This window comes from Chanodichthys erythropterus, chromosome 5, assembly GCF_024489055.1.
Source record: "Chanodichthys erythropterus isolate Z2021 chromosome 5, ASM2448905v1, whole genome shotgun sequence".
In the NCBI taxonomy this organism is placed as follows: domain Eukaryota; kingdom Metazoa; phylum Chordata; class Actinopteri; order Cypriniformes; family Xenocyprididae; genus Chanodichthys; species Chanodichthys erythropterus.
Window position 1 is genome coordinate 34,834,164 of NC_090225.1, and position 72,089 is coordinate 34,906,252.

At 39.1% G+C, this 72,089-nt stretch overlaps 1 protein-coding gene across 1 annotated transcript; it reads left to right on the forward strand.

The window, feature by feature from the left end:
• The first annotated feature begins 14,451 nt into the window (after positions 1-14,451).
• On the forward strand, positions 14,452-52,777 carry golga7bb (golgin A7 family, member Bb). Its single transcript, XM_067385038.1, has 5 exons — positions 14,452-14,510; positions 32,007-32,132; positions 41,299-41,451; positions 52,368-52,469; positions 52,760-52,777. The coding sequence occupies exons 1-5, from the start codon at positions 14,499-14,501 to the stop codon at positions 52,775-52,777; spliced, it is 411 nt and encodes a 136-aa protein (XP_067241139.1). The 5' UTR covers positions 14,452-14,498.
• The last annotated feature ends 19,312 nt before the right edge of the window (positions 52,778-72,089 follow it).

The window sequence follows — 72,089 nt, forward strand, 5'->3', positions numbered from 1 at the left end:
CCTGGAGGGCATGTCCATCTGCCCTGCCATATGATGACAGGAAATTAATGATGCTATTGTTGATACACTGTGTTCAGGATATCTCAGAATTGTGCAACTGCAATTGTGACATCCGTATTATTACGGATGTGTAATTTCACCTGTTGGGGAAGCAATACAAGTGAAGGGATAGCAATATTAACAAAAGTACTATAAAATATGAGATATTCCTATAAAAATATCCTCAAGCAATTTAAAACTCATTATTATTATTATTATTATTTTGCATTACAAGTCACATAAACACGTTATAAAAATTAATTTGATAGTAAATATCTTTCAAAACAGTTAAGATTGGTTTATGTGTGAAATATTTTGGTGTCATAGTTCTATAAATAAATTAACTAATTTTCTATTAATATATTGTGATAGCAAAGCTGAATTTTGAGCAGCCATTATTACAGTTGTGCTGCTTATTTTTTTTTTTTTTTTTTTTTTGTAAAAACCATGATGCATTGTTTGATGAATAGAAAGTTCAAAAGAATAGTATTTTTTGAAAAAGAAATATTTTGTAACATTTTAAATGTCTTTACTATTGCTTTTAATCCATTTCATGTATGATTTCTGAATAAAAATGTTTTTGTTTTTTTTCTTCTTCTTCTTTTTTATTTATTTAATCTTACTGGCCCTTAACTTTTCATTGGTTCTTTTTCTAAGGGTGTAATATGAAAAAGAAAAAGAAAAAAAAGTTTAGTGGGGTTGTATGTAGAAACTATCGGGTTCTTGACTCAATTTTAAAGAACCATTTATGCCAAAAGGTTCTATATATATATAAAACTTAAGATTATAGAACCTTTTCTGCTAAGAGTAATTTTTGCATGTAGTGTATTATAAAGTCAAATATATGTGTATAGTCATCATTCACTGTCATTGAATGGAAAAGTGCAGTGTGAACATCCTGTCAAACATCTCTACAGAAGAAAATCATATGGATTTAGAACAACATACAGTTTTTTTTTTTCTTGCTGTGGCATTAGAAAGACTCTCAATGGCCAAAACACACACAATTTTGTGCGATCTTTACCAGGTTGGCATTGATGCCTCAGTGCAGCTTTTGACTGATTTCTAGTATGTTCTGCCGAGGGCATTGTTCCATGGTGTTGCATGTGAACTGCATCTGGCACAATGACCTCCTGATGAAATAATGATTTCTTAATCTACAAGGAGCTTGGTGTGCCCTGACTTTTAGAAGAGCCAATTTAAAGAACATAATACATAAATTATGGCCAGGTTTTATGTAAAATATGTGTCTGTCCTCCAGAGGTGAGACCATTAGTGATTGAAATAGAGATATAGAGAACAGATATACCAAAATGCTCTTCACTCTAAGACACGTGAAACACAAACTAAACATTGAATATAGATTTGCTTGTTTTAAAGGAATATATTACCTGAAAGTTCATATTCTTATCCTTATGTCATCCCAAACCTGAATGTGAAACAAAAAGATGTTCACACTGTTCTTTACCAATACTCAAACTGATACTTAAATTCAAATTGAATCATGAAGAAATTTTGAAATCTGATGAAAAAGGCAGCAATCTGAATGTGATTTTATCCTAATTATTATTTGTGTTCCTTCTTATGTAATGGATAAAAAATGTGTTATATAATGAAACATAAAAATCACTCTCAACAAAAACTGAGCCATTTCATAAACTTCCATCCTAGAGAAGATTTTGGTCTGAGAACTCCAATGGACATAGAATACTGAAGTCATCGGTTGGATTAATCAGAAACAGACAAGAAGCCGTTAAGCACGCCAAAACCCGCAGCAAACACAATAGTGTCCCAGCACAGCTAAACCATGGCTAAACTCATCAAAATAGCATTAGTCATTTCTTTAACCACATTTTTGTTGTTTTTCCAGCTATTAGCATGATTTTAATCACTAAACAGAGTGTGTGCATGTGTTGGCTTTTGTTATGTCAATTTACACAAATTTTTCGCTTACTTCTCTACTTATGAAAGCATTTTTTTTTTTTTTTGAGTTTCGAACCAGTAGCAATTATCACTGAAAACATAGTAGCAGCAATATGTGTTCCACTGTACCTCAACCAAAAGATATATGAGCTGTGATGTCTGTCTGCACAAATATGAAGATGTTCTGATCTAAACTCTTTCCTCAGGCCTAAACCTGCATGTGAGTTCAGTTAATCTTTGAGTTCTCTTTTAAATGGGCCGCAGGGGCCAGTGAAAGGCCCTTAGTTTTATGATGCCTCAACTTTGTCTCACCATCTACATTTCTTCTATGCAGAAGGAATTCACAGTTCATTTAGTTCATTTTTTTCAGTCGCAGCAGATGTAATGATGATTTTTTTTTTTTTTTTTTTCTGGCTAAGATGCTTTTCACTGTCTGTTAAAGCAGTCATTCATGACATGAGAAATCAAATTTGCCTTATTTTGACATATAATAGGTCTTTGTAGCATTAAAACATCCTGCAAGTTTCATAGCTTAAAGTTCAATTGTTTTTGTGCATAAAAACTTCACATTGTAAATGAACCTCAAGGAACATTACATATGCACATACAAACCCAGATCCAAAAAAGTTGGGACACTGTACAAATTGTGAATAAAAAAGGAATGCAATAATTTACAAATCTCATAAACTTATATTTTATTCACAATAGAATATAGATAACATATCAAATGTTGAAAGTGAGACATTTTGAATGTCATGCCAAATATTGGCTCATTTTGGATTTCATGAGAGCTACACATTCCAAAAAAGTTGGGACAGGTAGCAATAAGAGGCCGGAAAAGTTAAATGTACATATAAGGAACAGCTGGAGGACCAGTTTGCAACTTATTAGGTCAATTGACAACATGATTGGGTATAAAAAGAGCCTCTCAGAAGTCAAGATGGGCAGAGGATCACCAATTTCCCCAATGCTGCGGTGAAAAATAGTGGAGCAATATCAGAAAGGAGTTTCTCAGAGAAAAATTGCAAAGAGTTTGAATTTATCATCATCTACAGTGCATAATATCATCCAAAGATTCAGAGAATCTGGAACAATCTCTGTGCGTAAGGGTCAAGGCCGGAAAACCATACTGGATACCTGTGATCTTAGACCTTAGATGGCACTGCATCACATACAGGAATGCTACTGTAATGGAAATCACAACATGGGCTCAGGAATACTTCCAGAAAACAAACATTGTCGGTGAACACAATCCACCGTGCCATTCGCCGTTGCCGGCTAAAACTCTATAGGTCTAAAAAGAAGCTTTTCATTTAAAATGGACTGTGGCAAAGTGGAAAACTGTTCTTTGGTCAGACAAATCAAAATTTGAAGTTCTTTTTGGAAAACTGGGATGCCATGTCATCCGGACTAAAGAGGACAAGGACAACCCAAGTTGTTATCAGCGCTCAGTTCAGAAGCCTGCATCTCTGATGGTATGGGGTTGCATGAGTGCGTGTGGCATGGGCAGCTTACACATCTGGAAAGGCACCATCAATGCTGAAAGGTATATCCAAGTTCTAGAACAACATATGCTCCCATCCAGACATTGTCTCTTTCAGGGAAGACCTTGAAGCAACTTAAGCAACTTGTCTCCTCAGTCCCCAGATGTTTTCAGACCGTTATAAAAAGAAGAGGGGATGCCACACAGTGGTAAACATGGCCTTGTCCCAACTTTTTTGTGTTGATGAAATTTAAAATTTAACTTATTTTTCCCTTAAAATTATACATTTTCTCAGTTTAAACATTTGATATGTCATCTATGCTGTATTCTGAATAAAATATTGAAATTTGAAACTTCCACATCATTGCATTCTGTTTTTATTCACAATTTGTGCAGTGTCCCAACTTTTTGGGAATCGGGTATGTAATAAAAAAAAAAATCCATGTCATGACCCCTTTAAATGCAGACTTTGTTAGGTTTATGGCCGCCATACAATTTGTTTGGCAAGTCTGCCAAAATTCCTATTAGACCTTTATATGGGTCAATTCAGGTTAATTGGGACAATTTTTGCCATTGAGAAAGTGTCCCAATCAACCTGAATTCACCCCTACCTTGTAAAATCAATTAGACGACTAATTATGTGGGGGATACTGTCTTAAAGCAAATGATGAAATACAAAGTTCTGTCATGAAACTCTAGATGGCACAGGCTGATAGGTCCTTAATGCAATCTGCTTGCAATCACACCATTCCCTCACAGCTGATTGGACCAAAAATATTAACATTGTCATATCCATTACCATGCCAAACACTCTAAGAGTTGTCATGACAGAAATATGTCTCGTTTCTCTATAGACAGGACAAAGCACACCATGAGATCATATAAACACTTTCTGTGTGTATAGTTGTTTCCTTTTAGAGGTATGACTCAGTTGAAGTTTTAAATTTTGTAAATGTTGCCATACAAAAACACACGTGAATGTGATTTTGTTGCTAAGTAACTGTGTGTGTACATACACACTACCTTTCAAAAGTTTGAGGTAAGCTTATTTAATGTTTTTAAAAGAAGTCAATTATGTTCACCAATGCTGTATTTGTTTGATCAAAAATAAATAAATAAATAAATAAATAATAATAACAATAATATAAAATAAAACATGTTAAATAACGTTAATGTTATTTAATAACATTAATTTTTAATGTTAAAAAAAAAGCATTTATTTGACAGAGAAATATTTTGCAACAATATAAATGTATTGACTGTCATTTTTTGATCAATTTAATATGCCCTGCTGAATAAAATATCTTTCAAAAAAATCTTACTGACACCAGACGTTTGAATTGTAATTTATATTAAGTGTCATAGTAGAGTGTAAAATCCACAAGCCCAGTCCTGCTCCTTAAGCAGATATCTTTGTGATTATTGCAGTATTGACACTGACAAATCGGCCATAAAAATTCTAATATCTCATCTTTCTACTGCTCCAGTTGTCTCTTGTGTTTTATTGTTTTATTCCTGCCAAATGCTGAAATGTCTCCTCTTCATCTTATACTTTAGCAACAGTATATTCTGCCAGATTTGACATTGAGTAATCAAAACTCATTTATCAAATAAGAATTTTAATCACATACAGTGCACAGCATGAGTACACCCCCTCTGAACAAATATAAAAGATGTATTTTCTTTATGATCACTAATACAATTCATGGCAAAACTAAAATGTATTAAACATACATAATAAAAACTGAGAAATATAAATAGCCATTAATATTCTAATATGTCCTCCATAATTTTGAATATACTGCTCTGACCCTTCTTGGCACAGCGTGTACAAGTTCATGACAAATTGTCACATCTGTCCTGTTTAACTCCTGGATGATGAGCTCCTTAAATGCCCTTTAATGTTGCTCAACTTGTCTCTATGAAAATTCCCCACAGGTGCTCAAGAGTGTTAAGACTGAGTGTAATACATGTCCACAGAAGGTTTTTCACCTTGGGAGAATGAATATACTCATTGTCATGTTGAAAAAATGCAGGAAATGAGGAAAGGGTAACATCTTCTGTTTCAAGTTTGTGTATTAAATTATACAGTGGTGTGGGAATTCATGACAGCATGGATAAAGCACAACTTCCTCACACCTTCAGCACTCATACATCCCTATATAAGAGCTTTACTACCACTGAACTTTACTGTGGGAACCATGCACTTCTCACTGTACTCCTCCTCTAGCAACACCATAACATTTTGGATGCTGTTAGATCCAAAATGATTGATTTGGTCTCATGAGACCAGAGTATTAATTCCCAGAATCTATATTTTGTAAATATGGGCTTTGGAAATGGCTATCTGATTTATTGTGCTTTGGCTACAGTAGGTAGTTCCAGTCAGAACAACATCCATGCATGTCATTTCTGCAGGCTGCATCTTACTCTGTGAGATAAACAGTCACTCTTTTCATAGCTTTTGCTGGCTCTGAGACACTCACTTGGTAAAATCCCTCATCACTAAATGAAAGCTTAAAATGAAGGCCTGATTATTTCAGGGGCCTTGTCACAAGTCACAAGAATTTCTGTTACTTTTGTTATATTTTCACACTTAAAACAATGATTTGGTAATCCTCTTGTACCATTGTCCTCTTTTGTGCTAAGAAATAAGTCTCCTGACAGTTCTCTCCTAAGTGCTTCCATTGTTGTCAGCATTAAGTGTGTGAATGATTCAGTGGGCAACACGTTTAATTGTCAAGAAATTACTTCTCTTTAAATGTTTTGGTTTAACATACTTGTTGATCATACATTGCCTTAAACTTACACAATCTATATATATATATATATATATATATATATATATATATATATATATATATATATATATATATTTATATTTTTTTTTTTTTTTTTTTTTTATTAAGTAACTTTTAGGAGGGTGTACTCATTTTTGCTACACAAAGTTTTATCACCTTGATAAGAAAATCTTATTTTCCTGAATAATTTTGACATGCTTCTTTGGTAATTGATTAAGCAGACTTGCTGGAACATTATATCTCTAACGAACCCTTACATGTCTTCTAAGTTATTGAGTAATTGCTGACTTTCAGAAGTTTCAGAGGAGGTGTACTCATTTATGCTGTGCACTGTACTCTCTCACATATTCCTTTTCTTTTTGAGAGTGGATGTTGTTTTACTGTACCCCCATGTAGTGTTGTTATTGGAATGTAGGAGAGACATTTAATTATCATATTTCTCTAAAACCTTTTAACAACCAGAGTAATTTGATATAATTTGTATAACATATCGTCAAATACTTTCAATAAACAATACCACATGCCTTGTCATGTTCTGTCACATCCGGTACACCTGGCAAAGTTCACTTGACCTCTTTGTTGACTGTGATAGTTTTTTATTTGCTTTTCTAACAATTTAAATTTTTAACAAAGTTAAAAATATTTTATTTCTGCATTTTCAGAATTCTCATTTCCTGTGCTCTTGGAACGAAACACTGATCGCATTCCAGTCGTCTCCTCCTGTTGTTAAGTCAACAGGCAAAGGATATTTAATCTGGCAAAGAGCCTGACCAGTCCTGTAGCATAGATATAAAGACATGCACACACACACACACACACACACACACACACACACACACACACACACACACACACACACACACACACACACACACACACACACACACACACACACACACACACACACACACACACACACACACAAACACATAAATAGTAATTGCACAGACTTGCAAAACTCAGAAAATGTCCCCTTGCATTGGGGCTTATGAGTCCTAAGAAAAGATGACAAGGCATACGTGGTAAAGGGGCTATTTTGAGGTTTTCCTCAACCTTCTAAGAGCAAACAGTAAGTGTGCTGGACAGCATCATTTGATTGGCCACACACTTTCATGCTGTCTACAATTTAGAGTTTTTCCAGTCTGGAAAATTCCAAAACTGCAGTTGTTACCAAATAAGATCGAGACACAAGGTTCACTTCATATGAAAGTGAAACTCAATTACAATTATAACTGACACCACCACCTGGATTATTTGTGGACTTAAGTCAAAATAATAGCTGAAATAAGTCAATACTAACATATTTTTTTAAAGGGTAAGTTCACCAAAAAATTTAAATTATGTCATTAATTACTCACCCTCATGTCGTTCCACACCAGTAAGATCTTCGTTCATCTTCAGAAGAAAAATTAAGATATTGTTAATAATCCGATGGCTCAGTGAGGCCTGCATCGCCAGCAATAACACTCCCTTTTTCAATGCCCAGAAAGCTACTAAAAACATATTGAAAACAGTTCATGTGACTACAGTGGTTCAACGTTAATATTATAAAGCGACAAGAATACTTTCTGTGCACCAAAAATAACAAAATAACGACTTTAACGACACAAGTGAAACTGTACAAATGTAATATTATTGATTTTATACAACAGTTCATGGCCTATTCATATTCATAAAGAGCCATTTACTTAAAGGGGACCTATTATGCAAAACATCACAAATGTTTAGGCCCCGCCCACGACCGCTGACAGACTTTGCCCTATTAGAGTAGACCCCGCCCCAAGTGAGCTGTACACAGTCCGCCATGTTTATCTCCTCATCAGAGCATTTAACAGCAGCATTCAATTAAGAAATGTATTCTTATTAAAGCTACTAAGTTATTCAGTCAAGAGCAGTGAGTGATTTTCTTTTGTTGTTTGGTTCATATTAATAGGTACTGTATTTTATGCTGCTGTACTTTAATACACAGATCTAATATATACACATGTGATTTCTTTACTTGCTGTTTACTTTCACAGACATTGCCGACTTTTTTTTTAACTTTGTGTTTTTGACCTAACCTTGTGTGTATTTGACAGTTTAAGCATAATAACATGTAAAAGAGAACTTAGTTTAATACTCACGGGACGCACCGTCTGACATCCAGCTGTGTGCACATTTCAGATGTGTATCTAAATATCAGAAGTTTATATTGATATGGCTTTAAAACGCATGCAGAATATACATTTTCATGACATTTTCACTACAATATCACGTGAGCGTGACTGCAACAGAGATGATAATCAAAACCAAACAGTTTTGTTAGTTTTAGGCAGAATATCCGAGGCACGAGCTGTAGATATAATAGATTTGAATTATAATTGCATACTTATATTTTATAATTTTATAATTGAAGTATGAGTTCCCAGGAAGAAGTCAAAGAGATTTAATAATTGTGTTTTGTCATGATAATGCCCCCAACTACAAGACACTAACACTAGCTGTACATGTCAACACCAGTGTAATATTACCAAAAGAAATGCCAGATTTCATAAACAATATGCCAAGAGAATGGAAAGAACCATAGGAATGCACTTCACAAACCAAAGTCAATAGTTCCATGGCCTGTGAAGTGTTGCAATATGTTTTTCTCACACATTTCTCCATCTGAATATGCCTGAGGATCCTACTGAGATTTCAGTGTGATCCAAAGATCATTCCAGGTGGTCAAATGATGAAGAAGAAAAAAAAAAAAGGAATCTGATTTTGCTCTGTTTCCTTAGTAACAGTGACGTTCTCGCTGTCCTTAGACACTTCCAAGAAAGTATATACAGGGAGGTCCAAAAGTCTGAGTTAACTTTGAAAATCTGGGGCTCATATTTAAATTAAAACCTGGAAATAAACAGATGGTTTTAAGATTTTGAGAAAAAAAGAAAAAAAAAATTGTGTTCTGCAGTATTTCTAAGTGACTAATCGAATAAGAAAATCTGTGACACTGAGCATGTGAACTCCTCCCAGGTTATTTTCAGAAATCAGCATGTTTCACCAGATTTCATGATGCATTCCATTATGAGAAATAGAAAAGGATGGATGGATGGATGGATGGATGGATGGATGGATGGATGGATGGATGGATGGATGGATGGATGGAAATAGAAACTTTTGAAAACGGGTTTCAAAGTGCAAGTTTTTTAAAACTCTACAGTTGTCAACTCTGTGTAAACTGCAAAAACGCGAATCTGTGAAAACGGCGACGTCTTGCACATGCATATTGCGTGTTTAGTCTATCAAAGTGCAGTAAACTGTAAAAATAAGGTGGATATGCATGCGTGTTTGGTGCAAGAGCCATGTAAAAGAATGTATATATGTATACGTATACGTATGCATATGTGCAGATGCAGACACGTACGTAGTCTTTCTTTACAAAGTCGCTAACTACTTGTCTTGCATGCGTAATACAGAGTTGTTAGTTGTTTATGCGGATCCATGGGAACGGGGATAGTTTTGATAACGTTGCCATCTGTACAAAAAAAAAAAATCTGTTTTTAGTACAATGTTGTTGTGTAAACGTAAGCCTACCCTTAGTTTAAAGGTTTATTGTGTAACATTTGGCCCACTGGTGATTAAAAAACAAACATTTTTTTGGTTGTACTTTGGCTCTGCATGACTGTGCAGATGAATATGACCCTCCACAACACATAATGCTTCACAATAAACTCAGATTTGTATAAAAAACCTTACTCAACTGTTGAGTAATAAAAACTCCATCTCTGCGTCACTTTTACAACATTTCGATGTATGCAATTTCTGCGCAAAAGCCAACACACCCTGTCTAAAATATAATAAGCTTACCATAGTGGATCAGGGTGAGACAAAAACATGTTTTAAAAGAAGAATTGATAATGGTACATAGTGTACCTTTATCATTTTACAATGTATGATGGGGACATGAAGATGTACTGCGCTATAGAAATCTAGGAAAAATAGGTGCACGTGTGCATCTATTTAGGGAGTTCTATTTATAGCTCCCTTTCTGCAATGTTAGTAACCAGGCACAGTGAGATTACATGCTTTTTTTTTTAACACCGCTATAAAAAGACACAATAAACAAAGGAGTTTTGATGTTTTATTTATATCATGGATCAAACATCTTTTTTCTTTCCCGTTCCCTCCTGTGAGACAGATGTTTCTGTGCCAAGGGATGGTGGCATCTGTACAAAACATTTTTGGCCTAGATGAAAAACAAGAGGAAGATTCCCCTTCCTAGGCATTCCTCTGGATTTTCATTCACACAGTTTAGAGTGAGTATCAAGAATAAGAGAATGCTAACCAATTCTATTTTCATTCAGGAAAAAAAAAAAGGTTGTAAATCAAAAATGCTTTTATACATGAAAATGCTTTAAATAACTGTGGAGTCATTTATAATCTCCTTTGATATTGCAGAAAAAAATCATTTTGTAAATTAAATAAAGCAGCTTTTGCTTCCCACGTTTTTGCGTGTTTGTTCAAATTTGACCTTATATTATCTGACATTCCCAGAGGCGTTTTGCTGTCTTATCAAATAAGCTGTGATTAGTGTATACACTTCCTCTGTGTTTTCCCAGATGTATCGCGCCTGAATCGGTGAGCGTGTGTGTGAATGCGTTCAGGCTTTGGGCAATAAGCTTTTTTGATTATGTCAGCCCACGTGGGCCTGTAATGCAAATTGTTTTGCTTTTTGGAGTTCTTTTTCTATAATTATATAGCATTCAGTTACAGTCTTCAGTCAGAGACAGGAGCAGATGGTATTGTCCTGTGTCCAATGTGATTCAGATTAGCTGAGTTGCAGCAATCAAATGTGACAAATGCTTAGACTGTTTGGAGTAAGTGTGTTTTGTTCAAGAATATATGAAGACTTTAAGTGAATATATGAAGACTTATGAAAGCCTCTAAGTGCCATCTGAAATGTTCTTATAAAATGAACATTTTTATCAAGCTTGTATGTTTAGGTTCAGTATTACACTTTAATGGCAATGAAAATGACCTATTAATTGCCATTAAAGTGAAATTACTGAACCTAAACATACAAGCTTGAAATTTCAGATGGCACTTAGAGGCTTTTGCATCTGAAGTCTTCATATACAAAGTTCTGCCATGAAACTCTAGATGGCACAGGCTAATAGGTCCTTTAACTCAGCCTTTTCATAATCACATTGTTATCTATAGGGCACAGCTGATTGGTTCCTGCTCTATCAGTAGCCAATGAGATTGCATGCTCAAGTTTCAAAGTACTTTGGTGGCATTGCCTTAGCAGTGCAGCATGCTTCAGAAACCCTCCACCTTCCCTAGTTCCACCTGTATATATCTACTACAGGTAATTCATGTATCGTCGCTGCCCGATGAAACTCACGTATGTCCAAAACGGTTACTTTTCAGGAAGTGAAAAAAACACTGTATTTCAAAAGCAGTTGAATGTTGCGTTGTCATATTTGGTACGGCATCTTTACATGTAACCATATTCTTGCCAGTGTAATGATATAATCCACATTTGACCAAAATTGAGTTTAAATGGACATACGTGCATATTTTACAATAACGGTGGTCGATACGCGTTCTTCCGATCATTAGTTAGAATGGTTAAGTCGCGTTTCATATTGACAGATGAATACGCTCAGTTTATTAAATAGCCTACGTCTTAGTTTATTAAATACGCTTAGTTTATTTAATATTAATTATAAATTTATTAAATATCTCTTGCAAACTATGAAGGGACAATGAATCAATACACTGACATGGTAATGCTAGACAAATACTTTGTTTGCACAGTTCTACTGTAATTTTGTCACTCCTAGACGTACGTCTGGCGTCAGGGGGGAAACGTTTACCTCGATAAAGGAAAGTCATTGTCTCACCAGCCTATGTTTATTTGGCAATGTAACCTCACAGTGTTATTCGGCTATCCAGTGCTGAGCTTCGATGAAACTTCACGAGACCGGCGAGATGCTTCCACAGGGCGGGAGATATGCGGCGTGATTGACAGCTTTGACACCAAATGGATATACGTGAAAATCAGATGATATGATTTCACAATTCTTCATTGGCCATTTAGATATGTGAAGCAGACTGTATACGGAAATGAACCTGGACATTCAATCCGTCGAAAAATCTCAAAATCGTCAAAATGGACATACGTGGTTTTCATCGGACAGCGACGGTATGCTATATTGTACAGCAGCAGCATGTCTTACTTGCTCACAGCAGTATGTTGTATATGTATTGGCAGTACCAAGTCCCATACTTGCTCTGTAGCAACAGCAATAACCTACAGCAGCAGCAAGTTAGAAGATCTATTCAACCAAGACCAAACATACAACATTGTCATACCCATTACCATGCCAAACACTCCGAGAGTTGTCATGACAGAACTTAATTTCAAGTCAAGGTCATTAGGTAAGGTGTGCTTTCCAAAACCAGCAGTCGCAGCAGCGCATTACACCAAATTTGTCTCCTGAATTGTTCAATGCTAACTCTAACATATATATACGCTGCATGCACCTTATTGCTTTGTTTATTATTAGACATGATCATGGTTAAAACGTGACTACTTTTCAGTCCACATATAGGCTGCTGGTCAAAGCACAGGAGTGTCCAAACATCAGCAGCACATTTAATACATTTTTAAGAGTCTTTGCCTTTCCTGTGAATTATGCAGTCTGTTTCATGCATGTATGACTCAGACTGAGCCACCGGAATGATCGCCAGAGAAAGATATTTTTGCAACAAACAAGAGCCAGGGAAATGCCAGCACACCATAAATCTGTCATAATTTTTTTTCTGAGTGAATTTTAAATGTTCATTAGATTAAAGTGAAATATTCTTTTATCTTTGACTAGGATTTACATCAACATCAGTCCATCCAATATAATTTGCACACCACCACCTGCATCCCAATTTATACTGTACAGCCCTCCATCCACAAACATACTGTGGATTGTGAATACACTAATTTGTCACATTCATCACGTATTGCACAACCCATTGGACCCTTGTTTATTATTTTTCTTAGTTTTTAAGATCTGAAGGACAAGAAAGAATGCTTGAACCTGTTCAGTCTACAATGTGGAAATTTGAATCTTCTCCCAGAAGGTGGTAGCTAAAACTCACAATGGAAAAGTCAATATTTAATCTTCTGTGTCAAGTAATGTCAATGTATTAATTTAAAATGTTTCATACCTATACTGCAAACTTAAACATTAATGTATACATTTTTCATCTATACAGTAAAAAGGTATATGGCCAGTTGTTACCTTCAGAAGCTCTTTCGACCTGCTATGTCTCTTAAAAATAACCTGTTGCATTTTGGCTGGTATCTTTATAATATGTTAGTGTTAAAGGGATAGTTCACCCAAAGATGAAAATTCTGTCATTAATTTCTCACCCTTGTGTTGTTCCAAACCTGTACGACTTTTGTTCATCTTCAGAACACAATGAAGATCTTTTTGATGAACAGCTACGCATTTTCATGCTTCAAAAAGTTCATAAAGAGAATAAATAATAAAAGCCTAAATTCAATCTGTTCATCATATAAAGCGATTGTGTCTCTTCAGAAAATTTGGACTAAACCGCTCAAATCATATGGATTAGTTTTACGACCTTTTTATGAACTTTTGGAAGCGTCAAAATGTGAGTTGCATAACTGTCAATGGAGATACAGAAATCTCTCAGATTTCATCAAAAATATCTTCATTTGTGTTCCAGAGATGAATGAAAGTCTTACAGTTTTGGAACGACATGAGGGTGAGTATTTAATGACAGAATTTTCATTTTTGGGTGAACTAACCCTTTAATATCTTTCACTTTCATTTTTCACTATTTTTCACCATTTAATTTAGATGTTACCACATTAAGCACATTTTAAGTTGCATTATTCATTCATTTATTTATTTGTTTGCTTGTTTATTAGTTTATTTATGTATTTAGTCCATTTAATTTTGTAATGTATAGACACTGCAAACATCTCAAGAAAAAAAATAAATAACCAATAATTTTTTTGATGAAACACTTTTTACCCCAGTGTTATGTGGTAATCTGGTGGTCCTCGGAGTCTCTACGAAGATATTGTTTATACAGATATGAAGTGAAACACATCTGTACTAGTCACTCCTCCTCCATTAGTAGGACGCTGCTCCACCCTCTCCAGTGCGTTCATCTCTCCGTCCGTTACTGTCCCACGAGTGGAGAGGATTTCAGCACCGGGACAGATCCACCACACATCCACCACCGTCTCAGGCATCATGGCGACAGAGGTAAGAATCATTAACACGTTCATTTGAGATGAACAGACAGCGGAAAGCGGGTCCGTTTCATTCGTATCGTTTGTGTGAAGTTATTTTGACACCTGCTGTGGGGTTGAATCACGATGTTTCCTGTAAACGCTTTAGCTGAGACGCGTTCAAAGAAACCAATTGAGAAATGGAAACGTTGTTTATTTAATGGCTGATTTCGTCGACATGACAGAGTTTTCCATTGAAATCAGCCAAAAGTGAAGCATCACTATCTTGTGGTCAAAGCAGAGGATCTACCGAGGAAAGAGTGAATGACACAGACGGACTGATGTATTATTCAGCACCCTGGACAGAGACACAAATATACAGACTGAATAAACCAACAGATAAACTAAAAGTATTTATTGTGCGGCTCTCTGGAATACTTGATTCTGATTGGTCAATTGCGCCATTCATATACTCTCGATTAATAACCGTGGCAACACTATGTAACTGAAAATTGATCGAGGAAACCCATGTTTCTACTTGTGCTCCTGTCTCTCCAATTAAGTTAGTAATTTTATTTATTTTTTTTTTTACCTGAGATAAATATTTCATGTCTATTTATTTGGTAAGTACTCTATGTTCTGATTGGTTGAGCTGCCTTCGCTGTCATGGCAGAGGTTCTATATTTGGGTCATTGATGAATAAGGTTTTAAAAAGTGTGTGTGTGTAAAAACATTTATTAAGTGTTAACAATGAGATTATGTGGTTTTTATAATCAATTAACACTGCTTTTGTCATTTTTTTTACAAGATGGACAAAATTTGTCACCAAAAAAGTCATTCGGTTTAACCAAAATTTCGGTTTTACCGAAGGACACTTTTGGTTATACCGAATAACAATATTTTGAAACAATGCTAACAAGCTGATATCTAGCTAGCTAGCAAAAGGACAATCAAACATTTTCTATTTAGTACAAGTTTTTTTTTTTTTTTTTTAAATATTACAACATTTTCCATGTTTATAGCAGTTGAACCGAATGACCTGATATTTCGGGACATGCGTATGAGCAAGTGAAAACATGATTTTTTCAAATAGTTAAGAGAGAGTCAGTTACTTTGCTTCGGGACCATGTGGTCCTTTGCAGGTGTCTGAATGATGTCACATACTGTCACATGATATTGACCATATGACTTGATCTAAAATGATCCCTTTATATTGGTAACTCCAAATGACATAAATGAAATTCATTTTTCCGGACATTCTTTCTCATAACAAAGTAACATCTTCTATCCATGGGTTTCAAAGACGTCACTTCCGCTATGCCCGCCGCCATATTTGTGTCCGAGATGGCAACTAACGCAGCAGCGCTTCTTTGTATTGATGATCATCTTTAGCTTCAGCGCGAGTGCTCAAACAGCAACACGAAACATTATCTACGATTATGGCTGTCATATTAATAACATTTTAATTGTCTACACTATTGTATTAAAATATTGTGAATTCTTGTTGCTGTGTTTCGGCGTGTTGTTACAGAAAGAACGCAAATACAACAGGAGCTATTCTGACTACGTTACTAGTTCAAGTTCATGCGCGCATGATTTTGTGAAAATTAGTTGCAATATTATGTTTATATTGTATAAATATATATGAATTACCATATATAGGATGTGTTTCGTTGAGTTAATTAACCTAGCAAAGCGCTTCAGTTTACGGGTGATCATTCAGCGTGTGTAACGTTAGCTCAATCAGTGATGTTATTATCAAAATTAGATGATTTGAGGAAAAAAATATGTTATTGTTCGCGATCCTTATTATTAACCAAACCATGCGTTTTTTTTAAATAATACGCAAACAATATAAGTGCTAGTTATTACAAATAATGCATTCATTTTTTGAAAACATGAACATTTTAATATTAAACATTGCTGTTTTGAGCTGCGCACGCTGAAGAGAATCAAAACCCATAAACTGAAGTAACGTAGTCTGTAACTCCTAAATACAGCAAATAAGCCCAAAGAATTCACAACGTTATATTACAAGTGTATAGGCTACAATTAAAATATCATGTAAGAAGACAGTGCCAATCATATTAATGTTTTGCCTTACTTTTTGAGCCCTCGCATCAGCTCTGCGGGCTATTTACCTCAACGAAACACATCCTTTATGAGATTAATCAGATATTTATACTTATTAAATAAAAAAAAAAATGACGCTAATGCACAAGTGAAGTTTGAACAAGTTGTGTAATCAATGTTTAACTCCAGTAGACGCGCTCTTCCCACAACAACACTGAAAACAAAAACATAGAGGATTCACAACGCTTTATTACAATAGTGTTCTCGTTATAATGTTATGTAAATGACAGTCCCAGCAGCTATTAATGTTGTGCATTGCTGTTTGGCCGCCAGTGGTGTGGTCCCTTCTGATTGAAGCCAACAATTCCGCCGATCTAACTCCTTTGGGATCGAATAAAATTGTAGTTCGGGTTTATAACACAACATATCCCAGATATATTGTTGTGAACCTTCTGAGAGTGTTTTGTTGGCCTTCCTCTGGTAGTTGTAGCTGCTGTCACCCTAGACTTCAACAGGGCGCGCAGCTGTGACCGGACACAAATATGGCGGCGATAACATACAGTGACGTCACATGAAACCCATGGATACATATTTTTAATACCATTTTGCACTGTTAATATTTGATGTTATAAAATCATGCCAGAATAAAAAAATATATACATTTATTACATTTTAAGATATTTCAATCACAATTGGCCTTTGGACGGTTAAACCGAATGACCTTTTGACACTTTAAAATCTTTAAAATACCTTTAAATGGTGTAAAATATAAATAAAACCTTTTGGATTCAATAAAAGAGATCTAGTTGTACTACCTTACATACTTTGGATGTCATATCTTTGTTTTTCATTATTATTAAGGCCAAAAAATGACACAAAAAAATGACCCATCACGTCATTGACCCATTTAATTTGCAAATTGGGATACATCTAAAGTTAACAATTTACTTTATTCAGTTTATGAACAGATGTTCATGATTTAGATGCATAGAATGTAAATGTAATATGATTATGTAGATTTTTTTTTTTTACATGGTAACCGATTTTTTTATAGGCCTTCCTGTACAAAGAAAAAAGCATCTCGCCAATCAGAATGGATGTTAAAATAATGTAATGTCACAAATATATCAATAATCATTCAAACCAATCAGCTTCCAGAATAACTTTAATTTGTCATCAAGCTTGCCTGTGGACAACAGTGGAAGAGAAACCTTTAGGCAAAATATCAGTGAAATCCTAATGAATGAAGGACCTTTACCTACTCATTTCAGGTGAGCAGATGTTAGATGAAGTGAGGCTCTCCTTTCGTGTAAATTTTCTTGATGGTGCGAGATTTGTTTAGTTTATATAGCCCACTGTATTGACTACCACCACTGTTAGCACTGCACAGCAATGCCCTGTCAACCACCTGCAGTACTTTAGCATGGTGTTATGCCTAGCTAAGCACCATTTATTCATAAATTCAACATTATTTATTTTTTTTTTTTTTATATGCATAAGCATCCACATCTCTTTTCTTCTGCTTTATTAGCATATCTTCCAGATTTAATTTTCTCTCTTTGAAGAATAATGTCTGTATAGCTGCCCTTTAGCCTTAATTCATCAACTCCTATCCAACCTGCATAAAAAATGGTTTATATTTAGGCATCTGTTTAGATTGCATGCATTTCCTGTTTACTCAGCCATCTTGTTTACAGATTTATTCAAAAGGTGGACAAGACAAATCCCTCCAGTGAGAATACACAATGAGATTCCACAGTTTGTAATGTATTCAGGGAAACAATTCTTTCCCTCAGCAACCTAGATTTTACTTTTACTGGGATATTAAAACTGATTGTTGACTCTCACCTAGCCAACATTCACTGTGGAAAAAAAAAAAAAAAAAGGTTTGCTGTCACAAGAAGGGTTGTCATGAACTTGCTCTGGGCATCATGTGGTCTTGTTGTCCTACATCAGGCTCGTTTTCATTAAAAAATATTGTAATGAGTCACCGGAATGTTCCAAGAATGCTCCAAGTGCCTTTCCTTCGCTTCACTGGTCAGTTTAGCATTCAGTGAACTCTGAGCCTTTTTTAGATGGATCTCTAGTTCCTTCTTTGACAAGCACCTCAAATCAAGTTCAGTCAATCCTTAAAATAACTCCTGGAAGAAAATAAATGATGTTGTTTTATGTTCTGTGGCTACTGTGACAACTGATGTGTGATGTGTTTCTGTTTTTATGCAGAGCTGCTGCATTAGACAGTCTTTAGAGGATTGCTTGCTATTTATCTGTCTACATGAGACACCAAAGTGTTTTTACCCTTGTGCAGGGGCCACAACTAAAGACTCCCACATTGATTTGTTTTGTTTTGGGCCTGAGGCCTGGTGGCAACACACACACACACACACACACACACACACACACACACACACACACACACACACACACACACACACACACACACACACACACACACACACACACACACACACTTGTCTGGTTCACTATCCTTGTAGGGACTCTCCATAGACATAATGTTTTTATACTCTACAAACTGCATATTCTAACCCCTAACCCTACCACTAAACCTAACCATCACACAAAAAAACTTTTTTACATTCTCAAAAAAAAAAAAAAAAAAAAAACATAATTTAGTATGTTTATTAATCCATTTCCCCCATGGGGACTGCTGGCTAATCCCCACAATATAGATGATTTCTGGTTTTACTAGAGAGAGAGAGAGAGAGAGAGAGAGAGAGAGAGAGAGAGACTGCGAGAGAGAAAAGTACACACATTTACTTAGATGTAACACTTTAAGTTTGAGCTGTGGTATTGTCATCAATATCATACACTCCCATGTTCTTTTTGAGCTCACAGGAGAAGTGGCATGTGACTGTGAGTAAATTTCTATGACCAAAAAACTTATTTTCAGGTAAGAAAATAAAATTTTTCACCAAGATTATTTTTTGCCTTACAATCATTGAATTGTAGATACAGTTATTTAACGTACATGACCTGAAGCTGTTTCTCTAGTTTAATTTGATTCTTGTATTTATGCTAACTTCAAACCTACATGCTAAAACAGTTAGCTATGTTATGGCTGTTTGGGGTAGGGAGAGTTGTAATAGTATATTAAAAACCCCTATGATGATTCCAATGAGTCCAGTTATCAATCACATCCTCTGTTGAGGCAAAGTCATGTTTTTCACAAGTTTTTTTGTTGCTTATCGCGGGATTTATTCAGTAAGTTACATTCATAAATTCCAATGTTTCCATTGTAGTTTATGTGCATGTCTTCTTAACAGATTAAAAATGATCTGCCTCAATTGAACACACAAGTTTTTTGTGCACATTATTAGAATTTATGTGCATCTTAATGTTTCCATCCGGCATTTTTTATGCAATCGCTCAAAATTCACATAAAAATAGGTGGATCTTGAAAACATAGCTAGTGACTGAACCCTTATGTGGTTAAATTTAAAGTTCTAAAAAAACATTGTCAGTTTAAATTGTCTATGTTGTTCAAAACTGTTTTTTCTTTGTTCTTCAATGATATTTATGCAAAAATTGGATAGTGTGGGTGTTATTTCAGCAAATTACCTTTCAGTGTTACATCTATCCCCATTTAGTGTTAAAAGTAGTGGGGTAGATTGTAACAACGGAACTCTTTGTATTTGACATTAACTTACATAATCTGTAAATTTGTAGTACACATCCAAGTGAGTTCTATTTGTAGCAGACGGATGTGGCTACCATGTATCAAAGTTTGAGACATCTAGCATAAACAACCACTGAGTTACTGATGCTCAAACTAAAAGTGTTATCCACTGTATATATATAGTGTAGTGACAATATGTATTGTGTAGCTATAGTTTACCCAAAATGAAAATTACTGAGAAAAAAAATCAAGTTTCCAGAGTTTTAATGTAAATATTGCATTAAAATACTATATGTAATTTTGAATATAATGCATAATAATGCAATGGGGGAATATTTGTGGGTCCTGAAAATGCCAAATGTCTTGAGTTAACATAAAAAAAAGTGGCCTACATTATTTAAAATGATATATATATATATATATATATATATATATATATATATATATATATATATATATATATATATATATATATATATATATACACACTCTAAAAAATGCTGGGTTAAAAACAACCCAAGTTGGGTTGAAAATGGACAAACCCAGCGATTGGGTTATTTTAACCCAGCAGTTGGGTTAAATGTTTGCCCAATCTGCTGGGTAGTTTTACTTAACTCAACTATTCTTTAAAAATTACAGTATTGCTTACTTAAAATGGACCCAAAATATCTTGAAAATTAACATTTATTAATATGTTTAATAAATGAAAATTTTAATTTCTTTTTAGATTCATTTTAAGTCAGCCATATAGTCATTTTAAAACAATAGTTGGGTTAAATAAAACTACCCAGCAGGTTGGGCAAACATTTAACCCAACAGTTGGGTTAAAACAACCCAATCGCTGGGTTTGTCCATTTTCAACCCAACTTGGGTTGTTTTTAACCCAGCATTTTTTAGAGTGTATATATTAGTCAGTGACAGAGTGCAAACATATGTGTCTAAAATAATTCTGTATTTTCAGCTACAGAATCATGAATATTTTTATTCTGGTGTCACCATTGTCCTCTGCATTGGATTACCAGCACCAAGTCCAAGGCTATTAATTTCCACCCCCGATGTAATACCAAATTTAGCATTTTAATCAACAGTACATGTTTTGATAACCATTTACTACATGTCTTGGAGTATCACAATAATATCGTAGTATCAGTATCATGATATGTATCAAATCGTGACATGAGAGTATCCTTACACCCCTAATGTGTGTGTGTGTGTGTGTGTGTGTGTATATACAGTGGGTACGGAAAGTATTCAGACCCCCTTAAATTTTTCACTCTTTGTTATATTGCAACCATTTGCTAAAATCATTTAAGTTCATTTTTTTTTCCTCATTAATGTACACACAGCACACAATATTGACAGAAAAACACAGAATTGTTGACATTTTTGCAGATTTATTAAAAAAGAACAACTGAAATATCACATGGTCCTAAGTATTCAGACCCTTTGCTGTGACACTCATATATTTAACTCAGGTGCTGTCCATTTCTTCCAATCATCCTTGAGATTGTTCTACACCTTCATTTGAGTCCAGCTATGTTTGATTATACTTATTCAGACTTGATTAGGAAAGCCACACACCTGTCTATATAAGACCTTACAGCTCACAGTGCATGTCAGAGCAAATGAGAATCATTTAGTCAAAGGAACTGCCTGAAGAGCTCAGAGACAGAATTGTGGCAAAGCACAGATCTGGCCAAGGTTACAAAAAAATTTCTGCTGCACTTAAGGTTCCTAAGAGCACAGTGGCCTCCTTAATCCTTAAATGGAAGATGTTTGGGACAACCAGAACCCTTCCTAGAGCTGGCCATCCGGCCAAACTGAGCTATCAGGGGAGAAAATCCTTGGTGAGAGAGGTAAAGAAGAACCCAAAGATCACTGTGGCTGAGCTCCAGAGATGCAGTCGGGAGATGGGAGAAAGTTGTAGAAAGTCAACCATCACTGCAGCCCTCCACCGGTCGAGACTTTATGGCAGAGTGGCCCGACGGAAGCCTCTCCTCAGTGCAAGACAAATGAAGGACAAGACACCATCTTGGAGATCTTCAAGTGTTTTTTAGCAAACTCCATGCAGGCTTTCATGTGTCTTGCACTGAGGAGAGACTTCCGTCAGGCTCCTCTGCCATAAAGCTCCGACTGGTGATGGTTGACTTTCTACAACTTTCTCCCATCTCCCGACTGCATCTCTGGAGCTCAGCCACAGTGATCTTTGGGTTCTTCTTTATCTCTCTCACCAAGGCTCTTCTCCCAGGATAGCTCAGTTTGGCCGGACGGCCAGCTCTAGGAAGGGTTCTGGTCATCCCAAACGTCTTCCATTTAAGGATTATGGAGGCCACTGTGCTCTTAGGATCCTTAAGTGCAGCAGAAATGTTTTTGTAACCTTGGCCAGATCTGTGCCTTGCCACAATTCTGTCTCTGAGCTCTTCAGGCAGTTCCTTTGACCTCATGAGTCTCATTTGCTCTGACATGCACTGTGAGCTGTAAGGTCTTATATAGACAGATGTGTGGCTTTCCTAATCAAGTCCAATCAGTATAATCAAACACAGCTGGACTCAAATAAAGGTGTAGAACCATCTCAAGGATGATCAGAAGAAATGGACAGGACCTGAGTTAAGTGAAGTTCCTAAACGTAATTTAGGGAGGAGCGAGCCCATCTAATCTTCCAATCAACAGCCAGAGTATATAAGCAGCTGCTTACCTCTCTTCAGTCTCAGCTGTTTCAGCATCCCTCCACCTCCCCAAACTCCACCTTCATTTCAGGTACCTTGCCCTATGTAATCACATCCTATATTTATTCACTGGGGGGTGTATCAGAGCTCGAGTTGAAGATGCTTCATCGAGCCCCTCCTCAGTGGACAGCAAGCCAAATTAGCTAACCTAATACCCTAAAGATTATATGGGCAAACAAACTCGTTAAATATATGAGTGTCACAGCAAAGGGTCTGAATACTTAGGACCATGTGATATTTCAGTTTTTCTTTTTTAATAAATCTGCAAAAATGTCAACAATTCTGTGTTTTTCTGTCAATATTGTGTGCTGTGTGTACATTAATGAGGGAAAAAAAATGAACTTAAATGATTTTAGCAAATGGCTGCAATATAACAAAGAGTGAAAAATTTAAGGGGGTCTGAATACTTTCCGTACCCACTGTATATATTGTGCTCAGCATAAATGTGTACACCCCCTTTCAAAAGTAACATTTTAAACAATATCTCAATGAACACAAAAACAATTTCCAGAATGTTGACAAGACATAATATTACAATAATATAACTTAGAGAACAAAATTTTCAGTTTTACTCAAATTAGGGTAATGCGAAAATGAGTACACCCCACTGAAAATGTCTGGAGCAAAGCTATATTTTAGACTACAAATGTCTAATTTAACAAGAATTCAACCACAGGTAAGTCTAATTATTCATTACACAGGTGTCCAGCAGACAGTTGACTATAAAAAGGTGTTAAAACCCCTTCTCATTTCATGCTGTCAACAATGGCACCACATGGAAGAGAAATGTCACAAGACCTGAGAAAGAAAATAATTTCTTTACACCAGAAAGGTGAAGGCTACAATAAGATCAGCAAAGCTTTACTTATCAGTCAGAATACTGTAGCAAAAGTGGTACAAAAAAGATGGAACTGCAACCATCTCACAGAGACGTCCAGGTCATCCACAGAAGTTAACACCTCGACAAGAGCGTATTCTGATGAGAAGGCTTGAAGAAAATCGGCATGCAAGTTCACTGCAGTTATCTAAAGAAGTAGAAAGCCAAACTGGGGTGACTATTTCCCGTGGCATAATACTACACTGCAGAGGAATGGCATGCATGGGTGCCGTCCACGAAAGAAGCCTCTCCTAAAGCCCAGGCACAAAAAAGCCCATCTAGAGTTTGCCAGGGCCCATGCTGACAAAGATGAAGACTACTGGGACTCTGGAGTGATGAGACCAAGATAAATGTTTTTGGAACTGATGGCTTCAAAACTGTATGGCATCGTAAAGGTGAGGAATACAAAGAAAAATGCATGGTGCCTACAGTGAAACATGGTGGTGTCAGTGTCCTTATGTGGGGCTGCATGAGTGCTGCTGGTGTCGGGGAGCTGCATTTCATTGATGGCATCATGAATTCACAGATGTACTGCTCTATACTGAAAGATAAGGTGCTACCATAACTCCGTGCCCTTGGTCATCGTGCACTTTTCCAACATGACAATGATCCTAAACACACATCTAAGGCCACTGTTGGATTTCTGAAGAAGAACAGGGTGAAAGCGATTCAGTGGCTCCTGATCTGAATCCAATCAAACACCTATGGGGAATTCTGAAGAGACGAGTTGATCATCACTCTCCATCCAGCATCCAGTCTCTAAAAGAGCTCATTCTTGAAGAATGGAAAAAGATAGATGCTGCAAAATGTCGCCAACTTTTTCATTCCATGCCTAGAAGACTTGGTGCTGTCATTAAAAATCATGGAGGCCATACAAAGTACTAGATGTAGTAGTTTTTGTTGTGGGGTGTACTCATTTTTGCATCACCCTAATTTGAGTAAAACTGAAAAAATGTGTAATCTAAGTTATAACATGAAAGTAAGGTTAATAATATAAGTTAAACAGATGTTATATTAAACTCAGTCTTGTCAACATTTTGGAAATTGTTTTTGTGTTCATTGAGATATTATTTAAAATGTTACTTTTCAAAGGGGGTGTACTCAGTTGTTTAGTAAAGAATAGGGTTAAGACTAACCTATGTAGAAAATAAGCAAAGAATACTCATTTACAATGTAAATGAGTATTCTTTGCTTATTTTCTACATAGGTTAGTCTTAACCCTATTCTTTACTAGACAACTTTTATATAATTCAGAAGTGAAACATAACACATTTATTAGAAGTATTTTATTTATTAATTTATTTAATTTATTTAGAACCGTGACAGTTTTTGTCAGATTTAGCAAACGTCTGGGTATAGTTTTATCCCTCAAGTATAGCTAAGTAAATCCACACAGATAGAAGCACAGCCGTCTCTGGTTACATACTTACACCCTGTGCCAAACCCAATTAATTATACACAACACAATGAACTGTTTTTACTTGTGTTATGTGTTAACTGTGATCTCAAGAATATACTGAGTTGATTAGAAGTGAATAGATATGGCAGAACAAGATTGTAAAACAACATTTTAGTAATGCAGTCATATTGCACGTATTGAACTGAATTGACCTAACCAAAAAAAAAAAAAAAAAAAAAGTATGCTGATCTGAAACAGGTTTACAGTTATAAGAATAACTGAATGCTTAATGAAAAGATATTTGCATCTTGAAAGAAAGGAGCAAGAGAGGGTGGACAAGCGAAGAAATGAGCTAGCACGACAGAAAGCAGTTCGACTGTGTAACAGCCCTCTTAAAGTGTCACAGCTAAAGCAACCTGTAATTTGTTTCATGTGTCCCTGAGGCCATGTGCACTCAGCATCTCTGGTAGCGCTTAGAGAACAACATACTGCCCTTTCAAGAGCTGCTTTATTTTTTAAAGGCATGGCTTCCATGCTCTGTTTACTCTCAATGAATCTTATGAATCGTTCTGATGTTCATCTTCTGTTCAGTCTCTGGTAGGTGGCAGATGTTTAGCAGGTCATTTTAGGAGGTCGGTTAAAAGTTGACAATCTGAATGTAACCTGCACAATTATGCAATAATAATTATTATGCATTTCATAATGGTGCTTAGAATCAAGAATACTTGACACAAATTGAGTAGTCAGATACTTCATTTGGACAACTTTAAACTTTAAATTTTCTCAATATTTTGATTCTTTTGCACCCTCAGATTCCAGATTTCAAATATTTGTATCTCAGCCATACATAACAAACCATACAACAATGGAAAGCTTATTTATTCAGCTTTCGGATGATGTATAAATCTCAATTAAAAAAAAAAAAAAAAAAAAAAAAAAATTGATAAACTGTAAGCCACTTGGTTTGCTATTTTGTTTTCAAATGCAATGAGATTAAGATGATTTTAAATGTGGTTAAGTGTCCAAATAGTTTTCTGTACTTAATGCAAATTCAAAGCAATTCCTGTGAGTTTATTTTTTGCCTGAGCCGTTCAGCTGATTTTCTGTGAAAATCTGTTTGGTATGACAATCATTCACTTATAAACAAGCTTCAAAAGGCAGCCGCATTCTATTTAAAAGCAAATAAGTCTCTTAGGGGACTGGAAAGTCAGTTTATAATCTCCTGGTATTTAATTAACATGGATAACTAACAGAATGTGCTCAAGATCAGCAGTGTTTGATTATAAAGGTATCTGTGTGCAAGATGGGTATCAAATGTTTCTTGATCTGTTACAAAATTTAGTCTAACAGTGTTTTTATTTATTTATTTATTTTTTATTTAGAATCTGTTTAAAACATTTACAATGTTTGCTAGTTTATTGTTCAAAAGTTTATAGGGTCTGTTTTTAATTGTACTATTTTTTACTGTTTTTGAAGAAAGCCCCTTATGCTCACCCAGACTGCATATGTTTTATAAAAAAAAAACAAAAAAAAAACAGTAACACTCTGAAATATTATTACATTGTATTGTAGAAAGCACTTGTATTGTGATCCCCCATCGCATTTAATCAGCCATAATTGTTGTAAGTAGCCCATAAAAAAATTGTAGTACTACTAAATTTATGCTGATTTTAATAATAAAAAGCAGACTATGATGATTTACAGATTTTTTTTTTTTGTTTTTTTTTTGGTGTTTGCCACAATGTAAAAATGTGTATGCTTCATACGCTTAATTTACTTTCACACACACACACACACACAAAAAAACAAACATTTCTTTTGTTTTTCATTTGTTTTGAAATATGAGATTCACCCCTCTAAAGGCAGGAACACACCAAGCCGAAGGTCGGCCGTTGGGCAGTTTTTCTTCGTCGGCCGACTAAGTTTTCTCAGTGTGTTCTGCACCGTCGGCTGAAGTTGGTCCTCATTGGTTTTTTTATTGACCGATTCGAAATGTTGAATTGCCGTCGGAGCTCGTAGGTCCGTCTGTGCCACATCTGATCATTCTGATTGACTGTTCAGATACTGCCACCGGCTGGTACAGAAAGGCATTTCATTTTGCGCAGGCGCAGAACGGACGTACTACTTGGCCATCGTGCTACTTGTTTACCGTTGGTTTGGTGTGTCAGGGCAACTTTGGACAAAGACGCTGCCGACGTGAGCCAACCCCGCAGTCTGCTTTCGACGCCACTAGTTCGTCGACGTCGGCTTGGTGTGTTCTGGCCGTAACACCGTAAAGGTGCCCTAGAATTTAAAATTTAATTTACCTTGGCATAGTTGAATAATAAGAGTTCTGTACATGGAAAAGACATACAGTGGGTCTCAAACACCATTGTTTCCTCCGTCATATGTAAATCTCCTGCGTGAAAAACACCACAGAAAAACAGGCGAATCTCAACATAACACCATTTAAAGGAGCATTTTTAATCCCACTCCAAAATAGGCAGTTAAAACATGGAAAAATAAAAAATCTATGGGGTATTTTGAGCTGAAACTTCAGAGACACATTCTGGGGACTTATATTACATCTTGTGAAATAGTGTTCTAGGGCACCTTTAAAACATCTATGTTTTCCTTTATTTCTGCTATAAGTATGTGTTTACATCATAAACAATCACATTTTGACCAATGTCTTTTGTATATGGATCTACATAATGAAACCTAAATAGCTACATAAAGTATTACAGTACACTACACAAAGGGTTCCCGGATGGGCAGCTGGCCTGTGCATCAGTGAATACTAACATGAAATGATTTATATACTGTATTATATTGCATTTGAATGGTTTCAGTGTCTTGTATGTGTTAAAACTGAGCCCATAATCTGATTTATTCTTTCCCTTTGTAATGAGACCAAAATATTGCTAAACACCCAGCCCTGCAGGGCAGGAAAGAGTTTTTTTTTTTTTTTTTTTTTATCTCTCAGTCGATTGGAGTCCTTCACTTATGACATGTAGGCCTATAAACCCCTATTAAACTGAAGCAAGTCCATCTTTTGCTTCCGCTACAGTGTCTCTCAAGGGTTTGAGAGCACATCAGCATTTCTCTTTTTCTGTGGGAAGAAACCCGAGCGCTGTAAATGTTCTGCTTCTGTCACATCTGTTTAAAATCATCTTCCACACTCACAAAGGAAGGAAGAGGAAATGCCCTGAGAGCCTATGAAATCTTGAAGGTACACATCTTTCTTCCTAATATGCCTCTGCAGATCTACTCAGCTACTTATGAAATGCATCTCAATGTTGGCAGCATCTAGAATCAACCTTTGACCCCTCAGATGTTTCTGCTGGACAGGCAGTTTCATTAAAATGCATCCTTTTCCTGAACTGAGGAATTTTAATTGGCCGTGTCCATCTGACTGCTGTGGGTTGTGATGAGCAATGATGCTAATGGTCTCACTTCAGGAATGTCACTGTACCTTTCAGACTTATTCACCAATTACAGCAGTGCTAACTTTGACAGTTCAGGGCTTACAGAAACTGGATGGTTCCTCTTCCTCATCTCAAAGTAAGCCCAATAATCACCTACAGTTCATTTACTGACCGTCTGATGCGAATTAGACACAAAAATAGCAAGAGCTGGCAGAAATTGCCACTTCCAATCGGATTGGCTGATAAAATTGTATTGTTGTAGGCCCTATACAAATAGAGCTGCATGATTCCTAATTTTTAAAAGATAGCGATCTCGATTTGAACACCCATGTGATCTTAAATGACAAAGATTCGTCTATGTCTATTAAAACTTTGTACGGTCACAGCGAACATTCAAATCTGCGCTGGAGAGCAGTTGTCATGTATAAGTATGAAACAGCTCCAAAATGTCTTTTCAACCACACAGTATCATTATTTATGTTACAATAATCCAAATTATTGCAGAAGTACTGGGATAAAAGTTTATAGTTCAGATATAAACCCTGATGTCTGCGGTTACCTAATCACCTAATAAAGATTGTATAAATTACATTGTTACACCAGTAGGTGGTGACACACGAAAAATGTATTTAAAAAATGTATTTGTCATTGAATCATTAATTCAATAGATTTGTTCAAAAATGCTGATTCATCCAGTAATGAAACAAGTCTTTTTGAGCAAGTCATTAGCCCCTTTCACACAGTAATCTCAGTAAATTAGCGTAAAATTACCAGAATGACTTTACCGGTAAATACATAAATATGCTGTTCACACATGATCTCTTAATGGTAATTTATCAGTAAAGACCGTATGTGTGAAAAGGGTTATTGAATCATTCATTCAAACATTTTTTTTTTTTTTGGTTAAAATAATAATAATTAATTCCAATTAAATAGTTTTTAAATAGATTTGTTTTTAAATAGATTCTAGCAATTAACATTTTGTCTGAACCTCCAGTAAATTATTTTGCTTAGTTGTCTATTTAGAATTGTGGGAGAATTGTAATTTCTATTTTAATTATTATTTTTTTTTTTTAAATAAATAAATGTGGTTCTCAATTTATCCAGAATCATGCAGCTCTAAGTTATACAGCTTTGAGGAGTATACTAGTTGTGTTTACATTGTAATACATTGGCAGAAGTTTGGTGAATTGACAATTGTAATGTTGTTTGGACACCAACATTCTTCTGAGTTTCTTCTTTTTGACTTTCTTCTTCTATGTTTGGGATGACATGAGGGTGAGTAAATGAAGACAGAATTTACATTTTTGGTTGAACTGTTCTTTTAGGATAAACCTAAATGCCACATAATAACAAACCAAACTGTTATTAGTCACTTTACATGTTGGTCAGACAGAATTTTCCTGTAGATCTTGGCCAAAATAAGCTGCAAATTATACAAGGCTTTATGTCGATAGTCAAAAGTCTGACTATGTAAAACTTCTCTCTGTATAACTTGTAGATAACAGTTTAGATGACCTCCCAAGTGTGAATAATTTATCATGTCTTCTGGGAGAAATCCAACCGTGGACAGTCATGTGGCCAGATAAGCCATTGCTTGTGGTTATGCTAACAGCTGCTGTGGGATTTGAGACAGCAGAACAGCTATTATGAGCATCCTCAACCTGAGTCTCTCTGAGCGATGTCTCCGTGGAGGAGTGCAGGATAATTAGGCTCGTTTCATTTGGCATGAACTAAAAGGCTTTGTGTGTCGTGGCAACAATGAAGACTAATTATCATTCACATCCATCCTTATGAAGTTTTGGTTACTAATTCTGAATTTTTTTGTATGTGTGTATATATATATATATATATATATATATATATATATATATATATATATATATATATATATATTTCCAAGACTCTGGTTCTTAAAAAACTAAGCTAAAATATAAACTGCTAAAGATTATTTAGAAAATATTAATAATAATAATTATGTAATCTCTTAAAAAAAAAAAAAAAATGATGCCCCTTGGCCCCCCTGGTTGAGAAACATTGATCTAAAGGAGACATGTCAGATTATTAAAAAAACACTCTCCATTTGTTTTCAATTTAATCTCATTACTTTCTAGGATAAACAATGAGTTATTGATTTTAAAATATATTTTAAAATGATTTTTCCATCATATAATTTCTACACTATTTTCTGTGTATGCAAATGAATACTGTACGTATTTTGCCCATGAAGCCATAATTTACATCTGTAAAGGACCATTAAACTTGCATCATTATTTCTGTATGTCTCAGCACTGGCCTTTTAGAGTAACTTTACTATGTTAGCAACAGAGCATTAACAATAGACTTATTTTTGGCATCAAAGCTTTCAGCAATTACACTAATGAGACCGCAACTGTGAGGCCAATTAATTTTTGCTGAAAATAAAGCTGTGAGCCTTGTTTTATATCTTGATCTGTTAAAATACGGATTTGTTTACAAGGAGGAAACAGGGTCTCAGAAGAAAGAAAGAAAGAAAGAAAGAAAGAAAGAAAGAAAGAAAGAAAGAAAGAAAGAAAGAAAGAAAGAAAGAAAGAAAGAAAGAAAGAAAGAAAGAAAGAAAGAGAAAGAAAGAAAGAAAAACTGATTCATTGCTTGCAGTGTCTGACAGAAAGCTTTAGGATCTGCAGTACAGCTTTTAGAAAGTCTGTTCTTAATTCATGTTGTTATTATTTGAAAATTAAATTTATGAAACACATTTGCCTCCAGCCACTGTGGATAGACTGAGTTCTGGAATATGTCTGTCCAACTGTATTGTCAATTAGAGAATCAGGAGAAATAGGACACAGCAAATGGTCATTAGAGCTGAATTTGCACCTTGGATCCATCAGGTTTCATTCTCTCTCTTGGCTCTGTTAATTTATTTCATGATGTTTCAAATGCTGGTGAAGATGGTTTTACACATAAAGTCCTAAAACAACTCATCAAGTGTTTCTTTTCCTTCTTTTGATTGATGCTCTGTCTTCTTTCTGGCCCAAATTTTATAAACATGCATACATATCCCTTCATATTTTAAAATATTATTTCTTCAGAGGCCCCTGTCCGTTTTTCATTTTGATAGACTGATTCTCTTGATGTAGGTCCAGGCTCTATCATTTTATATTGTAGGTTTTCTGTGTGTATTGGAAGAGATAGAAACCATAAATCTTTAAATTAATTGACACAATGTCATACTGTCCGGACCCTCTCAATTTTAAGTGTCAAATCTCAAATTCTTATCCATATGTACAATGATTTAACTGTGCAAGTGAAGATTTATGTGAAAAATGTATAAAATGACATACACACAAGGCTCTATGGCCTCATGAATGTACCATTTATCATTTTGCGTTTCAGAAAAATGTTTAAGAGCACCCCCTTTGTGTCTCTTTGCAGTTCCACAACCTCCAGGAGCTGCGTCACAGTGCATCTCTGGCCACCAAGGTCTTCATTCAGAGAGACTACAGTGACGGCACCATCTGCAAATTCCAAACCAAGTTTCCAGCAGAGCTGGACAGCAGGGTGAGTTTCAAATGAGGGTTCGGGGAGACATCTGATGTATTACTACCATTTATGTGGGAGCACATCCCATGAGGCATTGTTTTTTTCTTAAAATTTGTAATTGCGTCAAACTTAAAGGGATCATACAATGACAAATCAAACTTTCCATGATCTTTTGAAATAAAAAGGTCAATGTAAACATATTGTAATGTATCATAATGCCAAAATGCCTTCCCTTGTTTATTGACACTAAGCTGTAAAAATGGCTCCTTCTGAACTTTGGAAATTTTCTAACGTCATGGAGGTGGATATATTGACGCATGTCCATCTGTGTGTAAACATCAAAAACACTTAAACAACTTGACCAATTTTATACTACCATTCAAAAGTTTGGAGTCAGTAAGATTAAAAAAAAACAAAAACATATATATTAGTGCTGTCAAAATTAGTACGTTAACACAGGCGATTATTTTTACAGTTTAACGCATTAAAAATATTTAACACAATTAACACAGCATCCATTTTATCCATTATAATGTGGCTAGTGTTACATTATATGATCACGCTCTTATTCAAGCAAATGCTTTTAAAGGTGCCCTCGAATGAAAAATTGAATTTACCTTGGCATAGTTAAATAACAAGAGTTCAGTACATGGAAATGACATACAGTGAGTCTCAAACTCCATTGTTTCCTCCTTCTTATATAAATCTCATTTGTTTAAAAGACCTCCGAAGAACAGGCGAATCTCAACGTAACACTGACTGTTATGTAACAGTCGTGGTGTACGCCCCCAATATTTGCATATGCCAGCCCATGTTCTCAACATTATGAAAGGCATTAGACAAGGGCAGCCAGTAACGTCTGGATCTGCACAGCTGAATCATCAGACTAGGTAAGCAAGCAAGAACAATAGTGAAAAGTGGCAGATGGAGCAATAATAACTGACATGATCCATGATATCATGATATTTTTAGTGATATTTGTAAATTGTCTTTCTAAATGTTTCGTTAGCATGTTGCTAATGTACTGTTAAATGTGGTTAAAGTTACCATCGTTTCTTACTGTATTCACAGAGACAAGAGCCATCGCTATTTTCATTATTAAACACTTGCAGTCTGTATAATTCATAAACACAACATTCTCTCCAACAGTGTAGCATTAGCCATTAGCCACGGAGCACAGTCTCAAATTCATTCAGAATCAAATGAAGAGTTCATTTGCAAAAACCGATAAACGCCATTTTTTTTAAAAATGAACTAAGTGCTGTGCATTATTCTCCATATATAGCACGTTCTGTACCCTAAATCCATTTTGTCAGAAGAGCCGGTTTTGCCCACTTTCAGGCATCGTAAGTTCACGTTTTACAGCAGAAGCCGACAAGCGCCCTTGTTTGTGTACAGACAGAAACCGATAAGTCCGTTTTAGCGAATCAGCGCGCAGTATTCAGGTCAGGTGACAAGGCTTCTAGTCACTTCAAAAAGACGCGCTAGCTGAGGGAAGTTTTATCAAAGCTCACTAAAAGTGATCGAAGATTTATGATTTCGACTCCTGTAAGTCCTTGTACACCATACACGACTTACAAGCTGAAAAATTGGTTGTCCTTTTGCTTGTGTGTGTGTGCGCGCGAGCGCGCACGTGCATGTGTGGATGAGTGCGTGTGTGTGTACTTGTGTGCCGATCTCTGTGTGTGTGTGTGTGTGTGTGTGTTTGAGAGAGAGAGAGCGTGTGTGTGTGTGTGTGTGCCGATCTGTTTGTTTGTTTGTGTTTGTGTGTGTGTGTGTGTGTGCGTGCGCGCGCGCGCGCGTGGGTGGGTGTGTGTGTGCGTTTGTGTGCACATGTGTGTTTGAGAGTGTTTTAAATGCAATTACTTGGGTTTTGTTTAACTATGAAACATGAAATGTGGAGTTATCTGCTTTTGCCAAAAAACGACTGTTGGAGTTATCTGCTTTTGCTAAAAAACAAACTTTTAATATATATATAAAACATACTTTCAATGAATTTTAATTTTTTAATTTACATGTATTTTTTAGAGTTATCATTACTTAATCAAAACAGCCCAACTGCAGTTTGATTGTTATTACTTGGAATGCACAATAAAAAAAAACATGATTTGTGAGAATTCATAAAAATGGAGTTATCTGTTTTTGCAAATAAACTCTTCAAATGTAAACAATATAACAGTATACAATACTCACATAATCTGACGCATGCATGACGAACACTTTGTAAAGATCCATTTGAGGGTTATATTAGCTGTGTAAACTTTGTTTATGCACTGTTCAAGGCAAGCGCGAGCTCCGTGGGCGTGGAGCAGGAGAATTAAAGGGCCAGTAGCCCTGAATCGGGTCATTTATAATGATGCCCCAAAATAGGCAGTTAAAAAAATGCATTTAAAAAAATCTATGGGGTATTTTGAGTTGAAACTTCACAGACACATTCAGGGGACACCTTAGACTTATATTACATCTTTTTAAAAAATGTTCTAGGGCACCTAGATTTCACGGATCCCTTGTTCCCCTGGACTCCATTTCCCAAGATCCTCCTGTTCTCCACACCTGCACTTACTTCCCTCGTCAGCTCCTCATCATCACTCATCACCTGCACCTGGACTCTATTGTCAGCACTCCTATATATTGCACTCACTTCCTTCACTCCTCGTCCTTTCTCTGTTTATGTTAAGTGTATGTTTGGTTACTCCTGCCTTGTTTATTAAAGAAGTGTATAATTGTGGAAATCCGTATCTGCCTCATCTCTCTACCAGCAACACGTAACAGAAGAACGGACCCATACTGACTGGATTTCCACCAAAAGAGGAATGGAGACTTACCCATGCTCCCTGGCTCTTGCTCCTCCAATGCCTCTCACACCTCTAACTGCTGGCGATCTACTCATCGGGGCTCCTACAGGTGGGTCGTTCGCTGGAGAGGTATGTGGAGGAGTTCGTAGAGCTCGCTTATTTGACAGATTGGTCGGATGCTCAGTTGATCGACCTGTTTTTGGATGGACTGGATGAGAACACTATTCGCTTTATTGAACCTAACGATTATGTTTCCTTAACTGATGCTATAAATTTAGTTTTGTATCTAAATTGCTCCGAATTCTTAGTCCAAGAGGTTCAGAATGTTGAGTGTTCCTCTCGTCCAGTCCTTCCAAAAACACGGTCAGCCCGGCCAGTCTGCCAACCTCCGTCTTCCTCCGCATGCCCCTCCAGCGAACTCCCTGCCTGTCCCATGCTGGACCCACATTCCTCTACTGGGCCCAGAAAGCGGAGGAGGAGGAAGAAAGCCGCTCCAGTGTCTCCAGAGTCCGCTCCAGTATCTCCAGAGCCCGCTCCAGTCTCTCCATAGCCCGCTCCAGTCTCTCCATAGCCCGCTCCAGTCTCTCCATAGCCCGCTCCAGTATCTCCAGAGCCCGCTCCAGTATCCCCAGAGCCCGCTCCAGTATCTCCAGAGCCCGCTCCAGTCTCTCCAGAGCCCGCTCCAGTCTCTCCAGAGCCCGCTCCAGTATCTCCAGAGCCCACTCCGGCTTCCCCAGAGCCCGCTCCGGCGTCCCCAGAGCCCGCTCCGGCGTCCCCAGAGCCCGCTCCTGCGTCCCCAGAGCCCGCTCCAGCGTCCCCAGAGCCCGCTCCAGCGTCTCCAGAGCCCGCTCCAGCGTCTCCAGAGCCCGCTCCAGCGTCTCCGGAGCTCGCTCCAGTCTCTCCAGAGCCCGTGCCCGTTCCTACGGGAATCTTAATTGTATTTGAGGGTATGGATTGGCCCTCAGCTCCAGCCGCCGCCTACGAGCCCTCAGCTCCAGCCGCCGCCTACGAGCCCTCAGCTCCAGCCGCCGCCTACGAGCCCTCAGCTCCAGCCGCCGCCTACGAGCCCTCAGCTCCAGCCGCCGCCTACGAGCCCTCAGCTCCAGCCGCCGCCTACGAGCCCTCAGCTCCAGCCGCCGCCTACGAGCCCTCAGCTCCAGCCGCCGCCTACGAGCCCTCAGCTCCAGCCGCCGCCTACGAGCCCTCAGCTCCAGCCGCCGCCTACGAGCCCTACGAGCCAGCCGCTCCAGCCGCCGCCGAGCCAGCCGCTCCTGCCGCCACTGAGCCCTTTATTATGATGAACTTTGTTGTTGAAACATACAGCCTAAAGACCTAAGACAGTTTCCCCTCCCTGCCTCCCTCTCCCACCTCCGTCCATTTGTATCTCCACTGAACCTCCACCTCACGCCCCTTCGCCCAGATCTCCACCTCGGACCTCTGGGCGATTACCTACACCCTGGCTCCAACCTCCCTCGTCTCCACCATGGCCCATCAGTCCTCCAGCCTCACAAGTCTCCATCCTGCCCCCGTTCACACCTTGGTCCCTCGTCAGCCTGCCCTCCCCTCTGGACTGCACTCCTCCATCTCTGCTCCGTCCTTCCGTCCCTCGGTTCCAGTTGGCTTCCTCACTCCCCCTGGTGTTCACTGTGTTGTCTGTCGTCTTTATTCAACTGCGGCCTTCTGGAGCCCTGGCGGCGCTGAAGGACCCGCGGGAGATGGCAGAACCAGCGGCTCCGCCGACCGAAGCGCAAGGCTTCGGCGCGAAGGCTTCGGCCCCTGACCCTCCATGGCTGCCTTCGGCCCCTGACCCTCCATGGCTGCCTTCGGCCCCTGACCCTCCATGGCTGCCTTCGGCCCCTGACCCTCCATGGCTGCCTTCGGCCCCTGACCCGCCATGGCTGCCTTCGACCCCTGACCCGCCATGGCTGCCTTCGGACCCTGACCCGCCATGGCTTTTGAGCCCGCCCTGGAGACCTCCACTCCAGTCTGCTCCTCCCCCTGCACCAGCTTGAGGTCTCCAGGGCACCCACCCCCGGTTGTTACATCTACGGCGCGAGGACGCGCCTACCGGGAGGGGGAGGTACTGTCACGGATCCCTTGTTCCCCTGGACTCCATTTCCCAAGATCCTCCTGTTCTCCACACCTGCACTTACTTCCCTCGTCAGCTCCTCATCATCACTCATCACCTGCACGTGGACTCTATTGTCAGCACTCCTATATATTGCACTCACTTCCTTCACTCCTCGTCCGTTCTCTGTTTATGTTAAGTGTATGTTTGGTTACTCCTGCCTTGTTTATTAAAGAAGTGTATAATTGTGGAAATCCGTATCTGCCTCGTCTCTCTACCAGCAACACGTAACACTAGAAGCATTCAAGCACCACAAGACAAACGAGAACGTCGTGGCACAGATGACTCGTGTGCACAGAAAGACGCGTGCCACCAGTATCGTGTTCTTGCACTTGAACAAACAGAATTATGCCAAAATGCAACTTTTTTTTCGAGGATATCCTCATAATAGCAGTCTTAAATGAGTCAAATAACATCTTAAATGAAGTTAAAGAGTTCTTAATGTCACTGCAGCCAGCCTAATGAACCAGTTGCTGTGATGTCTGTCATTTAATGTTAATCAAAGAACAAAGGCAACAGAGAAAATTGTAACTTTAATAAGGATGAATCTATATTTATATTTAATCTATATTATATTTAATCTATATTTAATTTATAATTTATGCAGTGAAGACTGTAAAGTGTTTGATAACTTTATTCAGTTTCTGTATATTCCCTACCTGTTAGACAGGTAGGAAGGCCACAGGTTAATATGACATTTATTATAATGGGTTTATGTGAAGATTGTTTTATGCCTGGCTCACACTACAGGAGTTTTAAAATCCTATCCAATTGTAAAATCTAGTTGCAGCACACACTCCAGGAGAATCTTTGCAGATTTTCTTCCCTCAAATCTTAAACATGCTCACACTACAAGATTTGAAATTCGCGGAGCATCACACACTACAAAATGTTATTAAGATTATCTGCCAGAGGAAGCGCGTCACGTGATCTACGCAGCAGATCAAAAGCGGATGTAAACAAAATGGATACGGAAACACGGAAACTTTCTGTTTAAACTTTCTGGTAAAATTGACCTTTTATTACTATCGTAGTGTGCTAGAATGTTTACCGTTATAATATTGCCTGCCTACTGTAGTTCAAAAGCGCTAGTGTCACCTTTTGCATTGTAGATTCCTTGATCTTGGTTTTCGCGGTCGCCATTTCGAAATGTCTGTCACTTCCGTTGCATTGTATACTTGTTTCCTATTGGCTATTGTGACTGTACTGATGTTATTACAGTCTTGCTCATCCCGATAAATATCAAACATGTTTGATATGATCGGGGTGAGCCCGATTTGTGTGAGATCAGATCGGGAGGTGCAAGATTTTATCTGTGAACGTCTCACATTACCAGATAATCTGCGCCGAACATCGGAACCGATCGAGGTCGTGGACAAGATTTTTTTCTCAGATTCTCGGGAGGGGAAAATCGGGCATAAATCGGCCTAAAACTCCTGTAGTGTGAGCCAGGCATTAAAGGGTCATGAAACCCCCTGTTTTACCCTGGTTGTTCACACCTCTGAGCTGCAAAAACTCTGTTAAAATGGGTGTGTAAAGCTCTGGAAAAGTGGGAATGTAGAGGGGGAGAAGAGGGGACAGAACAACCAATGAAGCACAGACATAGAGCACACTTATTATACAGAATTATGAATATTATATGAGTATGTACAAAATGACAACAAACTCCCAAGCACAAGGGAAAAATGCAAAAGAATATTTAATTGGGCTAATAATAGGCTACTTTGATTACGTTTACGAGCACTGCAGTCTCAAAATCAGTCTTTTGTCTATTAGAATAATAGTGTCGTCGCGTTCATATAGACTGCACTGTATCAGTGTCCAGTTTGCACATATAATTCATTTGAAGAAGACTTGATGAAATATGTGTGCATAACTACACCATGCTGGTTAATGTTTGGTGCAGGAGAATGTGTGAAATAAAAATTTTAAACACTGATACTTTATTTAGCTATGAGCTATGTGACACATGGCTAGTGTTATTAAACTCATCACGAAGTGCCGCGGTGAAACCAATCATATGCGCACTCTGCGTGTATATCATAATAACAATCGTATTTTTCATGTGTTCATATTCAAACTCCAGTACTGACCGCATCCCGAGCAAAATACAAACAACACATGTGCTTGATGTGTTGAAGAAAACATAGCCTACGGCTCGCGTGTTTGAACGCAGCTAGAGCAGGCAGAGGTGAATGAGCCGCACTTTTGTGACATTTGAATTCTCTGCTGTAATGCGATCTCATGCGAACATATTTTCCAGTTGTGCTGGTAGATTACAGCAAAACAATCCACATGCACACAAACCTCTGCTCTGGTCGCGTCGCAAGAAAACACATTGTGTTGTAGCACTGAGGAGATGAACACCAACGATATGTCTCTGAATGACAAGAGACCGAGGCGAGAGAAGTGATAGCCTACTTCCTCATGCATAATAACGCAATTATAATCTTATGCATACTACAGCACAGTGATTGGATTAAATGAGCTTTATGTCATGAATATATGTCGAGAATCGCTCGAAACAGTCTACGTCAGCATGTTCGACCATGCTCATACTAGGGAAGAAAGTACACGATTACGTCAGATTTTGTGACGTTGCTCCAACTCAGCTTTTCAAACCGGAAGACAGAAATCGCTCTGAAAAATGCAAAAATAACTATTTTTCACTTATGAATAACATTAATGAGTACCTTTAGTGTTTTCAATGATGTGCAGCCTATACATATCTGTTTACATCTCAAAAAAAGTGTTTTGGGGTTTCATGACCCTTTAATTAAAAATTATTTTTTAAAGCCTAATAATTGTTGAAGCTTTCAGTACTGTAATGTGGAATGTCTATGATTAATGTTTTTTTTTTAAAATCACATTCATAGAGACATCGGTACCAGTATTAGTATCAGTGATACTGGCCTTCATTTATTAATATATGCCATTAAACATATATTTAAAATATACTGTCTTTAAGTTGTTTCTACATTAATTTTGAGAGTAACTGTGGAATTATTACAATATAAAAATATTAAAAACTCCAATGTTTTTAATCGCGATTAATTTCAGAAAAAAACGTGCAATCATTTTTTTTTTTTTTTTAATCGATTGACAGTACTGATGTATGTTTATTCAGCAAGGATGCATTAAAAGTGAAAGTAAAGACTAACATTGTTACAAAATTTTCTATTTCAAATAAATGCTGTTCTGTACTTTTTACTCAAAGGATCCTAAAAAAATATATATTTTTTTCCAAAAAAAATATTAAGCAGCACAGTTGTTTTCAGTGTTGATAATAATATGAAATGTTTCTTGAGCTGCAAGAAGGATCTTTTTTCATTTAATACATTTTATCAGTTAATCCATTCTTAGGAATAATTTCACCTTTATAATATGTTTTGTTAAAGAGTTAGTTCACCCAAAAAATTTAAATTATGCCATTAATTACTCACCCTCATGTCGTTCCATACGCGTAAGACCTTCATTCATCTTCAGAACACAAATTAAGATATTTTTGATGAAATCCGATGGCTCAGTAAGGCTTGCCAGCAATAACACTCCCTTTTTCAATGCCTAGAAAGCTACTAAAAACATATTTAAAACAGTTCATGTGACTACAGTGGTTCAACCTTAATATCATAAATACTTTTTGTGCACCAGAAATAACAAAATAGCAACTTTATTCAACAACATCTTGTGATGGGCGGTTTCAAAACACTGCTTCATGAAGCTTCAAAGCTTAACAAATCATTTGTTTCGAATCAGTGGTTCGGGGTTTGTTTCAAACTGCCAAACTCATGTGAACTATTGAAGTTTTAAAACACTTATGACATAACGAAGCCTCGTTTACTTGAAATCGTGGGATTTTGGTGCTCTGAACCACTGATTTGAAACAAAAGATTTGTGAAGCAGTGTTTTGAAATCGCCCATCACTAGATATTTTAGAATAAAAACGCTATTTTGTTATTTTTGGCACACAAAAAGTATTCTTGTCGCGTTATAATATTAAAGTTTAACCACTGTAGTCACATGAACAGTTTTAAATATGTTTTTAGTAGCTTTCTGGGCATTGAAAAAGGGAGTGTATTGCTGGCGATGCAGGCCTCACTGAGCCATCAGATTTTATCAAAAATATCTTAATTTGTGTTAAAGAAGGTCTTACGTGTGTGGAACGACATGATGGTGAGTAATTAATGACAGAATTTTCATTTTTGGGTGAATTAACCCTTTAATGAAGACATCATTGGTTTAAACTGACTGCTGTGCACAGATCGAGAGGAGCCTGTTTGAAGAAACGGTGAAGACGCTCAACTGCTATTATGCAGAGGCTGAAAAGATTGGCGGTCAATCCTACCTGGAAGGCTGCCTGGCTTGTGCTACGGCCTACATCATCTTCCTGTGCATGGAGACACGCTATGAAAAGGTATTGAGATAAAGTCTTCTCCTGTTTCATTTACAATACACTCAACATTCATCAAGATGCCAATTCTGAGATGTAAGATTGAGAACAGCTCCAACCCATGGACGCCTTTGAAGATCAAAGAGGAGCATTCAGGCCTGGTCACCCAAGGATTCACAAAGAATCAAAGCATTAGAAAGTTTGAACATTATGATGTGCCGGCCCATTTGAATCTGACCACACACGTACAGATGGAATCACTTTCTTTGAATAGCAGTCAAACGAAGTTGAGATAAGTTTTGATATGCCCTACTTAGACAATAGTTCCATTGTGGTGAGCACCTGTCCACCAATGGCCATACCTGACTGAATCATAACATGACATTCAGTGTTACGTATACTTCCAAAGGGCAGCTAATTACTCCACACAGGTGTGCATCACCTGCACTGAGATAGAGCGGATGTAAAGTCCCTGCTATCTCTCTCTCTCTTCAAACTATATTCATCTTCATGCTTTGACATGTTTGAAAAGTGACATTGTTCATGCCTAACCCACATTATGCAACTGCAAGGTCACATCAGGCTTTTCCAGAGAGTTATTTGTAAACTCCATCCTGTAAAAATGCCCACCTTAATGGCAAACTCTGATAAACTGCACCCACCCATGATAAGCACTTTTGTTTGTTGCTCCAGCTGACAGGAGGCCACACATGAGTGGACACGGATGAGTTCCTTCATGCCCCGGGCTAGCATGATAGCATCTTCCTCATCAAAGATGAGTGATTGCACACACAAGTCAGGGCAGCGGAGACAAAGATTTAGAGCGTGCTGCACTTGCACACGTCAAGGCTCAAGCCCGTAAATATCAAAATGACCTTTCGTTCTGTACAGAAGCAGCAGTTTTCAAACTGTGGTAGACGAGTTGGAAATTTTAAAGAGTACATTTCCCCTTTTTAAATAATAAATCAATAATGAAGTTTAATAATGTGTGTGTACTCTACCGGTCAAAAGTTTGGAATAATTATGACTTTTTATGTTCTTTTTATTCTCATGTGCTCATTTATTAAGATTAAAAATGTAATAAAAACACTAATGATTTGAAAATTAAAAAAATAAGTTTTGTATTTTATTATGTTTTAAAATGCAATTTATTCCTGTGATTGTAAGATTTAAAAAAGATTTGATCAATTGATTTGTTCGAACAACACAAGAGCGATTAAAGAGCAGATGGCTCCTTATGCTTTTGAATCACTTTTTTGTGTACTTTTTTGTCCTCTTACCTTTATTTTTTTTATTTTTTTATTTTTTTTTACATTTTGTCCTCAAAGTTGATGTGCTAGAAGCAGGAAAAATGGGCAAGCGTAAGGATTTGAGCAAGTTTGACAAAGGCCAAATTGTGATGGCTAGACGACTGGGTCAGAGCATCTCCAAAACTGCATCAAAAGTGGTCCAATGGAGGAACAGTGGTGAACCGGTGACAGGGTCATGGGCGGCCAAGGCTCATTGATGCACGTGGGGAGTGAAGGCTGGCCTGTATGGTCCGATCCAACAGACGAGCTACTGTAGCTCAAATTTCTCAAGAAGTTAATGCTGGTTCTGATAGAAAGGTGTCAGAATACACAGAACATCACAGTTTGTTGCGTATGGAGCTGCATAGCTGCAGACCAGTCAGGGGGTGCCCATGCTGACCCCTGTCCACCATCGAAAGCACCAACAGTGAGAATCAGAACTGGACCATGGAGCAATGGAAGAAGGTGGCCTGGTCTGATGAATCACATTTTCTTTTACATCACATGGATAGCCGGATGTGTGTGCGTTGCTTACCTGGGGAACACATAACACCAGGATGCACTACGGGAAGAAGGCAAGTCGGCGGATGCAGTGTGATGCTTTGGGCAATGTTGTGCTGGGAAATGTTGGGTCCTGCCATCCATGTGGATGTTACTTTGACACGTACCACCTACCTACTGTAAGCATTGTTGCATGTACACCCTTTCATGGAAACGGTATTCCCTGGTGGCTGTGGCCTCTTTCAGCAGGATAATGCGCCCTGACACAAAGCAAAAATGGTTCAGGAATGGTTTGAGGAGCACAATAAGTTTGAGGTGTTGACTTGGCCTCCAAATTCCCCAGATCTCAATCCAATCGAGCATCTGTGGAATGTGCTGAACGATCCATGGAAGTCCCACCTCACAACTTACAGGACTTAAAGGATCTGCTGCTAACATCCTGGTGCAGATACCACAGCACACCTTCAGGGGTCTAGTAGAGTCCATGCCTCGACGGGTCAGAGATGTTTTGGCAGAAAAGGGGGACCAACACAATATTAGGAAGGTGGCCATAATGTTATGCCTGATATAAATTATTTAAAATGCCTAGGGAGGAAATGAAGACACACACTATATATGTATGTTTTGTGTGTGTGTGTTTTAAAGTCATAATGTTAAATTCTGCAATATTTCTAAGTCACTAATGAAATAAGCAAATGCAATGTAAATCACTTTGCATAAAAAGTCTGCTAAATGAATAAATGTAAATGCAAGCTCATGCAGCTCGAGTGCTGCTGTAAAGAAATTCATGTTAATTTTTAAGTTTAACTTTCCTCTCAATTTATTATGCTATATAAGCTGTAATGAAAAAGCATTTCCACTGGTGGTCTCAGACTTTTGAACCTCGCTCCATATTTACATGGAATTTTTATCATGATGAATGAATGTAATTTTTTGGATAAATGTGTGCTTGTACTCTTTGTTCTGGAAAAACGTATTTCACCTTGTGTTGCGCCAAGTAGCATATTAGCAGCATGTGTTGGATTTGCTCCTGTGAGTCATTGCTCATCCTGAAGTTTGTTCATGGCCACTGAACTCAGAACAGATCCTTTTTCTTTCCTTATTACAAACATCTCGTCCCTTTTCATGGCCGGTTCTGTAGAGTGGAAAGCAAAGCGAAGCAGAGTGATGCACAGTTTCACTCCACTGGGGTAGAGAAATGCAGACAGCCTTTGCAATGCTCACTTGAAAAGTCAAACAAATAAACTTGAGTAATCTAAATAAACTACTGTTAGATGCCTTTGATGCTTTCATAAATGGTCCTGACAGTAAACAATATAATAATATTAGCATTCATTTAGTTTTATTAAACTACAGACTTCTTTTTTTTGGATAAGCTAATTATAGCCTAATTATTTTTATTTATTCATTTTTTATTTTATTTTTTTTTAAAGAGGACCTTATATGCTTTTTTACATTTTCAACTTTCTTTATTGTATAATGTTGCTGCTTGAGCATGAAAAAGGTCTTAAGTTACAAAGCACAAAGTCAGTCCAAAAGGAGTTATTCTCTATATCCGTAAGCGCTGTTTCTGAACTCCCTAAAAAGCCTCGAAGGTCTTGAGTTTTCTTCTGGGAACGAACACACACAAAAGAGGGCGAGGCCTGGTTGAGTTGTGTTAGTCGTATGTTGAAAATTCCAGTTATGTTAAGGGGCGTGACATTTCTGAAGCACAATCACAACATACTGGTCCAGCTATCCAATGAACACACATTGCACTTTTTGGAAGGAGGGGCTTCATAGAGACAGGAGTTAAACAGAGCATTACCAACAGACTGGGAAGAGAGGTTCTGCAGTAATTTTAAATATGTGAAAAACAATGTGTGTTTTAAACATTCAGGGCCCTATTGGTCTAAAGCGCACAGCGCAAGTGCACTTAGGGCGTGTCTGAATCCACTTTTGCTAATTTAACAATAGGAAAAATGGTTGGCGCACCCGGTGCATGGTCTAAAGGGGCTGTCCCTGTTCTCTTAATGAGTAATGGGTGTTTTGGGCGTAACATACAATAAACCAATCAGAGTCCCTTCTCCCATTCCCTTTAAAAGTCAGTTGCACTCGCGCCATGGCAGATTCGTTATTTACATGGTGGAATTTGTAAGCGTAAAAACTGAATGCTTTTCTTGTGAGGAAACGGATCGTCTCAGGTTACGTATGTTACCATGGTTCCCTGAGAACAGGGAACGAGACTCTGCGCTAATTGCGCTTTGGGGAACGTCACGTGACCCAGGTGTTTGAAAGCAACTATCCAACAACTCCAATCCCTATTGGCCGGCGACAGCCTATGACGTCATACGGCGCGACCCGGAAGTATAAAGGGAGCGCCTGGAGAGACAGAAGACATCTATCGTCTTGAGGGACTGTTCTACAGGCAGGCACCCCGAAGCATGGCTGGAAAGCGCAGAGTCTCGTTCCCTGTTCTCAGGGAACCATGGTTACATACGTAACCTGAGACGTTCCCTTTCGAAAGGGAACTTCAACTCTGTGTTGATTGTGCTTTGGGGAACGATATACCCACGCCGCCATGCTTGAGGAGAGTGCATGCCAAAAAATATGGCTGACAAACGTCAAGCAGTTTTGAAGGAATCGCTTAGCAACTCACCCTCGGGTCACACCAGGCTGCCAGTGACAGAATTCCCTATGGCCAACAGCCCAAGCTGAGCCGACAGAGGCCTTCCAGAGATAGAAGGCCTACTAAGGCCGCTAGAAGCATCTGAAACCAACTTTTCCACAGACAAAGTGGTTTCTTTAAGGGAATGAGGCCAGGGAACCGAAGGGAACCCCGTCCAGTCACTAGAGGGGAATGCTACCAGGGAGGCCGACCTGGTCTGTCATAGGACAAACTTAGTCTTGGCCAACCCTGTCTGAGTACAGAATCTCCATAACGCATTCTTCATAGAAGAGAGCAGGTAAGAGTGACTGCAGAAAGGCAGAAGCAACTCAGACCCACGCGTAGAGATGGGCATCCTGGAGAGCAGAACTCAGCTGAGTGCTATGAACCCTCTTATTGAGGGGAGATAATCCACTCATCCTAGGATCTACTCAGTGCTTAATTAACGCACTGAGGAGGCTGTGCGCTAGAGAACCCTGATACAGGGGAGCACAAACCAGCCTGGGGCTGAATCTTAGGAGGAGGCCTGATAAGGCCTACCACCATGATCAGCTTAGGGAGCTAAGCACTATTACAACATAACCCCAAAGGGGAAGTACAAAGCTCACCTAACAGGTAGACCATGCAATGGGCACGTACTCATGGAGGCCAAAGAGGAGCCTACAGCATGATAGTAAATATATGTGAAACAGAAGTATATTCAAAACGTGGCCTGAAGGGGCCACCCTGAACACCTGTCTGGCTGCAGCAGACAGGCAACTTCAACGGCAGCATGGGAGACTGCAAAGTGCCCGTATGATAATCTACCCAACACAATCCAACAAGCAGTGTACTCAGTAAAAGCACCTTTTTACTCTCTCAAGCAAAAGGAGTACAACATACGCCGACACATAGTCGAGGAAGGCCCGTGCGGGCTTATCACCTCAACAGACACGTGGGCATCAGCTCGTGGCAGTGTTCTTAGGCACCGAAGAATGATAAATAACCGACACCAAGGAGGTTAAATATCATCTGGGCACCTGGCCAACCAGAAATGTATATAAAAGGTTCTCAGAGAGAAATACACATCAACATATACCACTATGTTGAAAAAGGGCGGCCCATAGGGCCTAGCAACCTTTAGACATATGGCATAAGTCCAGTGGCCATCTCTAGGAGCTTTGAATAGATCCACCTTAGACATCTAGGTGGCTATTAGCTCAACTAGCATAAGATCAGGCTCAGGGAGACGTATGCAGTTCAAACCAAACCTCAGTAAGGTTTAACCACAGCATACACCCTGAGGGGCTAGCCACTCAAGTACTCGTAAAAGCACCATAAATTCTCACAGCGAGAAGAGTACACAGCTGAACTCCAAATGCTACACCAGAGGCCGAGAAGAGGCCTACCTTAGTAAACATATGGCATCAGCAAGCAGCTGCCATAACCAGTCCACCCAAAAGCCATGTATTTAGCATTGAGACTTCCTCAGAAGAAATACATAGAACGCTGCCACCCAACGTGACCAGGCCTGATTAGGGCCTATCCGTCGAGGTGGGGCGTGGCCTTTTAAGGTGGTCAGGTTTTTTCAAAGCATCCTGCCAACAAATCAACTAAAAAGGAGGCCTAATGGGGCCTACAATCTCAGCGACAAGTGGCGTTCAGCAACTGTTGAAATGAAACACAGACTGTGCCAGCATGTGAACTAGAAAAGAGGCCTGTTGGGGCCTACCATTCTAATGACACGTGGCTTCAGCCCGTGAAATGCTGTACACTATGTGAGCAAACTATGATCAGCTAACAGCACTTGTTATAAAAACAATTGCTAACCAGAAGGAGGCTAATTAACCATAAGAGCCTACAATCAAAGTTATATGCAATATAGCTGTTAACAAGATCACAAAAAGGGAGCTAATACAAACCAGCTTTTCTCAAAAAGTGGTTCTATACTACCCTGAGTATGCAATCCAACAGGTGATGCACTCACTAACACCAATAAACCTACTAATGGGGAATAAAGGTCACCAGTGTCTCCCATAGCAGCTACATAAAAAAGCCTGCCATAATGGTAACAGGTGCTAACCTGTGGCAGCATAAGTAAGCTCACATACGATGTAGGGCAAAAGTCTAGAACTTCAAAGCAAATGCAGCGCTTTGATGTATATGCTGTTTTCAAAGAGGAAAATAATTCTCTCCATACAGATTCTCAAATCTGTACTGAGCCATAGAGGACGAATGCTAAACCCTAGCAACGTCAACTCAAACTTGATTAGAGAAACAAGTGGCTCAGAGGAAAAAACTCATTTTCCCTAGCATAAAAGTTCTAGAAAGTGGGGCCTTTCACACACAGCATGACTTATCTACGCAAAGATAAGGGCCTACCACCTGAGATAACAGCATCAGGAAGTCTAAAAAACAGTCTACAACCTAGCTGTTTAAACTCAACAATTGCACCTACATAGTAAGGGGATAATGGGCATACGGCCTGACAACTCCCTCGGGAGGAGACCAGAACTAGGAACTATACAACCTGACAAGGGATAGTATACATAGGGTTATACGCAAATAACACACCTAACCTAGCTCTAGCCTGCACTGTAAAACTCAATAAGTTCAGAATACTCAAAACATTTGAGGAAACTTATTACCTCAAAACATTTAAGTTAACTAACTTATTTTTTTTAAGTTAGTAGAACTTAATTTTTTTGTGACAAGTGGGGCGGGGCCGAGAGCCATGGAAGTGGAGCAATGCTAGTGTGGTGCACAGGTGTCTCTCATTAACAATCACATCGCTGGCATTCCTTCGCTCCCACAGTTCTCAGCCTCGCCCTACTCAAGTACATATAGTTAATTTACATAAACATCACATTCAAATCTTGGTTAAATGTTAGTTAGCAAAAAACACATGCTATTATAATTATCAAAGAGACTGTCAATATATACTTGCATGTATATAATCAAACAACATACAGTATATGTGGTCTTAAAAGTTTTGCAGCCCATCCTCAACCTAACCACACGGTCTACTCTTCACCAGAATGGTAACCCTACAAAACTAACATAACAGAACCCCCTGTCAATCCCAACATAACACAACATTAAACACTAACTTATGTCTCCCTATGTTAATCTTATGCAAAAACACACAAAATAACACTTTATTTCAACATTTAGACAGTCTGATGCAAAGCATGCTGGGAATTAGAAATCTGCTGCAACTAAAACAGTTTAGTTTACTTGAAATATGTCAGTGCTGTGAACTCAAAAGTAAAAGAAAGTTTTAAATACTCATAACTGTTAATTTAACTGAACTAATTTGTTTAATTTAAGTTTGTCCTACTCAAACGAATTAAGTATTTTGAGCATTAGGGTTTACAGTGTGGCCGCTAAGCTACAGACCTTCTTACAGGGCCACAAGCCTAGTGAAGCCTGGGCTTCACCTTCAAATCTCATGGAAAGAGAAAGAAAGTGAAGCTCACAAGCAAACAATGTCAGGCGGCCAATTAAGGCCGACCTAAACATGCATAATAACTGAAGTGACGAGTGCCAACTCAAACTACCCTAGAACACAGCAGATGAGAAGCTACTTCTAAACAACAGGCGGCTAAGAGGCGGCCATTTTGTGGCCTGCACACTAGCTAGCCTATCAACTTCAGTTTGCCCAAAAAAAAAACCCTACTTTCTCCTGACTGCATGCCCAGAAAACTATACAGGAAAATAAGGTCTTATTTTAAACACATAAAATATAGACCCCCCCTGCGGCTCAAAGACCAAAGACTCCTAATGCTCCTTTTTTTTACAAAAAAAGGATGGAATCCAAGGCTCTTTTAAGCCTAAAAGATCCTCTTACTATCAAACAGAAACAGCGGGCTGACATGAATAATCACTATGGGCCCAGCCATCAGTCTGACCATAAGAAGCATCTGAGCATGAATATGTTATATACATATACATATGCTGTAACGAGGTCAATAGATATGGGAAAAAGGAGGCGGGAACCGGCGAACGTTCAAACAAACTTTAATGTAAAATAAACAAAGAACAAAACGAAAGTAATGCCGGCCGACCCTCGCGGACGTCTGCCGGCCACACAAACATAATAAAACATAAAATAAAGTCCAGGCCTGGTCCTCTCTCGTCCTTCACGGTAGTCGCTCCTCCTTTTATGCTCCCGGAGCTCCTCCGTGAGGGACTCAAGGCCGGTGCGCCTCCCAGGTGAAGCTCATTAACACTTGCGCCACCGGCCTCGCGCCGTTCCCTCACGGCTCTCGCCCGCCCTGGTCGCCACATATGCATATGCAATAAACATACATATATATACATACACACATATATATATATATATACATACAGGAGGCGGAAGAAGAAGAGGAGAGGGTAGATATAAATCGCCCTATGTAGCTGGGGAATCGATACAAACGCAACAGTGTTTACAATCGATCACCCACCTCGCTCTTGCTTCTTCCTCTTCCCGTCTGTCTGGGTTCAGATACAAATCTGGACGGCTAGGGTTTTTTCCATGCCCTCCCAATCTCAAACGAGGAGATCAGAAGGGAATGGAAAGTCATGGACAGAAAGGATCCGCTCGTCGAGCCATCCGCGCGCGGCCCCTTTCTTAACGCGCTCTCACGGCAGTTGCAGCCCGCCGAAAAGCGCGTCCCAAACACACAGCAGCTCCGCACACACACAACAGCCAGAGGAGCGCTCGCGCCGGACACGATGACATCAAACAGAAACAAACTCATCTGCGAGCCCTATGATCGCAGCCACCGTATTGCCTCAGCAAATGGGGCCAGTACCATAAGGCACAGATGCAGACACTTCTTCCCTCAGGAAGAGTGTCAAACGAGAACGGAGCGTCCCGAAAAGGGAGACGCTCACAGTAAACAACAGACAAACACAGACAGCGCCCTCAAGCACTGTGTATGCTCGCTCCTCTCCAGACAGAAAAACGGCCAAAAAAAATGTGAATATAAGTGTCAAACCCGGGGACACGAATAAACACATCCTCTTGAACGTTAGTAAGGCATATAAAAAACCCTACCGGAGTTGGAATAGTCGTAATCAGACAGAACAGGACCGAAAGACGAAAAGATGTCTTCTGTCTCTCCAGGCGCTCCCTTTATACTTCCGGGTCGCGCCGTATGACTTCATAGGATGTCGCCGGCCAATAGGGATTGGAATTGTTGGATAGTTGCTTTCAGACACCTGGGTCACGTGACGTTCCCCAAAGCGCAATCAGCGCAGAGTTGAAGTTCCCTTTCGAAAGGGAACTGCTCGTGCGTGAGCAGACCATCTATGGGAAAAGCCGGATTCCACCAAAGCATTTTTTATCTTTATGCACACAATAATAATCTTTTACATTGTAATCCTTTTATTTTTAATATTTGGCATGTTTGTGTGCTGCTGCATGTCCCTGTGTGTTTAAAAAGCAGTGTGCATGCACATTGTGCACGCATATTACTAACGTGCGCTTTAAATAACAAAACAATATTGTGCCACTGACTTTAGACCAGGTTTCAGTTGATCAATGGCACTGTCTATTTCAGTTGCCTCAAAATAGGAACACGCCAACAATGCGCCTGAACACACCTTGTTTTGAGACCAGCACACCCATGGGCACTCAAATGGGCGTAAATGCATTTGCTATTTAAACAACATGGCTCAGGACATGAAAATGATAACTGCGTCGGGCTGAAACTAGCAAAAAACATTTGTTTTGCCTGGCGCTCCATTGTGCTGAGTGTATGATAGTTCCCTCAAGCATGAAAACTAAGTCAAGGCTTTGTACAAGGGCATTATATGGCCTCTTTAATAATAATTATTATTATTATTTAAAAAATTATTAATTTTTTATTATTAATTCTAGTTATAATATATAATTTTTTAAAGTCTATTCCATGAGAAAATAAATTTAGGCAGTAACTTTTTATCTGCTGTAATTGAATGGATTGTGAAAAGTGAGTGGTGCTTACCAGAATGGAGCCAGGTGATTGAAGGGGAGCGAAAAGATGAAAAGTGAAGAGGGATTAACGATGTCAGCCAGCAAGGAAAGTTGTTTCAATTTTTATTTTATGCTGACTTGAAAGCCCGTGCACACTAAGAGCGATAACTATAGCAATAATTATAATAGTGTCTACACCAACGCACAATATCATTCTGTTTATTATAGGCATGTGCTGCAGTTTTGTCGTCTGCCACTTTAAATGCTCAAGCTCTTTAAAGAAGGATGGATTTTGATTGGCTGTCAAGGTTTTTATCATTCATCAGCTGGGAAAAAAAATAAATAAATTGTTGTGACAGTGATTCCAAATATATTGTTTTTCTGTGCTGTTATCTTTATAATTATGGTGTAGACTCTGCCATTCTTTTACATTAAGAATGATTTATAAAACTATATCTTTATTGTTATCGTTATCGGCCTTGGTGTGAACGGGCCTTAACAGATTAGAAAGGGAATTATGATAACATTTCTTTTCCTCTGTTTGTCCTCCTCATTCCTGTCCTTTCTCTGACCCCCACAGATACTGAAAAAGATCAGCATGTATATTCAGGAGCAGAATGAAAAGATCTATGCACCCAGAGGTTTGATCCTCACAGACCCCATCGAGAGAGGCATGAGAGTGGTATCCTTTGCAAACAGTCCGGGATGGTTTTCAGCCTTACGTTATGCATTTTTGAATCGTTGGCACCACCACACACTTTGAACTTTGATGACTTATCCTGTTTGCTTGCTGAAAAGACTTTGTTCTTTTAGCTGTCACTTGAAGCTGAGATATTTTCCCATGGCCATGTTTTCCTTTCAATTCTGACTTCCACAAAAAAAAAACAGAAAGATGGTTTATATTTGGTTTGGCACAGCATGATGCCAGTCAACACTGTTGTGACTGTGTGTCTTCTATTCTTTCCAAAGTAGGAAGTCACACTTTCATAAGAGTCACGTACTATACAAAGAATATCACTTCACCTTCAGTCGTTCAGCTGAGGTGACAGTTTGATATGTTGATATAAAGCAGAGAGGAAAATCTGCCTTATTTGTAGGTGTTTCTTTCCATTTTCCAGCATGGTTAGGAAACTGTGTGAGACCAAAAAGTGCCTGAGGCCAGACCTGATTGGAAACACTCTGTCTGTGTGATTAAAGAATAACTAGAAAAGGAAAGTTTGTCAAGACAAACAGCTTAAAGTGTTTGACAGATGAGTTTGAAGTCATTAATATTTCAAGATTGAACATCCATCAGTGGGATATATTGGGATAACTTTTCAAATCTATATAAACAACAGGAAAATAATAATATCAAAAAGAGAACAATCTGGTTTTGTCGCATCACAACAAGCTGATTGCTTCAAGTGCACATTTAACCCAAATGGTGTCATTAATGAAATTTGTCCTGATTAAATATTACTGAAAATGTAGATGTATTTTTATATGTAACTTCTAATTGAATAACTCAAAATAATTAGGTACAAAATGGAGGCTGCAGGAATCTACACAGTAAAAAATAATTGTTGGTTTAACTTAAAAAAGTGAGTTACCTGGGTTTTTTTTTACATTTTGAGTTCATTGGGAAAAAAATGAGTTAATACAATTAAGGCGATTAGTTTAATGAACAGAAACACAAAATATTATGTTATCTGAACCACATTGATTATCTAAGTTGATTTGACAAAAGAAATGTTGTGGTAATAAACTATGAAAATATTTTTTAACCCCTTCTGCTAAAATAAATTGTTACACTTACCATTTCTAATGTTTGAGCAAGTAAGTTAATTTCTTTTTTTATTAAGACATAAATCATGTCAATCAGAAAGGATGCATTCAATTGAAGAATCCTGCTAAAAAAAATAAATAAATAAATAAATTAAAAAAAATGTTTCTACAAATATATTAAAGGTACAATATTTCATATTTTTGTAGTAAATTATCCAAAAACCACTAGGCCAGTGTTATATATTTTGTTCACTTGAGTACTTACAATATCCCAAATGTTTCCAACTATTTGTAAATCGTGAGAAAATTGCAATTTTAACCAAGGCTCCGGGACGCGTGAGGAGTCGCCATGGAAACACCAAAGACTCTTTAATATATATTACACGTTTTAATAGACAAGCTCAACACGTTTAGTCTTATTGTTTAAATCTAATTTAGAGAAAAACACTATTTTGTGAAGTAGCTAACATAGCATAATCAGATGCAGCTTTATTTTTAGTAACAGTAATACATAATTATCTCCATCATACAATACGTTTTAAAATGAATTGCATGCCATTTATCAACACAAGCCATTCAGCATTTAATATGATATTCTAAAATTGATCTATCTTAATGCAGTGTGCAACAAATGTCTCACAGCAGCCGCCAAGCGAACGCACGTCATTTTCAAAACACTCAGATGTATCTAATATGATAAACAGAGCTGTGTTACCTCATACTCATGACCGGAAAACGTCTCAGGTTACAGATGTAACCCTGGTTCCCTGAGTAGGGATCGAGACGCTGCGTGGTAACGCATTGGGAACCTTCTGCGTGATGTCGTCACTGAAGCACTCATGTATCTAACCAATCGCGTAGCGAGACGTCAGAGACGGGTGACGTCACGGACCAGGAAACTATAAAGCATACCCGGATGCAGAGCACGCTAGCTTCTGGATAAGTCTGAGACAAATGCTCGCAAGTATGCAGGGGGTACGGCAAGAGACGCAGCGTCTCGTTCCCTACTCAGGGAACCAGGGTTACATCTGTAACCTGAGACGTTCCCTTTCGTGGGAACAGTCGACGCTGCGTGGTAACGCATTGGGAACGCTATCCCAACTGTGCCGTAGCGGCAAATACTTGCCAGGTTATCTTGGCAGAACTGATGATCCCGGAGTGGAGCTGACATCAAGGTTATAAAACCTTACAAACGTGTGCTGACATGACCAGCCAGCCGCGTCACAAATGTCACCGATGGAGACACCTGACATTAAGGCTTTTGATGCCGCCATACCCCGCGTAGAATGGGCACGGACATTCAGAGGAGAAGGCTGTCCGGCCGCATCATATGCAAGTGTGATGGCCTCGACCACCCACTTGCTCATCCTCTGCTTAGATGCAGGGCCCCCTTTCTTAGGGAACCCATAACAGACAAAAAGCTGATCAGTCTTACGCCACAGGGCAGCTCTGTGGACGTAAGTATCCAAGGCCCTCACAGGGCAGAGCAGATTTGGTTTTTCCTGATCCAAAGATTTAAAGGGAGGAGGGCAGAAAGCCTGGAGCACAATGGGACCTGGAACGTGGGTAGGTACCTTAGGGACATAGCCCGGTCTAGGGTGCAGGAATGCTTTCACCATTCCTGGTGCAAATTCAAGGTATGAGGGAGCAACTGACAGTGCTTGTAAATCTCCTATCCTTTTCAGAGAAGTGATAGCAAGTAGAAAAATAGTCTTTAAGTGAGGAACCTCTCAGGAACCTCCTCTATTGGTTCAAAGGGCACCTCGGCCAACCCTTGTAAAACCACGGCCAGGTCCCAGGCCGGAACCCTTGTGCGCACTGGAGGCCTCAACCTCAGTGTGCCACGGAGGAAGCGAGTGACCAGGGGGTCTCGACACACCGAAAGGCCACCTACAAGGGGAATATGAAAGGCAGATATAGCCGCAACGTAAACCTTTAATGTTGAAGGGGATAGGCCGTCCAAGAACTTTTCTTGGAGAAATGTAAGCACGTGGCTAATAGAGGCGTGGACAGGGTCCACATTAATACGTCTGCACCAGGCAGAGAACAGATTCCACTTGTATAAATAAAGCTTCCTCGTGGCGGGAGCTCTGGAGTTTAATATGGTCTCCACAACCTCGGCTGGGAGACCAGCATCTACGAACCTGGCCCCCTCAGAGGCCAGGCCCATAGTTTCCATAATTCTGGGCGGGGGTGTATTATCCGGCCGCCCGCTTGTGACAGGAGGTCCTGTCTGAGGGGAAGCTCCATTGGGGAGCCGTCTAGTAGGGACACTAGGTCCGAGAACCAACCTTCTGGTTGGCCAAAAGGGAGCCACCAATATTAGGCTGACCCCCTCCCGGCGTACTTTCTCCAGAACTCCCGGGAGCAAGGCGATCGGGGGAAATGCATACAGACGCCGCCTCGGCCACGTCTGTACCATGGCATCCAGCCCCAGAGGTGCTGGATGGGTGAGGGAGTACCAGAGTGGACACTGGGTTGACTCTCCCGAAGCAAATAGTTTTTAATAGTTTCTAATTTTTCCATAGGAGATCCACCACTTCTGGGTGAAGTCTCCACTCCCCGGGCCTCGGGCCCTGCCTCGACAGGGCGTCTGCTCCCATATTTTGGCGCCCTGGGATGTAAGCTGCTCTCAGGGAGAGCAGCTTCCCTTGGGCCCACAGGAGGATCTGACGGGCCAAGTAATAAAGTTGGCGAGACCGCAAACCCCCCTGATGATTTATATAGGCGACCACAGCAGTGTTGTCCGTGCGGACCAACACATGATGGCCTCTCAGATCTGGGAGAAAGTGTTTTAATGCCAGAAACACCGCCATCATCTCCAGCCGATTTATGTGCCAGGAGAGCTGATGGACCTCCCATGAGCCCTGAGCTGGACGGCCACTCATGATCGCCCCCCAGCCCGTGAGGGAAGCATCTGTCGTAAGCATTACGCGACGACCAGAAGTCCCCAGCACGGGTCCCTGGGACAGGAACCAGGGATCTTTCCACATGACCAGAGCACGAAGGCATCGTCGTGAGACTTTGATCATGCGAAAAGGATTTACCCTCGGGGAGAATCCCCTGGTCCTGAGCCACCACTGTAAGGGTCTCATGTGCAGGAGGCCAAAAGGTATCACGTTGGACGCAGCTGCCATCAGACCCAACAGCCTCTGGAACTGTTTTACAGTGAGTGACTGGCCTAACTTCACCCCTTTCATAGCCATAAGAATGGCACTCACCCGAGCGGGAGACAGATGTGCCCGCATCGTGGTGGAGTCCCAAACTACCCCCAGATAAGTGATAGTTTGAACCGGAACTAGCACACTCTTTTTTGCGTTGAGCCTCAGCCCAAGCCTCTCCATGTGACGCAGAACAACATCTCGATGCTGGACTGCCAGTTGCTCTGACTGAGATAGAATCAACCAATCGTCGATGTAATTCAGCACGCGGATGCCCTGAAGCCTTAGCGGGGCCAGAGCCGCATCCACGCACTTCGTGAATGTGCGGGGTGATAACGATAGGCCAAACGGAAGAACCTTGTACTGGTAAGCTTCGCCCCCGAAAGCAAACCTGAGGAAGTTCCTGTGAGAAGGATGGATGGACACATGAAAGTATGCATCTTTCAGGTCTATCGCCACAAACCAGTCCTCGGACCTGATCTGTGGGATAATCTGTTTGAGTGTAAGCATCTTGAACTTGAGCTTCTGGATTGAGCGATTTAACACGCGTAAATCTATGATAGGACGTAGTCCTCCATCCTTCTTTGGAACAATGAAGTAACGGCTGTAGAAGCCTGACAGCTTGCTGGGAGGAGGGACCCTTTCTATAGCTCCTTTTTGCAAGAGTGTCATAACCTCTTGTTCCATCACCAGAGACTGCTCGGGGGTCACCACTGTGGGAAGGACCCCATTGAATATGGGCGGGCGAGACCCGAACTGTATTCTGTAACCCTTTTCTATCATGAGCAGCACCCAATTTGATATATTTGGAAGTAGTTTCCACTCTGCCAAAAAATCTACTAAGGGAACCAGTCTCTCGAGACTGGTCTCTGGTGTTTTTTGAGCACTTGGCTCGGTGATCTGACACGGCGCGCCGGCAGACAACCGAATCAAGTGGCCGTCCCTCCTCGAAGGACCGGCGGGGACCGCCGTGCCCTGACGCACACTGGGTGGCAGGGTTGACGGACTGTCCCCCTGAGGGTGCCGAAGGGGAGCGGGGATTAGATGTATTTTTTCCCGGCTTCCTCCGGAGGGGACCACCCTCATTGGGTCCTGACCCACAGATGTCAGGACCGCTTTGAAGCCTTCCTGGCGATGATAACGGCCCGCAGGTCCGTTTTACCCTTGGAAGGCTTCTTGTGAGCAGACCGACCCGGTCCCCAAGCTGTTTGTGGGGGAGCTCGAGTGGCCACGCTCACTTTCTGTTGCGCTCTGTGGTGCGCTGAGGAGCTCGTGGACGACCGAGGCTGCTCCCGCTCAGCAGCCTCGGGGGGAATAGAGCGGCGGGGGATGAACCTCTGGAACGCCGCTGATTGTTTTTTTTGCCTCCTGGAACCTCTCGACGACTGTATTTACAGCGTCGCCGAAGAGGCCCGCAGGGGACAGCGGCGCGTCCATAAGGGCAGCTTTGTCTCGCTCCCTTATGTCCGAGAGGTTCAGCCACAAATGTCTCTCCGTAGCCACCAAGGCTGCCATAGACCGGCCGATTTCTTTGGCCGTCTCTTTGGTGGCACGGAGAGCGAGATCAGTTGCCATCCTGATCTCTTGAATACAATCATAAGTGGCCTCCCCACTCTCATCAATCTCCCCCAGCAGGTCTGCTTGATATGCTTGAAGCAGCGACATGGTGTGTAGACATGCCGCCGCCTGACCTGCTGCCGTGTATGCTTTGCCCACCAAGCTTGATGTTGTTCTTAAGGGCTTGGTGGGCAACGTCGGGGCTTTTAGTGACGATGCCGACTCGGGCAAGAGATAGCCCGCAAGCGTCTCTTCAACCCGGGGCATCGCCGCATAACCGTGCCGTTTCAACCCCACTATATTGCTATATACAGACGTTTGGGGGCTGAATACGTGGTGCTGCACGGGCCTTTTCCACGACTTCGACACCTCGGTGTGGAGGTCCGTGAAAAACGGCAAACCCCGACGTTGGGGTAGCGACCGAGCGGGCAGAAAGCGCTCATCTAGCTTACTTTTTGGTTTCAGTTCTGCCCGCTCTGCTGGCCAATCAATCTTTAACTTGGCCACAGCCCTGGTCACTACCTCCAGGAGCTCCTCATATGCTGGGGAAGAGGATGGCGGGTCCTCTTCCACAGTCTCGACGCTCACCACATCAACCTCCTCGGAGGAAGAGAGGTGAAGCGCCGGTGTCTCTCTCCGGGGGGAAGAAACCGCAACGCGTGCTTCCGCCGCCTGAGAAGAGACACTGGGGCTGGCGGGTAAAGGGCGAGATAAGGCTGGGCCCGTCTCAACCCCCTCCGCCAGCTCCATCTGCGAACCCCACGACAGTAGCCGGCGCTGCGCCTCAGCAGCAGCAGGACCCGACCCGCGGGGAACGCTCGCCGAGGCACCCTCCTCGAAGAGTGCTCGGCGAGATCTCAACACTCTGAGGGTTAGTCTCTCGCAATGCACGCAGACAGCTCCCTCGAGAGCTGCCTGGGCATGCTCAACCCCCAGACAAAAAACGCACATATCATGTGTGTCCCCGTCAGGAATGTATCTGGGGCAGGGATGCACACACTTCCTGAAACGTTTTTCCTCCGCCATTATAATTGTCTTATTTATATATATATATATATATATATATATATATTGTGACAAGTCTCCCGAGCTCTCATCAGCGTCGCCCTGGAAACAAACAAGGATCACCTGTCAGCACTCAGCACGGGCCGGACCGTCACAGCTGCAGGAGATCAACGCACCCCATAAAACGCCACACAGTGAAACACCAGGTTGAGCTTTACACTCCATGCAGCCAAGCGCTAACGTCTCTCTCTCTCTCTTACCCAGACAGCAGCTGGTGACGGCCCGGAAGCACTGCACGCTTGACACTGCCACATGCTACACGGGACCCACACGAGACGGAAGCACCGCGCACCTGCACCTCTACATTACAGCTCCGCACTATTTTATCACAATAAAAACCCACCCTCCGGGGGTTTTTCATCAAATTATTTGTTGTGTGATTCTTCGCCCCGTGACAATATATATATGTGTGTGTTTGTGCAACTCTTGTCCTCAGACGAAGAGATATTGTAATGATACGGGACAAACAACACCAAATAAGACAGACAAGATAACATAGAGCGCTTTGTTGAAGACACAGAAGCTAGCGTGCTCTGCATCCGGGTATGCTTTATAGTTTCCTGGTCCGTGACGTCACCCGTCTCTGACGTCTCGCTACGCGATTGGTTAGATACATGAGTGCTTCAGTGACGACATCACGCAGAAGGTTCCCAATGCGTTACCACGCAGCGTCGACTGTTCCCACGAAAGGGAAGCAGAAGCGGCGCCGGCGACTGTGACATAATAAAACTTCTGCTGCTCGTGAGGCGTGTGTTGCACAATCGCTCCAGCGGCCTCGTTCAGCTCCCACAACACTCGGTCATGCTCTGCTTCATACTTCAATAACATTAATAATCGCATTCATGAACTGAATTGCAATACTGCACCTTTAAGCAGCACAACTGCTTTCAACATTATTAATAAGAAGAAATGTTTCTTGGGCACAAAATCATCATATTAGAATGATTTCTGAAGGATTGTGTGACACTAGCCATGTTTCCATTGTTTCTTTTTTTTGTTTGTTTCTTTTTTGTTTTGTTTTTACGCATTTGCCTCAACAGAAAATATGATTAGATAACTGGACTAACCAGTAGACCAATCACATCGCATAGCTTAAATGTTGGTTCGATCATCCTGAAATGCCAAAGCCAAATGTCCCAAAATTATCCCAGAATTGTCTCACACAAGAGCGCTCCCAAAAGTCATGCATACAAGATAACATGACAGCATTTATTATGTTTTGTCTGCGTGCTCTGAGGTGGAAGTCATTTATGATGAAGAAAAAAAAGAGCCAGTTTCTTCCCCGACTGCAGCAACTTCCATTTTCATTACAGACATTTTGTGCCAGTTTCCCAGGAAGTGGCGATTTTGTTCTCTTGAACATAGGATGGAAAGAAACGCTGCTGTATTCACAAAATGTTATGCGATAGGCCTATTATAATTTTGCGCATTAATTAAATTTGCAACTTTGCATAGGAACATAGCTAGTGACGACTGGAGTACTTTAATGAGGCCGTCTGAAGACTTTAAATATGTTGAAAATTCACCTTCGCCATCACGTTTTAAAACTATACTATAAAACATATCAAAATAGAAAACCATTATTTTAAACTGTAATGATATTTGATATGTGATGACCATGATATTATTTTACTTTTTTTTGATCAAATAAATGCAGCCTTTGGAGTAGTTTACAAGTTTTTGGGACAAGTTTTTTTAAACAAACATCAAATTACAACACATCAGCATGTAAAACCTGTGTTTTTTGAAACAGTTTGAAAATGATGGTTAGGTTTCTCAATATAATAAATCAAACAAGCAACTTGGGAAGGTTTGAAATGTTGCTGTTTGTTGGGTCAATGTGAGCTAAACTAATTGTTTCTAAGCAACTAAGCTAATTAGACGTTTCTGCATTGCTCCTGTCAAGTATTTTGATGCATGGCTGAATGCTTGTCAGTTTCCTGAGCATGTCCCCCAATAGCCTACTAGTTGCCTTGGCAACCCATTTCGTTTTTTGATTATTATTTTGATGTGTATGTGTATAAAAAGAATTATCATACAAAATGAAATTTCAGTGTCTTTCAAGGAACCAGCGCCCACACTTTTGGAAACCCTGCTATAGAGAGATCTGGGTGTTTCCTTTCTCTCTAGGTCTAATATATGTCTGTATTGTTCAGGTATGACAGTAAATTCACCCTCAAAAGATCATCCAGGAACATATTATTCTTTGGATCCAATAATTTTGGGTGATTCCTTTTGGGAAATCTATCCAGTGGACCATCAAGCTAGCTTGGCAATCCTGTTCCTCCCTCTTCCCGCTGACTGCAGGCCCGTCTGGCTTTGGCAGCCCTTCGTCAGCTCACAGCCCTGCGGAATCCAACCAGCTGTCACCTTAGGAGCAATGGGCAAACAATAGCTGCCATTCAGTTCCCACCACACTGACCACCAGTAACTCTTCACAGGGTTTTGGTTTAGCTCACAGGAAATACATTTTCAAGATAAATTAAATGAAACAGTTGATGGGTTAAATTCCATTATTGCTATGCTACCACGTTTACAAAATATTGCATATTCTCAACATCTGATTAGGTCTAACTTTCTTGTGGAGAGGGAATGCATTTAACAGCTCTCCAACTATCATTTAAATCCATTTTAGGATCCAGATTGGAGTCTTGTGGCGTCTTCGTGTTATGTGTACTTTACAAAATAAACATTTATCAGAATTAGAAAAGTTTGGAGTCAGTAATATTTTAAAATGTTTATGAAAAAAAATCTCTTATGCTCATCAAGGATGCATTTATTTGGTAAAAACAGCAATACTCATTGTAATGACATGGGAACAAGAAGACAGGAACCGGCGAAAGAATAGCATAACTTTAATGACAAAATAAACATCATCAACAACAAAACTAAAGTAAGCGACAGCCCCTCATGGACTACTGCTGCATATAAAAATAATAAAACAAAATAAGGTCCAAGGCCTGCTCCTCTCTCACCTTCCACTGTCTTCGCTCCTCCCTTTATCTTTCTGGAGCTCCTCTGTGGGACTCAAGATTGGTGTGTCGCACTGATGTAGGACATCAAAAAATTTGGTTCACTTTTAAATAAACTTTTGCTTATAATAAACTCACCCCCAAGTCATCCAAGATGTCCATGTCTTTCTTTCTTCAGTCGAAAAGAAATTAAGGTTTTTGATGAAAACATTTCAGGATTTTTCTCCATATAATGGACTTCAAAGGGCACCAAATGGTTCAAGGTCCAAATGACAGTTTCAGTGTAGCTTCATAGGGCTTTAAACAAAACCAGACGATGAATAAGGGTCTTATCTAGCGAAACGATCAATCATTTAAAAAAATAAATAAAAAATTTAAGTTTTATAAGCACAAATGCTCCCCCTTGCTCTGTTCTGCGATGCACGTTCGTGACGTTACGTAATGCGCAATAACGTTGAAAAGGTCACGCTTGACGTAGGCGGAAGTACAGAGTTGGTGTTTACAGATTGAACGTGCAAATACTAAGTCAAACGCTGTTTACAAAAAAGGTAAAACAACAATGTCGGACTTTTGAACTTCGAGGAGAAGATGAGTTTTTCGCCCTGCCGTACCTTTTTGAACCGGAATACACAGAGGAAGAGACTTCCTGACCGAGCCTTCGTCTCAATGTGCATACTATCCATCCTAAATAGTATGTGACATTAGTAATTTTCAATACTATTTAGGGCGGATAGGGTGGATAGTATGCATATTGGGATGCAGGGTTAGTATTTGCACGTTTAACTTGTAAACACTGAGTCGGTACTTCCGCCTATGTCAAGCATGACCTTTTCAACGTAATTGCGTATCACATGACGATACGAATGCGCATCGCAGAACAGAGCAAGGGGAGCATTTGTGCTTATAAAACTTAAACTTTTTTATTATTTTTTAAAAATGACCAATCGTTTCGCTAGATAAGACCCTTATTCATTGTCTGGTATCGTTTAAAGCCCTTTGAAGCTGCACTGAAACTTATGTATGGACCTTGAACCATTTGGTGCCCATTGAAGTCCATTATATGGAGAAAAATCCTGGAATGTTTTCATCAAAAACCTTAATTTCTTTTCGACTGAAGAAAAAAAGACATGGACATCTTGGATGACATGGGGGTGAGTAAATTATCAGCAAAAGTTTATTTAAAAGTGAACTAATCCTTTAACATGTACTCCACCAGCCTTACTACGCTCCCTTGGCTCTCGGCCCTACCTTGCTTCATGCAACGCTCATCAAGCAATTTAATGGGGTCTTTAATACAGTATTTAGACTTCTCATACTAACACTGTTATGTTTCAACACTGCAAATTTTAACCCTTGACTATAGCCGTCCAGATCGAAATCTCCATCTTTGAGGATAGTGGCTCCACAAGCTCCAGCTCTAGTGGAAGTTCTCCGACCAGTAGCACGGCTCAATGACTGGAGGAGCAGCACCAGGGGTACGGGTACAGGGTGGCCGGTACGCTCGCCAAAATCCGCATGTTGAAACATGAGAGCACCAGATTTTAAAGAGAGAGAGAGAGAGAGGAAGTACTGCTCACTCGCTCGCTTCATCCAGACAACAAGAGCAAATCCAGGAGCTTTAACTCACAAATACATCTCCCCCCATCTCATTTAATTCAGCCTTCTTTGCATTTCCATTAGTGACAGACAAAAGTTGATCAGACGCCCTCAATAATGAAATAAAGAGGGCTAACGGATGGGTACAATGGTCGGAGTGCTTCCTACAGATTTCTCACTGTTACTTAGCACTGGAAAATCAGGTTAAGGTGTTTTTTAAAAAACATGATAGCTGGTTTCTAGGTAGTCTAAGCTGGTAACTTGCTGGTTTACCATGTAAGACACCTTAATCTGGCATGACCAGCTGGTAGCTGGTTTGTTGCTGTTCTAAGGCTACATCTACGCTAATCTGGGTTAATTTAAAAATGCATCTTTTTTCTCTATGTGGTCCTTCAGTCCACACAGAAACAGCATATTTGTCCTTCTAAAACAAGGCTTTCTGAAGACGCTTTCCAAATTTGAAAATGCAGTTTTCAGTTTATAGTGTAAACCGTGAAAACGGAGGTATTTGAAAATGATGATGCATGTTTAGTCATGTGACTCACATTATACTGTACCTATAGATGTTTATACCGGTATGTGCCTGCTTTGTGCTATTCACTTTCACAGTGTTGCTAAAGATAAATGCTACTTTGTACAATCTTCGTACTACATTCCTGCAAAAATGACAAAAAAAAAATAAAAATACTCGCAATTGCTGTCCTTTGGCAAAACAAGGGGGCAGTTGCGTTTTAGTTAATACATGGAATGGCAATGGAGTGCGACCTGAACACACCAGTAAGTGGTGAGATATTTTACAAATAAAATAATTATAGCATAAGAACTTTATGATGTCTGGTCTCTCAGTATCATCTCAGTGAGCTTTTATTACATTTTATGCATTTGTAGTTGGATGATTTTAGCTTTTTCCGCCATTTCTGTGTGGACACAAAACTTTTGGAAAGCGCTAGTGTGGACAGTGAGCATTTTGAAATGAAAATGTCATTTTTAAATGTATCCGGATTAATATAGATGTAGCCTAAGATGGTTCCAAAACATAGCAACCAACTTAAGCTGGATTTTCCAGCAGAGCTATGGTGCTTATTTAGTTTGGACAGTGACTGAGCTCTCTCTATTCATCCCCCTGATGTACTGCAGGGGCCAAATTCAGCAGTGCCTCAGTTCACTGGCAGTCTTGACCCTTTGCAACGCTCCAGGCTCATGTTCCTTCTGTTAGTTCCACCACATACCTGCACCTCAGAGGTTTAGTGTTTGGTGTCGTAGACAATATGCCCAAACCGGGCAAAGCTCTCCTCTGCTCATGGAGGATAATAACAAATGGCAGCATGTTTCTTTATTATTGGTTCTTACTTAATTATTTTTTGTACGATAAAATCTACCTCTGGTTTGTGCTTGCGCAGGGAGCTGAGGGAGCCAGTGTAGACAGGATGAGGTCCAACATGTAAATGCGCCTTAGATAAAGTTTATTTTGACTGATCTGGTTCAGAGAAGATTGACTCACCAGCTGTTCAGAATGAGCTGTGAGATTTTTCATTGCTCTTGTTGGTTTCATGTTAAGCATATTTGTTAGACTCTCAGACATAATTCATGCAAGAATGCACACTCATTATTCTTTTAAAAGAAATAACAGCCCTTTCCATAGTCGGCGATTGACTTCCCTTCAGTTTATGAGTTTGTTGAAATAAAAAAGTGCAATAATGGTCCAGTATTAGTTGTGCCAGGAAAATAGAGTTTTATCAATAAGGCACACTACTTGTATATATTAAGACCAATTTACATATAAAGGAGGTATCATATGTAAGTTATTATTGTTAGGGAATCAAATTGAGGCTTTTGCACTGAAATACCACATGCAAAGTGGCACAACTATTTAGCGTATTTGTACATAAAACATATATTTGAGCTGTTGAATTTGATCTTCCTTATGTTGTAGAGTTCAGTCACTAAGTTAAGGCAAGAATGTAACTAAATATTTAGTATTGGATGGGACTAAAGTTAAAAGAGAGTCCATATTGATGGACAACAGAACTGAATATTAGGGGCCATGTCCTCCTCAATGTCTATGATGATTACAACTCTGGAATAAAGAGAAGAAAATTTGCAGTTTAAAGGAACACTCCACTTTTTTTGAAAATAGGCTCATTTTCCAACTCCCCTAGAGTTAAACAGTTGAGTTTTACCGTTTTCAAATCCATTCAGCCGATCTCCGGTTCTGGCGGTACCACTTTTAGCATAGCTTAGCATAGTTCATTGAATCAGATTAGACCGTTAGCATCGCGCTTAAAAATGACCAAAGAGTTTTGATATTTTTCCTATTTAAAACTTGACTCTTCTGTAGTTAAATCGTGTACTAAGACCGACAGAAAATAAAAAGTTGTGATTTTCTAGGCTGATATGGCTAGGAACTATACTCTCATTCTGGCGTAATAATCAAGGAACTTTGCTGCCGTTCCATGGCTGCAGCAGTGCAATGATATTACGCAGCGCCTGTGAGCCCCTGCTTGCACAGGGAACGTGCCTTGCAACCATGGAGACGTTTGTGAGAGACGCTGCGTAATATCATTGCGCCTGCTGCAGCCATGATACGGCAGCAAAGTTCCTTGATTATTACGCCTGAATGAGAGTATAGTTCCTACCCATATCAGCCTAGAAAATCGCAACTTTTCATTTTCTGTCGGTCTTAGTACACGATTTAACTACAGAAGAGTCAAGTTTTAAATAGGAAAAATATTAAAACTCTTTAGTCATTTTTAAGCGCGATGCTAACGGTATAATCAGATTCAATGAACTATGCTAAGCTATGCTAAAAGTGGTACCGCCAGAACCGGAGATCGGCTGAATGGATTCGAAAACGGTAAAACTCAACTGTTTAACTCTAGGGGAGTTGGAAAATGAGGCTATTTTCAAAAAAAGTGGAGTGTTCCTTTAAAGGAAAGGAGGGGTGCTTTTATTGGAAATGCAGATCATATTTGCTTTTCCATCCTTTTATCATTGCGTTATTAAAATATTTTTTTATTATTATGTTTTTTAAACTCATTTTTTTCATGTGTTCTGTTTAAATGGGATCTCATATAGTCAACACCCTCACAGTAACTGGACTATATTACTGCTGCACTGCTTTATTGTACACAACTGTTCAAAAAAAAAAAAAAAAAAAAAAGGTTTTGGGGTTGGTAATTTTTTTAAAGAAGTCTCTTTTATGCTTACCGAGGCTGCATTTATTTGATTAAAAATACAGTAAAACAGTAAAATTGTGAAATAGTATTAGAGTGTCTATTTCATTATGTGGATATACAGTATGATCAATTTTCTATTCAAACAAGCACTGTTGTTTCACACATGCATAGAAGCCAACATTTCTTTTTTTCCCCTATTTTATGTATTAAAGTGGTCATATCATACATTTGTAAACAATTTATGAATTGAATATGAACTTTTCTCCCTGAAGTGTGTGTGTATTATATATATATATATATATATATATATATATACACACACACACTATATTTGTAATATAGTTTTTTTAATATATGTTTTTTAATATAGGTTCTAATATAGTTTTTAACGGTCCCATCTTCCAGTAACAGCCTCTTCATAAACTGCATAACATAAACAATCAGTGCAAGATTGGACTGAAATTATTGGGGGACTTGCTAAAAAAAACAACTGAGTAACTGCCATTGAGATTAATAGCCTACTTGAGCTATCCCGCTTCATCCTTCATTACCTCACTGTCACTGCAGGCAAGTTTCTGAACACTGACACTGGCATCAGTGTGGGTGGTGATATGTTCATGTTTAAGAAGGGTTCATAATACGCTGTTTTTTAACCTCAGTTCCAGTGAATGCTATTTTTGGACTGCAGGAAGTTTTGACTTCTTTTATCTCAAAATATCAATGTAAATTTGATACCACATGATATGACTCCTTTAACTGACTCTTCATTATTTTATGCCATTTGTTTCCCCTTTTTATTGAACAGTTCCTGGCCACACTTAATGTAACCCACCTTTGAGCTTCTCAAGGGTTTCCCCTCATCTCAGTTCTGAAAGCCACTCATCTGATCCATAGTATCGTAGCATTCATAGATCTCCTGTGCCTGCTGCCTTCATGTTTCACTGCTGTGGAGATGCCAACCCTGGTGCTGATCCATCAGAACCGTGGACTTCTGTAAATTGTACATGATTTGCACTATTAATGCATGAGAGTCTTTGTCTACATGTGGACTTTTGTCATTAGTGAGTGAATGTTTGTAGTTGTCTTTTGATGAAGTTGGGAAGATGATTATGAAGTGAACCTGTTCACAGCCCTTTTGTTTTTCTGCCATATGATATATTTTTGAGAATAGTTTACTGTAGGATTTGATTCTTTGAGAATTGATTGGATTGTGAAAAATAGGCATTTATATAATGTTTTCCAAACATATTTTATTTGAAATGGCAATCAGCAATGAATTTTGCGCAATAAGATCATGGGACATGAGTTGAGAAAGTATATTTTGATTGTGATTTCATGTTGACTGTTTGTTGGGCTGGAAAGGCATGTTTTTGACAAGTTGCTCAGGAAAGATTTTACAAGTAAATCTGCCAAACCTGTCTCACCCACAGCCCTTACGTTTTGACAATACTGACTGAAAATCTGAAATATTTCTTGGCATGGTTTGACTGACTGATTTTGACTCTAATGATGGAGTGTCAGGGGCCCTTCAATATTTACAATATTTAGTCTGAAAGGGCCCCGGGCTGATAAATCAGTAAAACATGACATAAAAATGTAAGTTACATTAAAAAGACATGTATTACCATGTGTTTATATGGACAAGCCTGCTATTTTGGACAGGTCGTATATAATTCATAGAAAGTGTCAGGCAGTGTGTCTAGCGTCTTGCCATGAGTTTTCCACAATCCTCACTTTTCATTTAAATCAACAAATATTGGGTATGTCAGCATAGGTAAGATGGAAAATCGCCTACACGTCTGTTTTAGGGAAAAAAAAGAAACATCACATATGTATTAAAAAGTACTTTGATATGGCAAAATGTAAATACTAGTTTTGTATTGTATATTATATTGTTTTGAACCAACTGTATAGAGAAAACACTGGAGTATGATTTAAAAGAAGCAAAAATGTTCATGTCTTCCTAATGTTGAAGCATAACTTTCCATTACCTTTAATACTTATGTTGGGAATATTATAAAATCTCTGGCTCATTGCTGCCACAGAGACAAATGTGTTTTATTATATGTACTAATATACCTTGAAATGGGGAATATATAACAATGTAGCAGGTATTTCTTCTGCTGTTTGTTTATTACTGTTATGTTGCACTCAATGTATCAAGAGAAAGTTTTATACCATATATATATATATATATATATATAAAATCCCCAAAATGTCTGGATGTGAGCAAGATTCTGAAAAGAGGTATTGTTTTCTGCTTTTATCCAGAATGCCAACAATAAAATAAAATGTTTTGTTGTTTCTCTGGAAACGGAGATCAGATGAGTTTTCCCCCTTGCACATACATAGACAGTGCTAAAATGAAAACAGGCTGTTTTCTGGGCATGTGAGCTAGGTTAACAAACATGGGTTCATCATTTTGTTAAATCTCAACAGGCTAATTCAAGGTCCAGCTCACACACTCTCCAAAAGTAATTCTCTCCTATAAGATATTAAGCAGCATTACTGGCTAAAGAAGAAGTCATATATTCTTATTTGAGAGGAAATGGTATTGCCCTTGATGTGACAGATGAATATTCTACGCCAGAGATGGAGGATTAGAGTTATGACTTTGGCAACCCCAGGCTGCGCTTGGTTCTGCAGTTTTATAGGGAATTGCATTGGGTCTGTTCTTCCTCCAGGATATTAGTGCAGAAGAACAGATTCACCTGCTGATATGAAAGCCTTGTGATTTTCAAATGGCAACAATGAGGTCAAATTATTTGCTCCATGAGGATTGTTTGGAAATATCTGACAAGTGAAATCATACAGTAAATGTTTTGTTTCTCTGAGAATAATTTTAAGATTCATTCTAACAGCTTTCATGGTGAAACTAATGCTAAACAGTGTTACACATCCAGTAAAGAATTTAAACGTTGCATTTAAAGGCGCAGTAAGCAATTTCTGAGAAACACTGTTTCCAAACAAACACCCCTCCCTTCACTGCTGATTGGCTACAAGTGTGTTGTGATGTTTGGTCCGATCCACTTTCAACAGCTTTTCTCATAAATCGCTTACTGCACCTTTTTAAAAACACAGTAAAATGAGTTCACTGTGCAAATTCTGATATGGAGTGGGGGAAATGTTCTGTTTTGATGAGGAAGTGTTCGGGCAACTAATAAAAAAAAAAAAATCATTATTTTTACAATTCTGTTTTGTGATGCTTGTAGTGCAGAAATTACACACTTCACCTTTACATTCACAGACATTCATTTGTATTATTGCTGCAACATTTCCAGAGAAAAACAGATAGCATGGCCATTTAAAGAAAGGTTACTCACAACCCTAGAGTCATATTGTTTTGGACAATGATAAAAGACAACAAACTAAGCAGCTACAGTTTAATGAATTCAAGGCCAGTGTGAGTTTTTCCATAAGAGTATTTACTTATTCCTCACTGCAGTAAACACGCAGTTCAGGGTCAGCAGATGAGAGAGTTATTGAAATGCAGTTGATTTCACATTTAAAGAGCAAACGTCATCCTCTTTGTCAACCAAGGGGAAAATTAAAATCACTCCAGCGTTAGAACACAGGCCAACTTTGCGTTCTGGACTTTTAAAATCAAAAAGAGGAATGAAATAGAAGGACTAAAGCAAGCAGAGGCTGAACTAATTATTGTTGTCTGAGAAGCAGACATCATCTTATATGGTAAATAGATCAGATTTTGTTATTCAGTCTTGTAAGATTGTTTTAAATAAAGTGACAATCATTTTGAAACTACCGGGAAATGTTCTTTTAAAAATATTCCAGTTTCTGACAGGAACACCGATAGATGAGCCAGTGAAGTGCACTGCAATTTTTCTTTTTCATTTATTTTATTTTCTTTCTTTTTTTTTTATTCTTTTTTGTTGTTTTTCCCAGTATAAATGATCTAAAAATCAATTTTTTGCCTAAATTAACAAAACCTTTCTGACTGAATTCATTAAGATCAAACATTCGCTCATCTTGTGATATTTTGGGGTGTACTATCCCTTTAAAAATACATAGTGTTTCAATATTTAGTAAACAATTTACTTTACCGTGATTTTGGTTCTTTAAATCTTAAAACATTCTGAAATATTTTATAATAAACAATAATATATTATTTATAAATAGTATTGTACATTTATAAATAGTTTATATAGTTTATATATATAGTATTTTTTATATATTTGTAGAAATATTTGTAGAAATATTAATTATATTATTATACATTAAATATATATATATATATATATATATAAAAAAAAATTAAAATGATTATTTGCTGCTCAACACTACATGCCATCTTCAAATCCAGTGATCCAACCTCAATATGTAATTTTCCCTTTGCTTTTAGTGGCCGATTGCGATCCGATCACATCGACATATGCAGCAGATTCCGTACACACGGAGAGAATGAGTTCCTAATAGAGGGAAAACTCTGATTCTTCACGCTTCTGATTGTTACATGGCAGTTTAATTGTGAACATGATCCTTTCAATCTTCATGGCACATTTAATTTATTATTTAAACACTCAGCCTGCAGAGCTTTCATGAGACAAAATTGACACAATACAGTCTTCATGACGTTTCTCTTTCATTTCTGGCTGGATTTAGTGTCTGCAAATATTATGGTTTGACTGCATTTGGATCTCCCCTTTCAAAAGCCGCCTTGTTGGCTTTGGCTTAAACCTTAAACACTAGCACTGAATGTGTGGTGTCTGTTGTAGGATGGAACATCTAGTGTACACTGAATCTAAATATGTTCTTTTGCAATAAGCTTTGTTGTCAGATATATTTAACAATGATCTACGGAGCACCTAAAGGGACATGGTGAAGGGAAAAAAATATGAGATGGGAGGAAACATTATGTCAATGCTTTGCGTTCTCTTGCAAATGTTTTACATTAACCCAAGAACTTTGCGTTAGTTGGCAAAATGTTTGTGTTCCCCCAGGAAACTTGGACTTGCTCGCAAAACTTTTACGATCTTTGAGAATGAACGCAAAG

Excerpts from the sequence above, each read along its gene's own strand:
- golga7bb (XM_067385038.1), top strand. Across the intron at positions 32,133-41,298 it reads CAGCAGAGCTGGACAGCAGG|ATCGAGAGGAGCCTGTTTGA; the intron begins GTGAGTTTCAAA and ends TGCTGTGCACAG. Across the intron at positions 41,452-52,367 it reads TGGAGACACGCTATGAAAAG|ATACTGAAAAAGATCAGCAT; the intron begins GTATTGAGATAA and ends TGACCCCCACAG.